This window comes from Arachis hypogaea, chromosome 9 (genome assembly GCF_003086295.3).
Source record: "Arachis hypogaea cultivar Tifrunner chromosome 9, arahy.Tifrunner.gnm2.J5K5, whole genome shotgun sequence".
Classification (NCBI taxonomy): Eukaryota; Viridiplantae; Streptophyta; class Magnoliopsida; order Fabales; family Fabaceae; genus Arachis; species Arachis hypogaea.
Genome location: NC_092044.1, coordinates 102523607 through 102595695, shown reverse-complemented (window position 1 = coordinate 102595695; position 72089 = coordinate 102523607). Strand labels below are relative to the sequence as shown.

At 34.6% G+C, this 72089-nt stretch overlaps 1 protein-coding gene across 1 annotated transcript; it reads right to left on the bottom strand.

The window, feature by feature from the left end:
- Window positions 1-34400: 34400 nt before the first annotated feature.
- LOC112711365 (DNA mismatch repair protein MSH1, mitochondrial) lies at window positions 34401-45875 on the bottom strand. Its single transcript, XM_025764002.3, has 22 exons — window positions 45714-45875; window positions 44776-44917; window positions 44535-44632; window positions 44078-44153; window positions 43767-43886; window positions 42896-42943; window positions 42698-42762; window positions 42434-42519; window positions 42114-42278; window positions 41857-41966; window positions 41659-41764; window positions 41507-41582; window positions 41080-41138; window positions 40788-40855; window positions 39780-39953; window positions 39247-39453; window positions 38071-38327; window positions 37827-37970; window positions 37171-37228; window positions 36444-36743; window positions 35619-36338; window positions 34401-35109 (listed from the first exon to the last, which is right to left on the bottom strand). Exons 1-22 carry the CDS (start codon window positions 45833-45835, stop codon window positions 34882-34884), a joined length of 3429 nt encoding a protein of 1142 aa, XP_025619787.1. The 5' UTR covers window positions 45836-45875; the 3' UTR covers window positions 34401-34881.
- Between the last annotated feature and the right edge of the window lie 26214 nt (window positions 45876-72089).

The following is a 72089-nucleotide window of genomic DNA, read 5'->3' as shown; positions in this document are numbered from 1 at the left end:
TAAATAAAAAATGATAAATACAAAACATATCTAAAAGATAAAAATAAATATATAATCAAGGATAAAATAAATAATCTAAATATCGGAATCCTAACTTATTATCTCCCTACTTTATCACCATTTTCAAACAAGTATGACAACATTGGAAATAAGTCATAATCTCAAATTCGATGAAGATGAATACGACAACGTAATCTCACTATACAATTTGACTTTTGTTGGGATTGTTTCTTTTGTCTCTAACTTAATTATTGCTCCTTTTGTTTTTTCAAATATATAGTTCAACTTCAACATATATTTCATGGCCAGTTATATGGTACAGATTTATGCATACAAATACAAAGACGTGTTAACAGGTGGCAAGATGATGATTGCAGAGAATAGGTTTGGCAAAGCTCTATAAGCTTGTCTGCTTTGGTAGTTTAAGGGGGAGCCGACTAATGGGAGTATGGAATAAGGAGCCAATGTTATAGTTTTCCAATTGGATTTAAAGAGGTGGGTTGGGCCGTTATTTTATTTGTTTATTTTTTTTTAGTCATCAATAGTGGGCTCTTTTAAGCTAATTGGGGTTATACATCTTCTATGCTGCTTCAGGGTGTAACGGAACACTACACTTATGTAGTCCCTCTTCTACTGTCACCGTCGTGGTGTTCATCACAGCTGAAACAATGACAGCAATACATGAAAAATTGGGCCAGTCACAGCAAGCAGAAGTGCGGATGGGAGCAAAGTAGCGCATCAACCTATGGTGAATTCGGAGGTTAAAATTGACAACATGGTTGAAGCGGGAGCAGTGGGTGATGAAAGTTTTGGACGGATGACAATCGAAGGAGATCGTTGTCCCAAGTAGGGAAATATTAAGCGATAGGCAAACTCCGTCATCCTCTCGGGAGGATCTTGTTGTGGAGTTGTCACCAGTGGAGAGACCTGTTCGGGCTAGCTCAACGGCATCAAGTCTTGAATCCAGACCCGAAGATCAATCGGAGGAAGGAGCTGCGATGGTTGAGTGGCGGCAACCATGGAAACAAGCAACTTTGTACGACGTCTTCGTTGTGACAGGATGATCAAGTGGGGATTGGGTCGAGTGGGCTGGGGTTTTGGTTTGGGTAGGGTTCTTTGGGCTTAGCCCAAGAAAAAAAAAAGGTGAGTCTAGAAGGTTGCAGGCACTGATAAAAAATGATAAAAACCTTAACCCCAATTCAACACAATTAGAATCAAAATTCTCGACCCCTTCTTTCTTATCATACGTTCCAGTGTTCCTCGTAAGTCCTCGGCCCTATCTTCTCCGATTCAGATGTGTGAATTTATGCATTATTGAATTGAATCTCCGTGTGTTTTGTTGTGATTTATTGTTCGATTAATTCTGAAATTAGGTTGATAGTGGCTGAGAGATATGGCTTCCGATGGACCTAAAACACCTTTGGATAAGGTAGATGAAATCCTGACCGTTGATGACGATGATTATCGTTCGGGTGTGCACTAAGGAGGGATTTCTGAAGGTGGCATACACTTGGTGGACGAAATTGTGATACATGAATTCCAGGTACTGTTAGAAAAGCTTTTTCTTTCCACAACTCCGTTCAACTTAACCAGCAAGTGTACTGGGTCATCCAAGTAATACCTTACGTGAGTAAGGGTAGATCCCACAGAGATTGTTGGTATGAAGCAAGCTATGGTCACCTTGTAAATCTCAGTTAGGCAGATTAAATTTGTTTATGATGAGTTCGAAAATTAATAATTAAATAGAAAATAAAATAAGATAGAAATACTTATGTAAAGCAATAGTGGGAATTTCAGATAAGTATGTGAAGATGCTGTGCTCCTCTCGTATCTCTATTTTCTTATTACATTCATCCAATCCTTCCTACTCCTTTCCATGGCAAGCTGTATGTAAGGCATCACCGTTGTCAATGGCTACATCCCATCCTCTCAGTGAAAACGTTCCTATGCTCTGTCACAGCACGGCTAATCATCTGTCGGTTCTCAATCAGGTTGGAATAGAATCCCTTGATTCTTTTGCGCTTGTCATCACGCCCAGCCTTCAGGAGTTTGAAGCTCATCACAGTCATTCAATCCTAGAATCCTACTCGGAATACCATAGACAATGTTTAGACTTTCCGGATCCTCATGAATGCCGCCATCTATCTAGCTTATACCACGAAGATTCTGTTGGGGAATCTAAGAGATATGCGCCCTGCCTAAAGTAGAACGGAAGTGGTTGTCAATCACGCGCGTTCATAGGTGAGAATGATGATGAGTGTCACGGATCATCACATTCATCAAAGTTAAGTGTAACGTATATCTTGGAATAAGAATAGAAGAGATTTGAATAGAAAGTAATAATAATTGTATTGAAACTTGAGGTACAGCAGAGCTCCACACCCTTAATCTACGGTGTGTAGAAACTCCACCGTTGAAAACACATAAGTGGAAGGTTCAGGCATGGCCGAATGGCCAGCCCTCTCCATGATCAAGAGACCGAATAGTCAAAAGATTAAACTGCCAAAAGATGTCTAATACAATAGTAACTTATCCTATTTATACTAGACTAGCTACTAGGGTTTACATGAGTAAGTAATTGATGCATAAATCCACTTCCGGGGCCCACTTGGTGTATGCTTGGGCTGAGCTTGATCTATCCACGAGCTGAGGCTTCTCTTGGAGTTGAACTCCAAGTTATAACGTGTTTTGGGCGTTCAACTCCGGATCATGACGTTTTTCTGGCGTTTAACTCCAGACAGCAGCATGTACTTGGCGTTCAACGCCAAGTTATGTCGTCAATTTCCGAATAAAGTATGAACTATTATATATTTCTGGAAAGCTCTGGATGTCTACTTTCCAACGCCGTTGAGAGCGCGCCATTTAGAGTTCTGTAGCTCCAGAAAATCCATTTCAAGTGCAGGGAGGTCAGATTCCAACAGCATCAGCAGTCCTTTTATCAGCCTTTTTCAGAGTTTTGCTCAAATCCCTCAATTTCAGCCAGAAATTACTTGAAATCACAGAAAAACACACAAACTCATAGTAAAGTCCAGAAATGTGAATTTAACATAAAAACTAATGGAAACATCCCTAAAAGTAGCTTGAACTTACTAAAAACTACCTAAAAACAATGCCAAAAAGCGTATGAATTATCCGCTCATCAACACTCACACTGATAAAAATGTAAGTTTAACCACCAATACTTGTACAGGCTGATATTTAAATTTTGGTTATGAAAGAGGTTATTGGTTTGTCCAATTCATATTTTTATTTTATTTTATATATTTTTATTTTATTATAGGCTGTTCTTAGACTGTATGGGATGACTGATGCAGACGCGAAACTAATATTGTCTTGCTCGTGCAAAGACAATTCAATTTGTATGTATGAATTGCCGACGTGAGTGACCATCAAGCTTGCATCTAGCTGTCTTGCTAACTTTGCTGCAATGTCTCTGTATTATATCATTCTTGTTTTTCTTGCTGTTATAGCTACTTACTTACTGTGCCTGCTTCTACAAATTTTTAGAGAGCGGTCAACCATTTACAAGACAAGAAGTTTGATGTTTCGAGATAGGCCTTGCGAACTCTTTTTTACTGGAGATGGAATTGGTTTGCTGAATGTGTGAAAATAGTTGGAAGAGCCTAAGGTGCCATCTTCCTAAGCTACAAGAGAAGTTCTTTCGAAAAGGAGACTACAACATATACTTATATAACAATAAAGGTACAACATTATTGACTTAATAGAAAGTGTTTAAATAACCCTCATTCAGAATGTAAATTTCATATTATTTAATTTCTCTATGCATAATAATAAGTCTACATGTACAATATTGAATTCTACATATTATTAAATAGCAACCTCATTTACATGAGAAAGATGGCATGGCCGCAATGCACATAAATTAATTTGTCTAATTAACAAGACTACAAATTAAAAAAATTAAAGTTGAATATCTACAACTTTTTTGAATCGGGTGTATGAACCTCTATTTCTAATTAAATATGTACCCAAAAAATGATCACATCACAAATGAAGGTTCATTCGGACCTTGTACCACCCTTTCTTGAAACACCCCAAAAATATCCATCCATATTTACTACAGGTCTTATGCTCTTGGATCCGTTTGCCTCTTATTCACGCATCTCTAAATAATAATTAATCACCAATAAAAGAAGATACAATAAAAACCAAAGGCAAAAGCTCTAATATGTATATAGAAATGTGATGAATTAGGTGATGATGACAGAAAACTCAAGTAGTTAAGTAATTAACAAAGGGTAGTCTTGGGTTTTGAAATTGAACATAAAAAGAAGCTTTTGTGTTGGGGGAATTGAATTATTGAAGAGGTTCTTATGATTGATGATTCTTACTACAATAAAGGATTTTTTCTTCATGTTCGTCGGCTATTGTGTTATTGATTGTCTTTTATAACTGGATTAGTGTATTTTGACAACTGTTGTAATAGAATATCATGATATAATAATATCTTTGTGTGTGTTAATTATTGACTTGTTGCTATTAGTGTAATTTGGACTTTGTTATTAGTTGTATTTTTTTATTTCTGGTTTTGTCATGTTCAACTTCAACTACTGTTCAAAGAATGTTATTTATTTATTTTTTTCGAAGTGGAAATCAAAATATAATTACACAGAAACAGATAATTGGATTGAATCTTTTTCTTCAAGCTCGGCTCACAAAAATTGTAGGAACGATTTGATTTTGGCCTTTTTTTATTGTTACACGGAGGCATCTCTTAAGTTTATAAATTGCTCCGTGTTTATAGTGAATTTTTGGACTGTAGGTACGAGATAGGATTTGGAAAATTACTCACCAGAATTGCAAGCTTTGTTCATTTATAACTCTCATACATGTACAGTGCTTATCGTTCATGTTAATTATAGTTTTGAAATATTAAAATTCTACATCAAAGATTTTGATGTAGGGTTTACAGAGCAGTCCACACCAGACTAGCAGTAGCATGTATAGAATGGTAGGACAAGAAAAGCTAGGAGTGAAGTTCAAAGAGTCAACAAAATGACGTTCTTAAATTTTTACGACAAAGTAAACAAGATGCACACATACTTATGGATGTTCATCCTTTGTCAAAATAGTTCTCTTGTTACAAACTACGCTTGAAGTTTGAGAAGTCTGACTTTTGGATAAATATGACTCTTATATCTAACTAAAGGTGTTTTTGGTTCTTGTTTTTCATTAGTCAACCATGCAATAATAGTTCGATCAAAAATAGAAAGTTGAGGCATGGCATTGCACATGCTGCATACACAACAGGCATGAATCCCATGGCAAATAACTTAATCCAATGTGTATTAGATGCTAAATATTAGTTCAGTTGCAATTCCTATTTGCCAAGATTTTATATTGTCAAAAATTATATATATATTTGGTAGCATGCTTATTGATCTTATTAGGTAGACGAATGACTTCATGTATTCTATATAATGACTATCTTTTCTATGGAAGGAACACTTCAACATTAAACATAAAAAGAGAAAGAGGGATATGAAATTTAACTCAGACTAAGCAATGTGTAAATGAACCCCATAAGTATATTACTACCAGCAACCATGGCTTAAGGTTAGTCAAGATAAGTAGGCATTATAGTGATAGAAATTCAAAAGGGAGAAAGTACGAAGGAAGTAAAATGTTCAGGAAAAGTGGGCACAAAAGTCTGATTGAATGTGGTGTGAAGAGGAAAGTAAAGTTCACACATACAGAGACGGATAAACCAGCTACTCATGCTCCTGAGCGATTTCCAAAACTAAAAACATTGAAAGGGAAATGCAAAACAAATTTATGGATTCAATTCAATTCAATTCAATACACCCAATGCTCCAAACCTCTAAAGCAAGACACCATTTTGAATACAATACAATCTAACAGAGCAAAAAACAACCAAATTCATACCTGCGATGAGAACCGAACTAGAACAATCGCAACTTTTGATCACGCCCGCAGTGGAAGCATTGATGGTGAGATGCAGTCGATGCGGGATAGGAGACGACTTCGAAACTTCAATCGTAGTCGGTTTCCAGGCATGAACCTCCACCACAGCAACTTCCTTAAGTGGCTGTATCTCTCTCCCTGAAACCTAGGGCTTCGTTTTTAAGGATAACATCTTCCTCAATACGTCACCCACCATGGATGCAGTCGGACTATGTTTCTCTCTTTTTTTTCCTCCCAATCACAAAGAACCAAAAAAACTCTTCTTTGGATGCCCAATTTTTGTTGGTGCCAAAGCTCACCTCAACAAATCTAGCACCAGATACTCCAATCAAACAACCTTGGCTAACGGCTCAACCATCCCTAACACTAAGCAGGAGACAAGCCCTGCAATAAAAGAATCACGTGTCAGTCTCATACTCATTCAGACAGAAAATCTATAAATCTGTATCAATTTGAATCTGTACAATAGATTGACCCATATTGCATACAAAGAAGAAAATCAAGGATTAGAATATCTCGCATTTATTTTAATTTTATTTTATTTTGGATCTTATAAAATAGTACATAAATATTTATGAGATCAATATTAAATTAATTTTTTAGTTTATAACAACAACCAAAAAAACTCACACTAATCCATTAACTTAACCTATAAAAATATATAAATGTTGTTACAATTTAACCTATCAGTAGCAGCAGTAGTGGTTTATCCCACTTGTTCTGAGTTGAGTTCGTAAATACCCGCTTGGATAGTAGCAATAATAGTGGTTTTTTTCACTTGCTTTGGATTAAGCGGATAGTAGCAATGGGATTGTGGCTCAGCCCTACTTGCTCTGCGATGTGTTATTTCTGTCCAAGGTTAGCTACCGAACATGTCGGGTTTGGCTGTATTACCGACAGATGATATCATCATCCATAGAACAGACATGCATCATATGCATTCGTATGCTTTGTTTGATTTTGAATTTATTTTAATTTGCCTAATTGCTTAATTGTTATTAACTGCTATCTGAGCTATTTGCTGTAACTGCTATCTATACATGTGCTTTCTTTGTCTATTTTGTCAGTGTTTGTTTTTGAGAGATTCCTCTGACAGATGGAGGAGGCGCTGAGGATTGTTCTGGTGTGGTACTTTTAAGATTGAGTATTGATGATGAGTTGATGATAGTGTTGATTGATTGCGTGATGGACGGAAGGCCGTGGTTGGTTTCTGATTGAGGTTTAGTTAAGTATGAAAAATTAAGCTGGTTTAGCATAGACTTAATGAATATATGCTTAGAACAAGTTGGTCATTCATACAGTATAGGAAACTTTTAAGATCTTATAAGAAAAGAAAAGTTTTGGATTTTGGATAATTAACTTATTTCTTTTAAAAAAGTTTTGGATTTTTTTATGTTAAACTGTGGGTTTTGTAAAAGATTCATAAGACAAGCGATTATCACTATGCTAGAAAATAGTTTTCTTTTTAAATATCTTCTTATGACAATTCTAAAAATTCGTGGTGAGACCATGTGGTTAGGTTCTCATCCCCTACAACTTTATCTTTTTAGGAATCGGATGAAGAAGCTTATGAAAAGATTAATTGCATTTTCCTTATATGATATTGTTATTATTTATTTTTCTCTCGCCATTAATATTGTATCTTGTAAAGAGGGATATGAGTTGTGATGGTTATGTTTGTAAGTCTTGTATAAAGAACTTAGTTATTGTGTGTATATATATATATATATATATATATATATATAAGTGGTTGTGATTGATTTGTATGTATGTATGTGTGTTTTCAAATAAAAAGTATTTTCGATTTTAAAAAGAATAGTTTATACGGTTTTGAATTTTGCAAAAGCTCCTATTTTATTATTAAGTATATGAAAGTCATCGTAATACTCCTTACTATCAGAGTAGCGCAACCGGAAGCGTGACATTCTGGTAGTAAGGTGTTATAATTTTTATGCTTCAAAAGACATTATTCATCAACGTAGTTATGTTGAAACCCATCAACATAATAGAAGGACAGAACACAAATATCAACACATTTTGAATATAGCTCGTGCTCTTATATTTCAATCTAATTTACCATCATTTTTTGTTCTTATGCCATTAATCATGTTGTTTATTTATTTAATATAGTTCTATCATCTGTAATTAATTTTAAAACATCATTTAAAATTTTAATTAATCATCTACCAAATTATCATTACCTTAAAATTTTTGGATGTTTATGTTTTGTTTCTATCCTAATGGTAAATAGATCAAAATTTGATCCAAGAGGCAAAAAGACTGTGTTTATTGGTTTTTAACATGGATTTAAAGGATATATTATTTATATTTTAAAATATAAAAGGATTGAAATTTCCAAAAACAAATGTGATTTTTTATGAAATGATTTTATCCTTAGACATAAAAAATGTCCAATTCTATACACCCAATCCAACATTACCAAACACACATTTTCAAAAACAAGATTCAGTTAATCTTCTTATTGGGCCAAACCCTATTCCTATTGACTCACACCTTATTTCCATTAATCCATCCATTCTTTCATCTTCACCTACACTATCAACATCTCCCTGATGTGTGAGCATCTTATACTCTTTTTTTAGCTATTTTTATATTATTTTTAGTTAGATTTTATTAAATTTTAGTATGTTTTAGTGCAAAATTCATCTTTCGATGATACTTTGAGTTTTTATGGTATTGTTATGATTTTAGGTGAATTTCGAGCGAATTTGGCAGAGTCTTGCGCAAAGACAAAGAAAGGATAGCAGATGTTGTCAATTCTGACCTCCTTTCATTCCAACGAGCATAACTTGAGCTACAGAAGTCCAATTGCCGCGGTCTCCACAAAGTTAGAAAGCTAACTTCTAGAGCTTTCTAACGATATATGATAGTCTATACTTCTTTTCTAGAATTACTTCCAAACCAGGCTTAGCATTTAGCGCCCAAGCACGAGCAACTCCCAGCGCTGAACGCCCAAAACTGGCATTCAACGCCAGCCAGGGAGCAATAAACCAAAACGCTCTGCCCCCGTTTGGGCATTCAATGCTCAGATTGGCGCTGAACGCCAGGAATAACCGAAGCAATCACTAAAGTGGGCCCCACAGTAGATTTTAGCACTCCTTAGCTTATCTTATCTTAGCCTTGTAACTTTTAAATTTAGAGTAAATGACAAATAGGTCCCTGACCTTTTGTCCCGCAGACATTTTCGTCCCTGACCATTTGAAAATACTTTTAAATCCCTGACCTTCACAAAAGTTGGATGAATGAGTCCCTCCGTCAGACCCAACGGAAAAGTCTGTCGTGGCTCCTGTTCTAATGACCTGGCGTCACGGGTTGACACGTGGACTGATGAGTGGAAGGTTACTTTCAAAAATTTGACAAATAAGTCCCTCAACCTAAAAACTATGTCATTTCGCGTTTGACCCCTTACATACACTCCCATCCCTTAAGTTGTATACAATTCCCATTTCACCCATACCACTCTTACTGAATTACATTAAACGTTAAGAATACCAACGATCACCATACTTTATTTCTCCCTCCAAAAAAACCATTACCCAGGCTGAGACGGTTGCGGTGTTTAGTGGTGGTTGAAGAGGGAGAAGCTTCCATTGTTGTCTGATTCGCTGTCTTCGTCACCGAAGGTAAGAATTCGTTGTGTTGGTAGTTAATGGATTACCAGGTTCAATGCTTATGCAAGTATAAACTGTGTTATGAAAGGACTGAAAGTGTATGTTGATAGTGTTGTCAAAAAATTATTGGGATTTTTTCTTTGAAATTTATTAACTGTTAGGGCAAAGAAAGCTTATGGGGTGATTTTCATTTCTATCCTTTAAAGGACATTGCTTTTTGATATGTGAAAAGAGTACTTCTTGATCATTATTTTTTGTTTTTGTTTTTTATTTTTCAGATGGTTGATGTTTTTGTGGTTCTTGTTTTCCACCATGGAGGTAATTTTGTGAGAGAAAGTAATAGCTCTCTAGTTTATAAAAATGGAAAGGTAGAGAAGTTTTCTAAAATGGACCTGAATTTTGTGAATTTCGGAGATTTGATCACACTGTTTAAGGGCTTGGGGTACCAATCATACAAGACAGTTTATTGGTATGATCCAAGGAGTGCTGGTGTTGAGTCAGGGCTACATATTTTGACAGGACATGTAGGGATGCAGTGCGAGAGAAGAAAATGAAGAATATAGAAATGGACGAGTTTTACCTATACTTTGACCACCCTGTTGATGAGCCTGAGATTGTGGAGGATGCTGGAAACCAAAGTAATAGTCCTGTCGTAGAAGAAATTTTAGTGGATCTTCAGAGTTCGTCATCTGATGATGGGTACGAGAGTGCGAAGGATGAGCCCTACAAACCTCCATCACCCGGGTTTGAAAGTGACAGTGACGAAAATGATAACAGTGCTAATGACAATGGTAGCAAAAGGCAGAGAGTGATGAAGGGAAAGAAAAATTTTTTGTCTCCAAAGAAGCCAGCTGCAAAGAAGACAGGTGCCAAAAGAAACAGGAAGACATGGAAGAAGCAGGGACAAAGTAGTCGACTAGGTGCATCTAATGTTACTAGAAGGCAGCAGGCCAGGACTGGGCCCAATGAACAGCAGGCTAGGACTAGGCCCAATGAGCAGCAGGCCAGAACTAATGTTGGGCCTAGTCCTAATATGCAGCCCAACAGAGACCCACAACCCAACGGAGACCAAAATGTTAAGGTTCTATGTGAGTGAAGTCCAAGATGATGATGATGACCCGGTATATGATTATGAATATGAGAATTTAAATACACTTATATCATTAGATGATGTATCTAGCAAGCATAAATTCTCTGAGTTTGATGATGATTATACTTTTGGAGAAGGGAGGTTTGAGTTAGGGACTAGGTTTGCCACCATAGAGAGATTTAGGAAAGTTGTGAAAGACTCATTCATTGCTGAGGTTAGGGAGCTTAGGTGGATTAAGAATGACAAGGAGAGAGTGAGCGTGGGATGCATGGATGATGAGTGTCTGTGGCTGATTCATTTATCATACAACAAATATCTGCAATGCTACCAGGTGAAGACTTACAAAAATGATCATACATGTGCAAGGGACATGGGAAGTAATGCGGCTGATCAACATTGGATTAGTTTGAAGGTTGAGAAGAGAATGAGTACACAGCCTCATATGAGGACAAGTGAGGCTATTGACTTTCTAAGAGAAGAATTTCCACTCACTGCACATCCAAAAATGGTTTACAAAGTAGTTAGAGAGGCAAGAGAGAGAATCACAGGCAATGAGAGGGAGTAGTACAGTAATGTGAGAGATTACTTCTTTAAGATATTAAGAAGCAACGCAGGGTCTAGGCAGAATTGTGTGTCACTCCTATCCCTTAATCTCCCCTGTGTTTGATAAGCTTTATATATGTTTAGAGGCATGCAAGCAGGGTTTCAAGAGAGGATGTAGGCCGATGATACATCTTGATGGTTGTTTTTTGAAGACTTATTATGGTGGACAACTCCTCACAGCAGTAGCCCATGACGCAAATAACCAATTTTATGTGGTTGCCTATGGAGTAGCAAGGTCTGAAACTAAGGAGTCTTGGAAGTGGTTTCTGACTTTACTCCAAGAGGATTTGGGGGATGTGCAGACTCATGGTTGGAATTTTATGTCCGACCAACAAAAGGTAAACTTCTTAATTTTTTAATTACTTGGTACTTGTTCACAATTGATGGATGTTTTACTTATGCATGCACTTATTTACTTTTTGCTTCTATTTTAGTGCTGGGTAATTGTTTAATGTTGACTATTGTTGAATCCTAGACTATTTTTTAGTAGCTATATACAATTGTATGATGACTGCTGGTTTAGTTAATATGAATGTGCAACTGCTGATTAATAGTTATGTATTGAAGGCTGGTTTAGTATATGAATGTGCAACTGCTATATAGGAATTGCTACCTGCATTAAAATCTGTGATGACAAATGCCCATCACTGAAATTGTGTGATGCAGATTTGGAAAAATTTTATGAACTGATTTAAGAATTTGTATATTTGGGAGGTGGTTTGGGACTGTGCTAAATGCACCACCATACCAGAATTCAAGGAACAGATGGAGAAGCTCAAAGGAATTAACCAGGGTGCATGGAAATATCTGTCAAAATTTGAGCCAGCAAGTTGGTGAAAGCCTATTTCTCACATGGACCAAAAGTGGACAACCTCAAAAATAACAAGTGTGAGGTGTTCAACGCAAAGATAGAAACTATAGAAGCAAGTCTATTCTCACAATGTGTAAAGAAATTAGGTGCTATCTGATGAGGAGGATGGTCAAGCATAAGGAGTTACTAAAAAATTATCCTGGAAAGCTCGCACCTGTTCAGTGAAAGAGGCTGGAGCGTCTTATAAGGCCCAGCAAAAAATGGCTTGCAGAGTGGATAGGTGACGACGAACGTAAGTGATTTGAAGTGATTCATAAAAATACAAAGGTTGACGTAGATCTTATCAAGCAAACCTGCTCATGCAACAAATGGCAGCTGACTGGTTAGTTTTAATTAATTGTTAAGTCTTTTCTCAATTATATGGTTTACTATTTACTAGTGTATGATGTTGTTCTATTTCAGGCATGCTCTGTATCCATGCAGTAAGTGCTATCAGGAAGAAGCATGATCATCCAGAGGAATATGCGCACCGATGGATATGCATGGAGTCAGTCCATAAGACATATGCACATTGCATTCTGTGCCAAGTCAGGAGTTTTGGACAAGGCTTGAGTATTCAAGGCCTGATCCTCCCATCATAAAGAGACCAACAGGCAGGCCAAAGGTGCACAACAGACAGAAGGGTCTAGCTGAACCAATGATGCAGCAAGGTGACAAGCTGAAGAGATCATTTAAAGTCACTTGTAGTAAATGTGGTGCAGCGGGACATAATTACAATACATGCAAGGGTGCTCCATCTGACCCCAACTAGAAACCTAAGACCAAGAAGTCCAAGAAAGGTGGCACAAGTCAATCAATAGTTGTCCTTTCACTATCACAGTCAGCACCAAATGATAATGTAAGTACTGTATTTAAGTAGTAATCTGAATAATTGGTTTCACTTCGTGATGTAACTCTTTGTTTAATGTAATGTTAGGGACAGAATGCTCCTAACACCCAAAGTGCTCCATCTAGCCAAACTCCATCTAGCTAGCAACACACTCTAGATGTAAGTTAATTCTATTAGTGTGAAACGTTGACCCCTCAAACTATTATTTATCCTAAATTTCATAAATACTTTTTTATATATGACAACCAGGTTTCAAGTGTTGTGAATCCAACTCCTTCAATATCTGTGGCAGCAACACCAAGACCTGAAACACCAGCTCCAGTGGCAGACCAAGTAAGGCCAGGTCCTATAACTAGAAGGACACCATTTAGGCCTCCACTTTAAGTTTCATCTACAATCCATCAAACAGTTTAACCAAAAACTTCAAAAATAAAGCCCAAGCAGAAGATATTCAGACCACCTGCTCCACTTTACCCCCAATTCACTCCCACTCCCAAGTCAGCCTACACCACCACAGCCTCAATCTCAAGGTGCTCCACCTGGCCCAAACCATCTCAAGTCAAGCTAGGACCAAGTACAGTAGCTACCAAAGAGACATTGGCAGCAACAAGCACAGCTACAGCAAGACTATTCAAATTCATCCCTAATTCACCCTCCATCAATCCAAAGAAGCGAAGAAATATGTCATCTTGGGCATCCCACGATGCCTTGTAATAGGTTTTAAGAAACTTGACTGTGACAACCTTTTTTTTGGAGGCTTGTTTTTTTTTTGGGAAACTCTTAGGATTTTATAAATTGTTGCAAACTTGTTAGGTGTTTGAGGCTTACTTTTGTGATGTTAAGCTTCATAAAACTATACACTTTAGGAGATTTGTTCTTTTGGGGCAGCTTTTAGAAAATTTGACTGTGGCAAAGATGTTTATATAATTTTCAATCTATGTTATGTGTTTATGTATACAACTTTTAAGCCTACTTTCTTCAATCATTCAAAGCTTCTTTAGATATTGAAAACATAACTTCAACAACATACTAATATCATAACTTAAATTGCATTTAGATAATGGGATACATAAATTACCTAAATGGTATGTTTCAATACACAACAAAAACCTGGATCAACCCATTTTTCTATTCTAATTTCTTGAATTCATTTCTCAGGCACTATATACATAAAAAGCAACAAAAACAACACATATAATTATACCAATACAACAAGCAAATGGGTTTTTTGCATCTCTAAAGCAGTAACCTTCTCCTCCAGAACAGCCATCCTATGATCAAATTCCTCTTCCTCTTCAACAACTTCAACCTCTTTCTCACCCAGAGGTCTTCTATCAGAGATGCAACCATTGCTGCTAATTCTAGCAAGATGCTCATCGACCCAAACAAAAAATTTGCAATGCAGTTGCTTTCCCTGTCAAAATTCCCAAAATTATGTACTATTTAAAACCATTTCAGAACAAAATCCCCAAATTTTTATCATACTTTATAGAATGGGCAACCCAAGAAGATTCTTTTCGGGTTGCTAATCGTCCTCGACATATACATTATTGCATAAACTCTACAGAAGCACCTCGGGGCGACACCATCCTTTAGGTCTCCGGCGTGCACAACACAAGAAACTGAGCTTGAAGCTGAATTTTCTTGTCTTACTCTGCTAAAGCTTCTTCTTGACGTTGATGACACTCCATTAGCAGCCATTGTTGATACAGGTAGAGCTCCTCACCACTAGCATACACAAAGAAATGCAACCAATTTAAGGATTAAGGCCAAACGTGAAACAGTTATTTTTAGGTTGAGGGACTTATTTGTCCAATTTTCGAAAGTAGCCTTCCACTCATCAGTCCACGTGTTAACTCGTGACGCCAGGTCATCAAAACGGGAGCCACATCAGACTTTTTCATTGGGTCTGATGGAGGCATTTGGATGGAAGAACTCATCCGTCCAAGTTTTGTGAAGGTCAGAAATTTAAAAGTATTTTCAAATGGTCAGGGATGAAAATGTCCACGACGCAAAAAGTCAGGAATCTATTTGTCCTTTTCTCTTAAATTTAAAATAACATCTTTTAGGTTTAGCCTTTACTATTTAAATAGGAGATCACTTAGCATTCAGGGAGACACAGATCTTTTTTACTTTTTAGAACTTTGTTTTCTTTGTAAGTCATGAGCAACTAAACCTCTTGGTTAAGGTTAGGAGCTCGGTTTATTTCTATGGATTAATACTATTACTTTTCTATTTTACTATATGTTTGATTCCATTCTAAGGTGTGACTCGTTCTTCATACTAATGAAACTGGGTGGAACGGAACTATGACCCTTTTTCTACATGAGTTCTTGTGATACTTGGCCAAGGTCACTCGAACTAGAACACACCTCTCCACAACTCGTTGGGGACATGGGAATATTTGTTCAGTCGGGATTTGGGGTGATTAGGGCCTTTGTGGTATAAACTAGAATACTGAGCTTCATACTCTAATTCAAAAGTAATTGACCTTGTCTGTGGCATTTTAGTAGGATCAGAGGAGATTAATCACTAAGGGATTAGGCTTAATCATTTATAGTTTGCCATGAAAAGAATCATTCATTGTTAAAATAGTTAGTAAGAAGTAGTAATCCAGAAAGATAAACATCTCGAGACCTTAACTACTTTCATATATTGAATCTACACCAACCTTTAATTACTTTTCTTGCTTAATTGTTTTATGCATTTTCAAACAACCGTCATCTTTTACTATTTTCCTGACTAAGTCCAACAAGATAGCTATTGCTTTCTCAATCCAACAATTCTCGTGGGATTGACTCTCACTTACTTGAGGTATTACTTGGACGACCCGGTGCACATGCCAGTGAAGTTGTGCGAGTTTTAATTTGGTGCACCACTCCCGTTTTTCCTTTAGTCTCCACCAAAACCTCACCAAGCTAAGACATATCTCAATTCTCTACATCCAATATAACACCATCATCTTCCTCCAGATCTTTTTTTCTATCAAGCCTATAATCACCATTTCCTTCACTAAAGGAGCCTCTTCTTTCCCATCACAGCCACCGTGCTTGCCGACCACCAACTTACCTTTTGGACTATGTTTGTAATTTCTCTCTCACATGAAATTTCTTTTTCAAGGTGTCTTTATCCAATCTCTTCTGTTATGTCTTTTTTCTCTATCTTTCTTACTTATAAAACCTATCTTCTGTCTCTACAATATGAGGTTGAGCCAAAGTCTTTCAAAGACACCAACAATTATTCTAGTTGGTGTAGTGCCATGAAAGATAAACTGGATACTCTTGAGTTGAACAAAATTTGGTATCTTATTGATTGTCCTGCAGGTATCAAGCCGATTGGCTGTAAGTGGGTTTATAGAATCAAATGTAAGCCAGATAGTTTCATTGATACATATAAAGCGTGTCTTGTGACTAAAAGATTCACTCAGACTGAACGTGTTGATTTTTTGGAGATATTTTTTTCTTGTTACCAAGCCTGCTATTATCAGATTAGTCCTGCCTTTGGCATCTACGAAGTACTAGTCCATACATCAACTAGATGTCAATAATATTTTCATGCACGGTGACCTCTTGGAAGATGTTTATATGTCTTTGACTCTTAGAATGGTGTCAACTTACCCAAATCAATGTTGCAAATTATTGAAATCTCTATACGGTTTACGGCAATTTAGTCGCATGTGGTATAAGAAACTCTCCAATGTTTTATTATACATCTTATGGATACCAGCAAACTATTTCTTATTATAGTTTGTTTGTTAAATTCATTGGTGTTGAAATCTTTATTCTTCTACTTTACGTTGATGATATTGTTATAAATGAGAATTTTATTTCTAAATTTGCTGCTGTTAAAATAATTTGAACCAGTATTTCAAAATTAAAGATTTGGGTCCTTTAAAATATTTCCTAGGTATTGAAATTGCTCAATCAGAAAAAGAAAATTTTCTCTCTCAATGAAAATATTGTCTTGATCTTTTAGAAGACTCTATCTTGTTAAGTGCCAAATCAGCTTTTGTTCTTATGGATAGTGCTACAAAACTTCATCGGAACAACAGCCCACCATGAGACCAGACATCATGTATGAAACATAATAATTAAGGCAATTTATGACGTTTCTTACTCAATCTTATCTTCAAGCTGCAAAGCCAGTATTGAGGTACTTAAAGAGTAGACTCGAAAAAAGGATTTTTCTTTCCCAAAATTTCAGAAATTCAGATTCTCGGCTTTGGTGACTCTAATTGGGCCGGATATCCTGAAACTCGACAATATTTAACATGCAATTATTTTTTCTTGGGCAGCTCTTTAGTATCTTAGAAGACCATTGCCCACTCATCCACCGAAACAGAATATTGTGCACTTGCCAACACAACTTGTATACTTCAATGGATACTTAATGTGTTATAATTTTTATGCATCTCTCATATCCAGCCACCAATTTTATATTGTAATAATCAGAGTGCCCTTTATATTGCTGTTAATCTGATTTTTCATGAACGAACTAAACATTTGAAGGTTGATTGTCTAGTTTGACAAAAAGCTTAAGCTAGAGTGATGAAACTTCTCCCCATTCCTTCTTATGGCAGCTAGTTGTAACATTCACTAAATCTTTGTCTCCTCAACCCTTCTATCTTAACCTCAATAAGTTTGGTGTTCCTGATATTTTTCATCCTCCAACTTGTAGGGACGTATTAAACCACTCTTTCATAATAATCCATGACAACAATAAAAAAATCTCACACCAGCCCATAAATTCAGTCTAACTATATACATAACATTTTTTTTATTTTTTTATTCTTTTTCAATTAAAAAATACAAAACACAACATTTTTGTTTTTTTATTTTTTAAGATTTTATTGACCATATATTATAAAAATTAATTTGAAATTCAATATGAAATTTGTTCATACCCTGGGTCGAGCTGTCCGAGTCGGGATGTTCAGTAGCAAAGCGACCGACCTCTTTAGGTCAAGCGAACCGACTTCTTTGTAAAGAACTCAGCCAAATCGACAGGAAAGCCCAAAGAAGGCCCAACTCAAGGAATACGACCCCGATCCAAAGGCAGCCCAAGCCTATAGAGATAAGGGCAGTTCCATGGAAGATAAGCTGACCTCGACAAAAGATAAGATAAGATAACTAACTTATCTTATCCAAAAAAGGTCACATCTCACCATTATAAATACACTGGAGCACCCAAGTATAACTCATACTCTGATTCTACTCAATACCTGCTTAATACCCTTGCTAACTTAAGCATCGGAGTCCCTTGCAGGTACCTCCCACCCTCCGGGGACGAAGGATCAGCAGTACCACCAAGTCCAACAAGTCGGACACAGCGGCTCCAGCCACCATCATCAAGTCGGACACAACAGCTCCGACCAGTACAGAAAATCTCGTCGGAGATCGACCTACAGTTTCAGGTAACCCTCGGAACAAAATTTAATGTTACAATATTTATTTAATGAATATACAAGTAATAGTATTTTACTAATCTTCTTTTAAAATAATACGGTCTCTTGATATTAGTATATTTTAAAAATTATATTTAATATAAAATTTAATTCTAAATCAATTCAATTACTATAAAAATAAAAAAGTATAATACCAAAAAATTCCATTAGAGATGCTCTTAAATACATACAGATTGGTGATGGCAAAGTAAATGAAATTGGTCAGAAAACAAGTTGATCATCAATTTTATGACAGAATCTTGTGGCATGCACGCACTAACACCCATGATGAATCTATCTATGTCAAAAACTTTAGGACATATAGTGTCATAGACTCATAGTGCAAACCAAACTAATTGTCTTTGTTGATCTGATCTTCTATATTTATGTGTTGGCTGTTTTGCACTACCGACCAGTTCAGCTAATATTAATTTTTTTAAGGATTTTGTGATCCAATTCAAGGAAAGTACTCTCACTTTTCTTTGACCAATTTCCTTTCATGAACCTTTTGACTAAAGAATCAGATTTAAGGTTATGAAATGTCATCAGTGGTCAACAAGTCAAACTTTGGATTATATTAATTATTATTATATCATCACCTCATTCAAAATAAGCTAGCCACACGCTTGGGTAGGCTTACATTGCCATCATCCTCAACGTAATCCACTTTCACGATCTCTTGTACATGCTTGTTATTTGGATGTCAAGAATCATTTAAAGGAGCTAAATAAAATTATGTTTTCCTATTCATCGTGTATTGGTCGTGATAGTTTATTCTATTATACTATTTTCTTTGCGGCTATGAAGCTTCATCATTTCATTTAGAATGTGTGTGGAAATTACAAGAGTTTAATATTCTCAAAAATTAGAATTTTTTTTCTATATTTTGACAATAAAAATAGCGTAAAAAAATCTACTAAGAATTCCAATTCGAAGCAAATACGAAAAGGGAAATAGTAGGGATATTTAATTTGATATAAATAATGTTAGGTATAAATAAAAAATTAACTACTAAATTAATTATATGTACCTATTAAAATATAAAATATACAAATAAAAACTAAAATTACTCAAATATATTTTAAAAATAATTACATTTGTATCTTATAGCTAATTTATATAAACCGCTACAACATAACATGTAGAGTGAACTACCAACCCAGCCCTTGTCTATTTTTAAGAATGACAACGCGACCCCTCAAAATAAAATCGATCTACTTTGGTCCCTATCCCCAAATTCCGTCACACAACGCGGTCCCTGTGCGTTATTCTCCGGTGAGACTTGACGGAAAACGCTGAGCTGTTCCGTTTGAAGTGTGCCCTGTCACATGAGCTAGATGACATGTCCATTCAGTGGCTAGGTGGACAATTTCAAATGGACAGGGGCTAAATTGTCCAACTCATTTACCCTATAAACGACGTCGTTCACGCGGAAATTAATGTTTTAGTTGCTTTTGAAACGCTGTGTTTTCATAAAACCCCATTCTCCAACCTTCACATTTACAAAAAAACCCAGCAAGAAACATGACCAGCCGTAAGGAACCAGTAAGGAATCCATTACTACAAGACTTGTAAGAATGACCCAAAAGATCCAAACTGACAATCATTGACAAAGAAGGAGAGAAGAGATGCTAAGAGAAAGGGATTACAGATTGTACCCTTTGACCCAAACCAGAACAGAGGCCAGGTAATTAGGGTTCGAATTGGATCACTTTATAAATTGTTAGGGATTTCAGAGTCACATCTAAAAATTGTGAAGGGTTTATGTGTCTCAATTTAGACCTGGGTTTAGACCTCCGAGGCAGACTTGATATCTGTTGTGTTGCTGTTGACATAGATGATATCAAATTGAACTCTTTTTGTTATTATTTTGATGTTGGTGTTTACAAATTTAGGAAAAACTTTGCTTTATTTGAATGTGTATGTTTGCATGTTTAAGTTAGTTTAAAACTCTACTAGACTAAATTGGCAGATGTTTTGGATTTAAGGTTACATATTAGCCTTCTTTTTATTGTTAAAAGGCTATATGTTGTCCTTTTCTTATGCTGAACAAGGACATGATTTGTTATTTTGTGTACATGTTTTATATAAAGCATCTTTTTGGTTTCTTTATCTAATATTTTTCGTTGATTAATTTGTGTAACTACGTGCTGCTAGAATGCATCAAATTAGTAACAGACCATTTTCATTGAATCAAATCATTATCTCATATGAAACAATATACATACTTCTGAAGTTAGTAACACAAATTAAAAATTAAGCAACATACACTTTTTGAAACAGCATACACTTTAAACATAGTATCACATGAGGTTTCCTGCTAGCCAAATGCCTTAAACTAATTTGGATATCATAATTCCAAATACAAAAGTAATAACCATAACTTTAACATTAACGCAGCTAGTACCACTATTGGTATTACAATTTTTGGCTTCTAACTCTAACCCAGTTACTCTACCCTCTAGTTCTCTGAGTTTTTCAGCATCAACAACAGCAGCATTGAGTATCTGACTTTGATCTAGCTTCCAACCCTCCATAAAAGGAGAATTTCTTAACTCTTCAAATAATGCAACATAATCATCCAACCATACAAAAAAATTGTAATGCGGTGTTGAACTCTGTAGAATATACCCACAGCAAAGAAGATGTCATAGGGAGTTAAAATAAAGAAACTTAAATTAAATTTCAAATTATCTTGAAGTGTGGACATCCATAAAATAACCTGTTAAGATTTTTCTCTGTTGAGGAGAGAAACAGTATTGCATGCGCCCCACAACAGCATCGTGGAGCAATGAACTTCTTCTTTTTCGGTGCACCAACACTTTATGCAGATACGCTAAGAGCACTTCTGCCTTCCTCTTTAAGAACTTCTCTTCCACTCTCATCAATGGAACTCGACATTGGTTCCTTACTGCTGCTCATGCTTCTTGGTGGGTTTTCTTGTAAATGTGAAGGCTGGAGGATGAGGTTTGATGGAAACACGTTTCAGAAGTTATTGAAATGTTAATTCCTGCGCGAACGACGTCGTTTATAGGGTGAAGGAGTTGGACAATTTAGCCCCTGTCCATTTGAGATTGTCCACCTAGCCACTAAATGGACACATCATCCAACTCATGTGACAAGTCACACTTCAAATGGGATAACTCAGCGTTTTCCGTCAAGTCTCGCCGGAGAATAATGCACAGGAACCGCGTTGTGTGACGGAATTTGGGGACAGGGACCGAAGTGGATCGATTTTATTTTAACATTTAAAATTCAAAATTTATACATAAATCACTGTCGGGAACAGAAAATGATGTAAAAACTAACTAGTGATAGTAGCAATTTATGAACAAGCAATTTAAAATTTTAAATTAAAGTATAACTAATTAAACTTCAATTAGCTTAATTAAAATGGGATAAAAATATTTTTTTTAAACCAATATTAATCGAGTGAACTACTAATCCGACCCATGTCTATTTTTTAAAATGATAACACGACCCCTCAAAATAAAAACGATTCACTTCAACCTCTGTCCCCTTATTTTCGTGACACAACGTGATTCTTGAGGATATTTTTCCGTCAAGTCTCAACGAAAAATGATGACATGTCACGATGGCACTTTGACTTGGCACGTTAGCTGGATGACGTGTTCGTTAGGTGTTTAATTTGTGAAATGGACAAGAGATAAACTTTCCACAGCTATGTCGTTAAAAATGATGTCATTTGTAGTAGAGGAAACCTTTCAATTGCCTTTTATACTATTTGTTTTCATAAAACTCCATCAATGAAACATCACAATTACAAATGAAATCGTAGGAGAGAAGCTTGTGATCATGGACAGTATTGTTGACGCTTGGTAGGTCGAGGGAGGCACTGACGTTGCTACTGACAAGGGTGCTGATGGAACTTGTTTGACCGTGGTTAGACAGAGTTGTTGACGGAGTTCGTTGACAACGCTTCTCACGGTAAAGGTTAGTGATTTTCTCAACACATGTGCTTGTCTCTTGTGCCTTGTGTAGTCTTACAACGTGATTCTGATTCTGACAAGTCACCATTGTTGTTTGCAACTTATTGTGATAGTGATTATAGAAACTATAAATACAAATCAATATTGTGTATTTTAATAAAAAAATAAATTAGTTTGCAGTTCTATGGGACAACAATTTTTTTAATAGAAAACTAAATAATGTAGTCATAGTTAACTATTTGTTATTAAGATATATGTTGTTAGGATTTGTTATTAAAGTTGAAATAATGTGCTATTGTATTGTACTGCAGATGGCTGAATGTATGGTTATTCATGTGTTTCATCATGAAAAAAGGTTTTGTAGAGATCTTGAGGGAAGTTTATGCTACTTGCATGGTAAAATGGAGAGGTTTTTTCTTTGGACCTGGATTATATACTTTTTTGACTTGGTTGAGTTGTTTAAGGGATTGGGTTACTTGGAATATAAGGAGATGTACTGGTTTGATATGAGAACATCTAATATGGAGTCTGGACTTCATGTCATCAAATGGGATTCAGAGATTAATCAGATGAGGAAAGCTAAGTTGAGAGACAAGAAAACTGATGAATTGTACTTTTTTTTAATCACCATGTGGATATGCCTAAAGTGGTTGGCTAAGGTTTGACTGAGGAGACTATTGTGGTGAGTTCTTTATCTTCATCATCTGGAGATGGCTATAAAACTACAGAGGATGAGTCATACAAGCCTTCTCTACCAAGATATGAGACAGACTCAAGCAGTAATGATGAGAGGAAAAAAAAGAAAAGGTACCAAAGAAGGGAGTTTCAGGTAAGAAGAAGATGTGTGATGAGGCTGCTAATTATGAAATAGAAAATAAGAGTTTTGTTGAGGCGCTAAGAAGTATGAGGAATAGTGTGCCAAAGGATGAAATTTCACCTAAGAAGAAAGGGTGTAATAAGACTGGTCCATCTCGTACTAGGCTAAGGTTGTCACCAAGGACTACTAAGAAGAGGGCTTCTAGGAGATATTCTGGTGTTAGAATGAGGCATATCTTAAAGGATGGGTTACCAAATGAAGGGATGGAGGGTCAGAACAATGGGCATGGGCCTAATATTGGGATTGGATCAGCAAAGCAGAGAGCTGGGCCTATAGGTGGGTTAGAGGAGGGTGAGACTCCTAATGAGGATGATGGGCTTAATAACTGCAGTTCAGCTCCAACTAATATGGAGATGGATAGTGATTATGATAAACTATATGAGTATGAGAGTGAAGCTTTCAATAGCCTAATTTTTTTTAGGATAAAAGGAGGATAACTTACGACTCATTTAGTGAAGATACTGAGTATGAAGAAGTTGTATTTAAGTTTGGGCAGTTGTTTCCAACAATAAATTTGTTCAAAAAGGCATTGAAGGACTACTTTATTTTTGAAGGAAATGATGTGTTATACATAAAAAATGAAAAGCATAGGCTAATGGCAGCATGTGCAGCTGAAGATTGTCCATAGTTGATATTAACATAATAGAATAGTGCTAGTAGGTGTTTCCAAGTAAAGACCATAATATATAAACACATATGTGCTAGAGATTATGATAACAACATGGCTGATAGGGGTTGGATTGCATCTAAGCTGATTAAAAGACTATTCATCTATCTTGACATGAAACCAAGACAGGCAATGGACCACATGATAGAAGATTATAATGTCCAGCTTAATCCAAGGATGATTGCCAGGGCTTTGAAAGTTACTAGAGAGGTGGTTGTGGGTAATTCACTGGCACAGTATGAAAAAGTTAGAGATTATTTGTTGGAACTGCACAGGAGTAACCTCGAATCCACGACATTAATGGACACAATTTCATAGCCTGAGTCCTTGCCATTGTTTGATAAATTATATATTAGTTTAGATGCTTGCAATAGAGCTTTTAAGCAGGATTGTAGGCCTTTAATTGGTCTAGATGGTTATTTCTTGAAGGGATCTTATGGAGGTCAGCTCCTTGGTGTAGTGAGACAAGATGCCAATAACCACTTCTTTCTCATAGCATATGTCGTTGTCCAAAATGAGTGTAAGAAGACATGAAAGTGATTCTTAACTTTTCTGCAAGAGGATTTGGGAGATGTAACTCAACATGGATAGAATTTCATAAGTGATTAGCAAAAGGTAATTTATTCAACTGTCCATATAATTCTAATATACTATTTCATGGAAATATCAACTAATAATTATTTATTTTATTTTATGGGTGTATGATGATTACAGGGGCTGGAACTAGCTATCAAAGATATAATGCCTAATGTCCACCACAAAAACTATGTGCTTTACATTTGGAAGAACTTTAAAAAACACTTTAAGGATCAATAGACCAAACAAATAGTGTAGGAATGTGCAAGGTGTACAACTTTTCAAGAGTTCAATCGGTCAATAGAGAAAATGAAGCAAGTAAATTTCGGAGCATAGGAGTATCTCCAAATGTTTGATCCTACAATTGGACGAATGCCTTTTTCAGTTATGGACCCAAGGTTGATAATATAACCAACAATATATGTAAGGTGTGGAATGCCAAGATCGTAGAGTGTAGGGAAAAACCGATCCTTACAATGTGTGAAGACCTACGATGCTACCTAATGAGAAAAATGGCCACACACAAGAAGAAATTAGAGACTCATCTTGGATATTTGGCACTGGTACAACAGAAGAAATTAGATGACATTATCAAGCCTAAGGATAACAAGTGGAGAGCAATATGGACTAGAGACAGTGATAGAATGTTGCTTGAGGTACATAGAGGAAGTAGCAAAGTTGGAGTCAACCTTGCCCAACGGACCTACACCTGCAATGTTTGGCAACTCATTGGTAACTTGCATTCAGGTTTGGTTCATACTCATGTTAATATGTTAATTCCATGGGACTGACTTATAATTCACTCTCATTTTCAAGAATGTCTAGTTGTCATGCTATTGCATCCTTGTACAAGATTGGTCTCAGGCCAGAGGAGCATGTGCACGAGTGGCTTGCCATAGACTCTATTACGGCAACATATATTCACTGCATCAAGCATGTTAATAGTGAGGAGTACTAGATCCCTTGTGATACTCCAAGAATAGAACCTCCCATTATTAAGAGAATAGCTCATTGCCCCAAAATAAAGCAAAAAATAGATCCAGTGGAATCTAAAATGCACACTAACAAAGCTAAGAAAATATTTGAGATGATATGCAGAAATTGCGGATATATTGGCCACTATTACAAGACTTGTACAAATTTCCCAAAAGATTCAAACTGACAACCATTGACAAATAAGGAAAGGAGAGCTACCAAGGGAAAAAACTTGCAGGTTGTAGCATATGACCTGAGCTAGAATATCTCACAAGTTATATAGGGTTTGAATTGTGCCACTAGTAGTTTCTTAAGGGTTTAAGAGTAATATGTTGAATTAGTTAAGGGTTTATATGTCTCCTACTAAAATAGTCAGGGTTTGATTTGTCTTATTAGTCTTTGGTTGCCTTGTGCAAGACCAAGGGCCTCAGGTAAACAATGATCCAAATCAACCTGCACCAGCCATGAATCCACTGGTAATATCTGTTGTAATATGCTTTGTTAATGTTGTTGTTAATGTGATTATATTTGATTATAACTATCTATTATGGAATGTGTTACTGTGATTGACTAATTCAAAGAAAAACAAAAAAAAAATATGCCCAAAACACTACCAAAGAAGGGTAATTTAGAGTCTTAGGAACAGAGAGTGAAAATTCCCCTTTCGCAAACTACACCCCAAGCAAAAGAGGTATCATTGTCATTGTTACTTTTTTTTCACTTATCCAAATAATTAACTCATTGATTCTTTCTTACAGGTTGCAACAGATTCAATCAACCTCAATCAGCCACCCCCTAACTCTAACTCTGCTTCCAACTTCAATCAAGGCCAAAGATGGAAGTACCCCGTTGTTAGGCCCCCAAATGCTCCTACATCAACTCCACCAACATTTGAGCAGTTTGCCCTATCATTTTCTCCTCAAACAATAGGTTTGAGGCCTTATGTTCCAACCACCCAACATGGACATCCAAGGACAACTACAACTAATACTCCCAAACAACAAAGTGGTGTTTCTAATGAGACCATGATTGCAGTATATACTAGGACTACAATAAAATTTTTCAAGTTCATTCCCATCCCTGGTTTCAGGCCTCCTAGAAAGATATGATCTCCACTGTTGAAGGATGACTTACAAGACTATGAAACTAAACTCTTTCTTTTTGTTAAATTGATCTTAATATTTAGAACTTTATGAGAAACAATATTTGGTTTAAGTGTTTTGAAATTATAGTTCTATATGAATATCTAGTAGTTTAGGTTGGATGCTGTTTTTGTTCAAGGCTATATGTTAACCTTCTTTTTATTACTAAAAAAGTTATATGTTTCGCTTTTTCATGCTAAACATGGACATGATTTGGTTGTTTTCTGCAGCTGTTCTATATAATACATATGTTTGGTTTGTTTATTCTATATTGGCCACTTATAATTTTATGCAAATACATCAAAATACTAATATATCATCTTCATTGCATCAAAACAATATCACAATTGATCAATGCACAATCTTTATACCCAAACTCACATCAGATTTCACACTAACCAAATACCTTACATACATTTGAAATCACAATTCCAAATACAAAAGCAACAATGAGATACTTAACACTAATGCAGCTAATGCCACTATTGACCTTACAATTCTTAGCCACAGATTCTAACTCAGCTACTCTATCCTCTAGTCCTCTGAGTTTTTAGCATCCACAACAGTCGGTTCAAGAATCTGCCTTTGATCTGCCTTCCAACCCACTGAAAAATGATAATTTTTTTGTGTAACTCATCAAATGACGCAACATAATCATCCAACCATGCAAAGTATTTGCAATGACGTGATGAACTCTGTACAACATACAAAATGCTAAGAACATTATCACAGTGAGTCAAAATTGAAAAAAAAAAGTTAATCATATTTCTCATTACCTTGTAGTGTGGACATTCATAAAATAGTCTATTAATAGGGTTTATCTCTGTTGAGGAGATGAACAAAATTGCATACGCCCCACAATGGCATTGTGGAGCAAGAAACGTCTTCTTCCTTTTCGCACCAACACTACCTGTAGAATAGACTGTTATACTTCTACCTTCTTCATTAGCACTTTCTTTTTTACTCTCACGAATGGATGTCTATCCACGCTCCCTGCTACTGCTCATGGCGTGTTAAGGTTCGAATTGTGTCACAACGACCGCAACGACCAGGCAGAGGCAATTGAAAGGTTTTTCTTCGTTGCAAACGACATCGTTTTCAATGACGTGAATGTGAATAGTTTCACCCATGTTTATTTCACATTGTCCAATTAAGCACCTAACGAACACGTCATCCAGCTAACGTGCCAGGTCAGAGTGCCATCGTAACATGTCAGCGTTTGTCGTCGAAATTTGACAAAGAAATGGCCGCAAAAATCACATTGTGTCACAAAAGTAAGGGGACAGTGGCCAAAGTAAATCGTTTTTATTTTGAGAGATCGCATTGTCATTTTGAAAAATGGACAGGGATTGGGTTGATAGTTCACACAATATCAATCAATTGAATAAAGTGGGATAAGAAAAAATTACATAATTAATTTAAAACCTTATATTTTTAAAATTTAAATAGATTTGAGGAATGCTAAAGAGCTATTAGATTTTATTATTTTTGTCCATTAATTAGCCATCAATATTTAAAAATATAAACTAAAGTATAATGTTGAATTACTAAACTAAAAAAATTTGATTAATGGCTAAAAATAATGACCAAAAATAATAAATTTTGATAATCTTCTAATATTTTTTTAATATTTATATTTTAATATTTAAAATTATTTACCTAATTTATGTATGCATTTAGATTTAAATATAAAATTAAAATAACTCCTACTACTACCTTTAGTAATTTATGACTTAGTGAGTTTTTTACATAAATCTCTGCCCCTCAGCAGTTTATGTACTTGTAGCAGTTTATATAAATTGATTACTAGACTGAAAGATAACCATTTTAAAAATATTGTATGTGGATAATTTTGGCTTTTATTTTATTTAAATATATAAATTGTCCCTAAAAATGAATTAAACAATATATAAATTAAATTTATACGTAAATATGTAATAATTAATTTAATAATTAATTTTTAGTTTGTATATAATATTTTTGTTTTAATAATGGAAATTTTTTTAAATAAATATTTTAAATTATGTCCATATTAACTATACATGGAAATAAAACATTTAAAATGTTTATTTTAAAAAAAAAAAGTCCTTTGATAACGTACTGGAACACTTAACGAGACTTAGCAGGGTTTTTTTCTTTTTTGTAATAGGTAGTTTATCTGGAGACGCTATATTTTTAGGTAATTTTAAATGGACACCAAAAATGTTGGTGTATAAGCAGATGCGTATAAAACTCTTGAACAGTAGAAAAAAAATAGATGATTAATAGTTAAAATTATCTCTGAAAGATATTCTGATCTTTATTTTAGTTTTTAAACGATAAAATTAATCGAAATCGTCCTCAAAAGATACACGACTTGGTCACATTAGTCTTTCTGTCAATTGGATAATGACATATCATGTTAAGTGTCACGTGGCATGATGACGTGGTGGGTTAATACCACGTGTCACAAGATGATTAGTTGACGTGTCAGATCAGTGACACGTGGCGTTGACACGTAAAAAAGTTATTTATAATTAAAATAGTCCTTGAAAATTCAGACGTAAGTCATTTTCATTCCTAAAATTTTAAAAATTAATTAAATTAATTTTTATATAATTTTTTTTATAATATTAAATTTGAAATATTTTTTATACTACTAATTTTAATAGAAATATAATTGACAAACAAAAAATTAGTAATTATATCTTTTCTTCTTAAAAAAATTTTCAATAAAATTATCTCTCTCTTTTAATTCTTCTCAAAATCTCTCTTATTCTTTCTATTCTAAAACCCTTTTCTTACATTATTACATTTTGCTGGAATATATATATATATATATATATATATATATATATATATATATATATATATATATATATATATATATATACTCAAAATTGAAATGTATGTATTTGTTAATCTAAACAAAGTTATATGCTCAAAATCAAAATTTATGTATGTTAATCTAAACAAAGTTATACCACCATTTTTTTTTCTATTACATCTTTTTTTTTTCATTATGGTATTACTTACATATAGGATGTAGTGGTAGTGATATTAAAAGAAAAATTATATAATCTATCTCAAACATATAAAACACACAAAAATTTATTATAATCTTTGCATGTAGTACGCTTAAGAAGCAATTCGTTTAGCATAATATAATAATAATAATAATAATAATAATAATAATAATAATAATAATAATAATAATAATAATAATAATAATAATAATTAAGCAACAAATTTTTAATATTTTGTAAAGTTTGAAATTGAAGCAATATTTGTGGATCTTCTTGAATTTTGACTTTTAATATCACTACCATTACATCTTATATGTAAGTAATACTGTAATGGAAAAAAAGATATAGTAGAAAAAAAATAGTGGTATAACCAAGGTTCTGAAAATCGAACCGGTCTTCGAACCGCTCTAACTACTGGTTCACTGGTTCATAGGTTCAACCGTGGTTGAACCGGAAAAAATCGTTTCATAATAAAATATAAATAAATACACTAAAACATAATTATAGTCTAATATAAACTTTAAAATATCATCCAAATTAAAAGTACTATATAAACTAGAATGTTATAATCTCATTCAAATACAAACTCAAAAATCAAATAACAAAAACAACCAATCAACCATAAAATACCAACATCCAAGTTTGTTATCAATCATCAAAATCCGCCATAACTTGCAGCAGTTTTACTTCCTTGATACATCAATTACTTAGACCATAAAAATCAAGTAGTGCAGCATAACATATACTACTACCACCACCACTACCACTTTAATCTAAAGCAGCATCAATCATATATAAATATACAATTAGATTTAATTTTTATTGTGCAAATACAAGTACTCCTACTCTACCAGCAACAACATATAACTTGTGAGCAAAGAAAAAAAACGAGATGAAAGTATCTATTATCTCTGAAGTCCTTCTCAAAACCATTTATTATTAGTACTAGAGTCATCAACCAACCCCCTTTGATCTTACTACTCTTCCTTCCCTGTATTGTAAGCAAACTCCCACCACTATCATTATTATCATAATGTAATACATCATGGCTTGTCATTATTAATTAGCTGCCCCCAAATCAAGCTTCTTTCTAACCTCTATATATAAATTAATCTCTCACTTATCTAAACCATTGTGGCATGCGAGACTTGTTTGTGGATTTGCCTAACAGAACAACCCATGTGTTTTCTTTCTTCTTTTTTTTTTCTATTATGTGAATTTTTTGTTTGTGGAATAAAGTGTGCTAGATATTCATGCCTACATCGTTATAGCTTCATCAAGATTACCACCACTCTTGTAATAAAATTAAAAACCTTGTTATGAATGCTAAGAATGAAATGAATTGAGTAGGTTTAACATGACAGGTTTAACATGGCAGGAGTAGGTTTATCATGGCAGGTTTTTATCTTCCACTCAATGAACAATTTATTAAATCAACAATAGCAAAACACAATATAACATTCAAAATGTCAAGAACAATACCAAAACAATAATTTATCAAATTAACAAGTTAATAAGATCAATTAAAACTGAAAATCAAAATAACAAGAACAATTAAAATTTTAAACTATAGCAATCCAACAAAATAAGAACTAGAAAAACATACTAATCATGAAAACAACAATCAAATAAAATAATAACTGAATAATTAATATAAGAAAGAACAAGAAGAAGGAAAAAAATATCCTAGGATGGAGCAGTTCTGAAATTCAAACAGTACAGGGAGAGGGAGGAGCTTTAAAACGCGACGGAGATGATTGAACAACGGCAGAACGGTGGCTGAAAGGGGGCGAAACAGAGGCTGAACAGAAGGATAAGCAACTCGAACAAAGGCAGAACAAAGGTTGGCCAAAAAGGGCAGAACAAGGCTCGGCCAGAAAATAGAGGCAGAAGCTTGGCCAAAAAGAAGGCAGACGCGCGGCGAACAACAGTGACGTTGCGCCAAAGCTGTAGCAATGCAGACAGCGCCGGTGGCTGGACGTTGAAGAACGGCGACCAGATGGAGGGCTCCTTTGGTGCTTCCTCCAAGATGCATTTGAGTTCTCTTCTCTACGTCCTTTAGTGTGTTCGTTTAGAGGCCAGAGCGAGGGAAGTGAGGGAGTGAGGAGGAGCTCGATGAGAGGAAGGAGGAGAGTGGTTGAGTGAGACTGTGAGAGAGGAGAGGGCAAGAAGGTGCTGTGCGTTTTCCGTTTTGGTTAAGGGTTAGGGTTCCTCAAACCAACGGCGCCGTTTTAAGCAAATTTCATAAAACCGGTCGGGTTCCGGTTCGGTTCGACTGACCGGTTTTCGACCGATTCGATGGTTCAACAGCAATTTCTGAATCCTCCGGTTTTGGTATATGACCGATTCGCTTTTTACATCGATTCTCGGTTTGACCGGTTCGACCGGCCGGTTCGAATCAGTTTTCAGAACATTGAGTATAACTTTTTTTAGGTTAACATACATAAATTTTGATTTTGAGCATATAACTTTGTTTAGGTGAACATACATAAATTTTAATTTTAAGCATATAACTTTGTTTAGGTTAACAAATACATACATTTTAATTTTGAGTATATATATATTCGAACAAAATGTAGTAATGTAAGAAAAAAGTTTTAGAATAAAAAAGAACAAGAGAGATTTTGAGAAGAATAAAAGGAGAGAGATAATTTTATTGAAAAAATTTTAAGAATAAAAGATACAATTACTAATTTTTTGTTTGTTAATTATATTTCTATTAAAATTAGTAGTATAAAAAAATATTTCAAATTTAATATTATCAAAAAAAATAAAAAAATTATATAAGGACTATTTAATTAATTTTTAAAATTTTAAAAATAAAAAAATTACTTACGTATGAACTTTCAAGGACTATTTTAATTATAAATAACTTTTTTACATGTCAAGTGACACGTGGCATTAACCCACTACGTCATCATTTAACTAACGAAAAAACTAACATAACCAAGTCGTGTATCTTTTAAAAATGATTTTGATTAATTTTGTCTTTCAAAAATCAAAATAAAAATTGAGGTATTTTTTAAGAACGATTTTGACTATTAACTCTAAACAGATTAAAGGAGAAGGGACGGTGAGGTAAACAAGGTGGGTATGAATGACATGGAATGGGGTGGCTGGGTGGAGTAGTAGATGATGGTTTTGAAAGCAACATTGTCAATGGATAGGATTCGGATGGAAGAATGGTTAGGATCTGAGCTACATGCAAATTTTATTTTATCTTATTTTTATAAAACCATATCCTATCTTTATATGAGTTTAATATCCCTCTACCTAAACCCTATTGGTAAGAATAACTATTATTCACCCGACCCAATCCAACCCATTCAATCTGTCAAAGAAATAGTAAATTTATTTTAAAACAAATAAAGCATCTAATTCTTTAATATTTTACAAACCAATCATGTTAGTTGTATACTAAAATCAGTTATTAATATAAAATATACATTAAAATATAAAATATTTAATAAAAAGAGTTTTGCTAAATAGATAATGGGGTGCGAATAACATAAACAATAATAGACTGCACTCTAGTAGGTCCAATAAAATAAAAAACATTCCACTTTATTTATCCACCACAATACTGGTCTCTCACCTTCCACCTTCCTCTTCCTTTACCGTAACCGTTTTACTTCCATTTTCCTGTCGCGCCATCACCAATGCACCTTACCACCGCTGCCACCGTCTGAAGAAGTAACGCGCCGCACCGCCGGTGCAGCTTCTTCTCATCCCTGTGCTCCCACACGCCGCTGCACCTTCTTTTTCCTTGCATCGCGCCCCCTGCTCTCGACGCTGTTGATGCACCTTCTTCTCCCATGCATCGTGCCGCTCCTGTTCTCCCTGCAAGCAACGCTGCTGCTACGCGCCTTCTTCTCCCCTTCGTGATGTCGCACCGTCACCAAGGCAGAGGCCTTGTTCCGCCACTATTCCAACGCTACTACGTCATGTCTTCGCCACTTCCATCGCGTGCCGCTTTACTTTGTTCACCCAAATGGTATAACTCAAATAAACATACATATCTTAGTGAAAAGAACTGTCCGCATACACAGTAAAATAAACATCCAATTTAATTTATAAGAAACAAATAACGAGAAAATGGCTGCGGGAGAAATCGGAGTCGCAATACAGCGGCGGCACAGGATTGCGAGAGAGCGGTTATAACCAAATTAAAAAAAAATTTAAAATTATGATTAAATCTAATTAATTTAAAATTTGATTTTTAAAATTAAAATTAACTTTTTTTTTAACTATTGTTTACGTTGTTCAAAAAAAGCGTTATTCTCCTATACTTTCTCTAATAAAAATAAATTAAACTATATATTTATACACAATACATAATGACCAATTTTAGTGATTGATTTTAGTACGTACGTAATATTTTTTTGTTTACCAACATAATAATAATAATAATAATAATAATAATAATAATAATAATAATAATAATAATAATAATAAAATTAAATCTATACTAACATTAAAAACTACACAATTATAACATGAAAATTAGAAAATTATCTAGTCCATTCTAACAAATAAACAACATAACCAACACTAAAATATTTATTCTTTCAACTCCGAAATGTGTTTCTATATCAAATATTATTTTTATATATATTTGGCAACATACATACCTAATTCGATAGTCCAAAATTTTTAGGCAAAAAGAGCTAAATTTGAAGCCGCTTCCTTCATTATATATATATATATATATATATATATATATATATATACACACACACACACACACACAAAACAACCATAGTTCAGCAGTTAAAGAGTGTAATAGAGATATAATTTGAAAGAAACGGATTACCGAATATATTTCATATTGCCCAGATAAATTACTAATCAACAAAGTGCTGTACAAAACAAAGGTTACATCACAAATTTCCACCCACTTGCAACTATGGACTCAATGCTGCAGCAGCAACCAAATCTAACAAAAATGCTACAGCCATCCCATCCTAAATTAAAATTTCATTCACTTGATATAAACCTCACTATGTTAAATTTGGATCTGCCGTTAATGTAAAACTCTTCTACACTATCATTCAATTATTTGTTGTCACATGAAGAGTTTGACAGTTTGACAGCAGGAAGTGATTCTTGTCAAATTTCTTTAATCATGTGACAACAGATAAATAGATGATAGTGTAAGAGTCTAACAATAACAATAAATACCAAAATCAAATCCCCTTACATAATATACACATCATTATAGTTTCCCACCTCTAACAAAAACTCAGCAGTGGGGATTTTTGAATTTTGTCCTTTATCAAGAACTGGTAGCACATTCTATGTAAAGGTTGGATGTGCCAAAATTCCGATGCTTGCCATCGGCCACATTGGCTACCTGAAAGCCATGACTAGGAAGCTGGTTGATGAGAAGAGTTTCAAACTGGCATGCCAAGCTCTTTCCTTGGACAAGAAAATAAAGGAACAATGCATTCTGCATTCCTTCTTTTGAACGATGCATGGAAACTCGGCCCTCGAGATCATCTGTCTATATCCCCAGTTAAGCAAATAAGAGATGAAAGCCAGTCAATTAGATTGGTATAATTTCATAATAAAAGGGGACAGAATGAAATGAAGATAGAATACAAATGATTTCAGTATTACTAATACTATTTTCTATAAATTATACAAGGTTTATTTGTTTTGTGCTTTTGGATAAAAAAGATTAAAAATTTGAACAACCTTCTGACAATGATATAGATCCTTGGACACATGGACAATTGTATTTGAAGGTTTTTTTCATAATCCAATAAATTACCATCTTTGGAGGAAAAAAATGATAGATCTTTGGTACTAATGTTGATAGTGTCTAATAGACTAGCCGAGCCTAAGAACTTGTTTACATTTTAAACAATTGAACCCCCCCCCCCCCTTTTTTTCCCTCTTTTTCAGGTACTACATAGTGGTATGTCATATTAGGTTGCTATTATTTTCAAAGAAGGGGAAAAAAAGAAAAATAAATCTACAAAATTAGGGAAAAGAGTGAGAGGATTGTACCTGTCCTACATAGATTTTGTTATCTGGTCTGAACATCACATAGACACTCGAAGAACCTACTGTCGATGGAGGCGGTTTCTCTCTTGCATTAATTAGGACACATTTTATCTCCATCAACTCTGATGAGATCTTCTTTCTTCGGAGCTCCATCATCTTCTCCTGGCATATTACAGTGACAGCATTCTCAACCTCCTGCTGTAAAACTTCCACTTGATTAGCTATCGATATTTCCTCAGGAGAATTTCGTCTTGAATCAAATTGTTCTTGATCAAAATTATTATTTTTTATGGAAGAAGAATATTGTTCCAGCTTTGGGAAATTCTCTCCAGAAAGCCGGTCCTTTGCATAAACTGACAGATAAAGATCTTGTGCTCTTTGAATAATAATCTCAGGAATCCCTTCCCTCTTGGCCGTTTCAAATGCAAGACTTTCTTTGCATATTCCATCTGTCAGCTTCCACGTGGGCTTTGTTTGTCCATCAATGCATACCGTCCCCATTGCTTTTTGGACAGTATCCTTGAGGTTGAGTGGCAGATCAAGTATTCCATGCAAGTGAGTAGATACAATACCCAGACAACCAATTTGATCAAGAGATTCAATGACGCTGCCTGCAATACAAGTGCCTTTTGCAATTTCTGTTCCTCGGCAAATTTCGTCAATAAGCACAAGGCTTCTTTTAGTAGTTCCGGTGATGATTGTTCGAAGCTCTGACATTTCTACCTGAGACGACCAATACATGACGAATGAAATTTTTAAGACACTTGTGAATTTTTTAATCTAGATACTAAGAAAGAGATCATTGAATACTACAGACTACTAACAAACCTGGAATGAACTTTTTTCATCAGCTGGGCTATCATAAGATTTCATATGAAGCATGATAGAATCGAAATAAGGAATCAGGGCTGATTCAGCTGGAACCATAAGACCACATATCCCAAGTAATGCAGCAGCACAAACTGAGCGAAGAATACTTGATTTACCACCCCCATTTGGTCCTGTCAAGAGAAACAATGATTTCATATCAACGGTATTCTGCACAGCACTTCCTTGTGCTATGTTCAACCAGTAAGGTACTAAACCAACTATCTTCATCCCTTCGTATCCCTCCAATGGTTTCACATCCTGCACAAAGAAAGTAACATAATAGTCACCACACTGCGACAAGTCATTCGACGATAAACAAGATGACAGCTATCAAAGATTCAATGTTAACAAGTCCATGGGAAATCTAAAGACTGAGGTTAAGCCTTTAGGACTTAAGATTAATACGAATGACTTGTTACAGATTCACTGGGGTTCACTGCTCTTTCTTGTAATATATACATTATGTACCGAGCTAGTTCACAAACAGCATGCCATCATATTTTGCATATTATGGGGGTTTTTTTCATCTCAGACAACCTTATTGCCAGTTTTGGTAAGAACTGGTGGCATCCTACATTGGAGCAGGTTTTAAAGGTTTTGGTGAAAACAGGGAGGCGCCATAGCAGAACAATAGTAATAGCAAATCTTACATCGTGAAGGAGAACCCGAAGTTGTTATACATTACCTTAAAACTATGGGACACTGCTAGTGTTGGAAATGTCCATTTCCTTCTTCTCCCTTCACTGCAAGATAACAATGAGAGAAATTTAGGGTATAAACTGCTCGACTGCAAAGAGAATGCTTGTGACTTCAGTAAGATAGTATTGAAATATGACATTTTAGAACCCAATTTCAGAACACAATAGAATGCGGTTACATAATTGCATTGAATTTAAAATTGTTGACAGCAGCTTTTGAATCAAATTTAGTTGCAAAATTTTCCATCAAATGTTATATGACCAAAGTGGATCAATAATCTGGTATCATTTCATCAATTTAACTAATAGATAAAAAACTTAAAGTGATCACTGTCTTTCATAATTCATACTGCCTTCCTATTCCCAGATAAATGCTTGAGCAAACAAATATTGCAAAACCAGCTTTAAGATGTACACTTCCATATTATTAATTTCAAAAACAATTTGAAAGCAGTCATATACCATATTTCAACCAAGGATAATACGTATAAGAAATAAGAACATTTCCAATCAAACTGATGATGATAGATTAGTATCCAACAAAGAGCCATATCAACTTCTAAAATGGAATCAGTGGCTATGACAAGTACCACAAAATGTCATCCTCATAATACAGCAGAAGCAATCAAAATTGTTCACAAACCTCACATGAGAAAATAATGCTTTCGCTATGACAAGCAACATGGAAGAAAAGACAATGATGTTTATATTTGATTGTAACTCTGTAGAAAGTTCCCTTAAAACTTCCAGAACTCTTGCTTTGGCTTTGGAACTTGCTTCATGATACCTGAAACAAATTTACCATCATAAAGATAAGTATGGAGATTATTTGAGATTTTATGAAAAGACAATAGCAAACTGATAGCAAGGTTATTATGAAAGCACACCTTGTTAAGGCATCTTCCACCTTCATTGTGGTATACCATTCATCACCTACCCTTTTACCCTTAGAATCAAAAGCAGGCTTAAGCTGTTTGATTTGTTCCTCCCCAGGGCTACCAGCCCAAACAGTTGGAGTGAAGCGTTTGCCCTTAAACCAAATTGCTTCATGCTCTCGAGCATATAATATTTCTCCCTTAGGGCCTCCAAGTGAAGCTGACATAGCTTTTATTCTAGAAACAATAGGACCAAAATCTTCAGTAACCTGCAAGAATATTCAAACCACAAATAAAACAAGTACACTGAACAGATATCTCCAAATATACTGTGCATACAGAAATTTAAAAACAATAAACATAAAATGATGTACAAGGTACCACTGGAGTAATGCAACAACTAAAATAAGTTCCTTTTTGTTTTCATTTGATCACCAAAATAAGTTCCTTTATATTTCTCTCACACATCTCACTAAGCCCTTGGGCCTGGTGTGTGAACAAATACAGAAAGAGACATGAGAACCAGGCATTTTAGATGCTGAAGGGTCCTCTATGGCCAGGAGTTTTTATCTTTCTATGTTATTTTCAGACATTTCTACCTATTGAACATCCAGAAATATACAAGTCTTAGGCTTCACTAAGAAATTTGAATCAAAGGCATATTGTTACTTGTTCTTTCTTAATTACTCGTTTGATAACGGTTGGTAACAGATACAGATACGTAATTTTTCATGAAACTCAGAATCTGTCAAGAATCAATCTTCATAAATATTCATACTATTATCAAGAGGTACATGAATTATTTAAAATCTATAACCAAAACCACCAAAGGCACTTGAGAATAATATCACATCAGAAAGTTAGCTATGATGATACCACTTGAGAGTGTACACATCTACCAATATAGTACATTGGCCTATCATACAGAGTAATTTCAAGAACTGTTGTCAAAACTGGTGAACCCAGCCAACTACGCACTGATGTAGGATGCCAAACAGCTTGCTGTTGTAGATGGCCTGAGCAAAGGGATGAAATTTGGAAAGAAGATCTACAGTGGAATGAACCGTAGTTTTCACATATATTTAAGGAATTTTTTAAAAAAGAACTCACAATCAGTTAGCAAGGGTTTACATCCACTGATTTATATTTTCAACAAAAAGGGAACAATGTTAAGTTAAAGTGCCATACTGCTAAATATAAGGCCTCAGCTGCTCTTTCCACTTCAGTAAATACATCATCAATATGGATTCTTTTTACTCGACCTTTCCACGAAGACTCCATATCCTCAAAGAATTCATTTGGAAAGCCACAAAATGAACTGAATTTCTGATCACTCTCGCCATCCAGAAAAATTATTTCACAAATCTTACCCGATGCTAATTCACATCCATCGACCTGAAAAACAGAAAACATTATGATGGATTATGAGCCAATGCAATTGAACACAGATAAATTAACCTACAGAAAAGGGAAATGGAATTTAAGAAATAAATTCATCATATTAGAATTAATCTCTTTCATTGCTTAAACAACAATGAGAAGAGAAAAACAAATCAGCCGAATGTCATGATATTTATATTAAACAATTCAAATAAGGTATAAACAACCCATTATGTGTTTTTCAATTTGTCTGTCCTAAATACAAGGTTGGAAATAAGTATCCTTACTTTAGGACATATTAATTAAGGAAGGGAAAATGAAAAAGACTTGCTCAGACTAACCAAGGTCTCGAAGTCCAATTTTAAACCAGTTGCCACCCACGTGGGATCAATTAAAAGTCTCAATATTTCATTAAGTTCAGAGGCTCTGTGCATCTGCAAAATTTCATCAAGAATATTCTTGATTCTACAAAATTCAATATGGTTGGTCTCCCGCAATTCAAGTAGTTTTACCAGCTGCACAAAAACCGTTAGGAATCAGAACAAAAAGATATTGCAAAAGGAAATAGCAAAAAAATTATTGACAAAAAAAAAAAGGGGGGGTGTGGGGGGGGGGGGGGGTTTAATAAATTTGAGAGCTTGAATGGTTTGTGTCGGAAAGCAGAGGTGTAAAGGAGAACTCTTGAAACCAGAATCAGCATTTAGGGATTGAAACTCAAATCTAGTTTCACTGCTTTATGCACACAAGCAATAATGCAAATAAAAGCATTGATATTTTTCTATTACAAAGAGATTATTTCCTTAAAACTTCATCTTTCTATCGACAAGAAAAGAAACAAGCCTAGCTCCAGGACCTGATATTCCCCATGGAGACAATGGGTATATTGTAGAGTGGAAGATTATTCCAATTAGATAGCGAAGGTTGTCCATTACATGGCTGATCAAAATGTAGCTATTGTGTTTTCCTCAGTAGAAAGATGATATCTTTACAGAGACACAAAATGTGATGCAAATGTTGAGAATAGGAAATTCTTGAGCTATGGCACATAGAATTTAGATGAACTGGAGGGGAGAACACCCAAACTCATACTTTTTGGTGCTTCAGGTAACCATAATCTGCTTACATAAGTAAAGCAAGCACCTTCTTCCAGCCTAGTTTTACAATTAATAAAGTTATACTTGCAGAAGTTCAGCTTACACTGGAAAAATTAAACCTGGGCCTTCATAAGGAGTAAAGGCAGAATTATTACGAAGAACCAGCCTATTGGCTGCATTTGAAAGGATAACATGCATCAAATAGTATTAGAGCTTTAATCACACTTTGGATTACCAAAGTGATGGAAATACAACCTTGGCTGATGAAACACAGGTGAATTCAGGAATTGAGCATGATACACTGTTCATAAGTTTGCATATTCCTGCCAACAAAATTAGCAGAAAATTAGTATATAACTAAACACAAAATAGCCTGTTTTTCCAAAAGGGGCTTATAAAATAATTGATGACTATAATAAAGCAAAAGCAAATAAAAAGATAAATGATGACTAAAACAAAGAATGGTAATGTCATCATCTGTCAGTGATATTGACATTAAATGGTAATATTAACAGACACATCTCAAATAACTTGAGATATAAATCACCTTGAATTGTGGAGCCAATCTCATACGAGGGAGGATTCAAAAGAAGATCTCTTATATACCTGACAACCACAATAAAAAAATATAACAAAATTTCCAAACATTACACAGGATCAACCACAACAGGCTGCAGACTATATTTACAGCTATTTATAATAGGAAAATTGCAAAATTTTGTCTCTTTCATGACTACAAATGTACAACTATTTACACCATTTTGAAATTGCAAAAAGCCATATGCGGGTATACATTACCCAACCAGCCTACATTATGCTAAATAATGTTGTATACTGAACCAAACGAGAATACAGGATAAACCAGTAAATATTCAAATTTTAAGGAGATATTTATTAGTCCGTAATTAATGTGCAAAATCTCAAGAAATATCACATAATAAGTTTATTTTAAAAAAAAAACAAAAATTACTTACAATACAGGCAACCCAGTGCAATTTGGTGGAAGTATCACTTTCAACAAAGAAGGTATTCCTTCAGTTGGTATGGCTCCTGAAAATGTCGAATCAGCATATTGAGAAAGAAAATAACCAGTTGGCACAATATTTTCTTCAATATCTAGGCTGACCAATTTGTGTTGCTGTTCCTAGAGTTAAAGATCGTGGCCGGTTTTCTGAATGAACAGTCTTGTTCCTAAATATGACCTCATTGTCAAGATCATAAAGCTCCTTCACCTAGTGTTCCATAACAAAATATAAATATAATATACCCATATCAAATGACACACACATTTAAGAGTTAAAATGTATGTATATCTTATTCATACCTTAGACAAAATTTCAGATATAGCATTTCCATCAAACCATTCAACATGTCTGGATCTGCATTCCCCCCATAAAAGCCCTCCCTCACCAAATTCTCCCCAACGGAAGGTTCCTGTTAAAACCCAAGTTAACTAATAATGAGAATGCATATAAAACTACAAATGTCACAACTATAAAGAAAGTTTTCCAACATAATGGGATTATCTACATAAATCAAATATTATTGTGGAGTAAAATAAATAAATAAATAAACACAAACCAGAAGAGTTCTGTCTTAAAGACACGTGAAGGAATAAGTGATGGTATCGACTAGTACGAAGTTTTGTCACTACTGCTTCCTCTGTCAAACCATCTTCTATAGTGTATGTCTTCATGGTTTCAAGGACTAAAATCATGCAATAGCCCCTTGCAGAACGTGATATTCCTATACAAAGATGTTATTAAAACTTCATGCTGTAACCATATGCAAAACATAAGGAATAAAGCACAAACCTAACAGGATAATAAACAAAGTAATCCATTAAGCATTGGACTTTCAAGGCATTGCAAATAGAAAAATGAAATAAAAAGCTTCCATACCTATTACAGGCATTGGTTCTGGGAAGTCCAGGTCATGATCAACCCCAACAAGTCCATATACATATGGATTTCCAGGATGAGCATGTCTACAATATTAAGATTAAGTCAACAAGATGACATGCTTTGTAAGTCCTAAGTACCTATGCATATACATAGTATGCTGGTTGACTCCAGTATATACCAATAGTACCTAAATAAAGCATTCTCAATCAGCTAAAAAAGAAAGATCACTGATCACCAGCTTTTAAAAGAATTTGTGATTACCCAGATATGAATCGACCTTTCCTAGATCGAGCTTGAGTTGGACCCTGAACTTCCTCCACAATGCACTGTTAAGACCGAAATGTAGACACTCAATAAGCTAGCATACAGATTATACAATAATTTACTAGAAGCACATAAGCATAGCCTGGGAGTGTGGTCAAATTCATGGATTAGAGATCATTAAATTGCCATACTCACCACTGAAAAACCGTTATTTGTCAAATCATCTAAGGTCTGTCGAAGATTCTGTGACCAAAGCAAAGAGAAATGTCATCCAATATGCATGTGCTTGTGAGGGAAAAAAAGGAAACATTGTTGCGCACTAAAAACTAGAATGGTTACATATCTATACTTATCTTGAGCACAACTCTGTATTAATTAATTTAAGGGAAATTGGATGCACTTTGTGGAGGTGTGTGCATGATGAAGAAGGTCTTACTTGTGTGGAAAGTTCTTATACCCTCCACCGAGGAAGTCAATCTCTCCCTCCACGTAAATCTTATACCATTGAAGTGTTTTGGAAAATGTGAAAAGTAACAGAAGTTTACATAAAGAAATGGTAGTGATGGTATGTCTAGTAAAAGGCATTTCCTCCGCGGAGGAGAAAAGAATCTCTACATTTGTGCACAGACTTAAACGTTGGTATCTGAATTGAGTTTTGCAACCATGAAAAGTTTAACCAGAAGTCACATGGCATTTAATGCTTCCCATTTCCTTTTTTCTTTTTGAATTTATAATAGAATTCAAAAAATACCTATAAAAATAATATTCAATAGAAATACTCATCAAACCTACAGAACTGTTAGCAAAAGCCCAACAATTTCCCAAATGCTTCATCTTTATAGAAAGGCATCTAAACCATAATTACTGTTGCACATACACTGGAACTATAGTCAAAATACTCAAAAGATGACAGAAGTTGAACCATTTTCTCTTCTATTTTGCTGCATTAACATTCTTATATGTATAACTATGCTACTTGTGATGAACATAACACCATGTTGTCAATAATAAATTTGTTAACAGAAAGATAACAGCACAATAGGCACAAGCATAATAATGGCAATACCACAACTGGGCAACCAGCCTTAGGAATACTATCCGATCGCAGACCACCGAAGGGGTTTAAACCCACATATTCAACAAGAATACAAGCATCTATTCCAAGTGCTTCATAAAAGTCACCAACCTGAGGAAAAATAAGGTGATAAATTTATACCAAAAACAAAAAAATGAATAAAGATCCAACGTCAAAGAAGAGTAAAGCAACAAAATTATTAAAAACCATTGAACCAGAGACTGCTGCTATCACCCCAAATGTACAAGACTGTCAATGCTGGACCAAACTTTCAACAAACAGGATAGATAAATAAAACATACTCTGCAAAGCAAAACTTCTCGTGGAAATTTTGACTTGAACTGCAACATTTCCCAGTTGAGTGTTCCTTCCTTGAGACTACACATAAACAAGAAAAAAGGGTTTTGATAAAATTCTCATAATAATGCCATCCATGGAAATATCAAGTATCCTTTCGAAAGGACACCCAATGATATGCTGCTCCAAAGGCAGAAGCACACAACCACTATCCTCCTAGAACCCAAAAAAAAATATATTCGTAGGGAAAGTAACAGTCCAACAATGTCGTTGGCATAGATTCATAACCCATTTGATTAATTGATCTCATATTTTAAAGCAGAATGATTGTCAGCAGCTACAGATCACAACCTATCAAGGCAGGATGCTTACACTGTATATTAAATGTCATCAAATATATGTAGCGAAACTAGACAAAAGGAAAAGCCGAAAAACACTGGCTTCAATTACATAAGGGCTTACCTTCCATTTCTCAAGTTACAGTCCAAGCCCAACAGGTTGGAATATTCGAGCCTTTTCAGCAACTGAATAGTTGAAGGCTTTTTGCACACATCCATTCTCTGCCACATTTTGAAGGGGGGGAAAGAAGAAAGAAAAGAGAGAATGCAGAGCTTATCAATAGATTCCACAGTTTAATCAACATAATAAAATAGTTCAAGAAGTAATTGCTATGTTTGAAACAACTACATGTGAGAAAGCAAACCTCCTTCCACCACAATATGTGAGAAAGATCTTTATCATCTAAAACATTGTTTGGTACTCTCTGCTTCTTAGTTGCTTTAGTGCTACCCCTGAGGACCTTCCTATCTTTAAAGCCTGACACTTTCCCCAGATGTCTATTTGTTCTGTTCATTGGCATGTTACAAAATACATGAATTGATTGAATTCTGACAAGAGTAAGAAATGTACTGAAAAAAGTAGAGCAAATTTACTAAAATCAAGGTAACAAATTTCACATTGAGTCCTACTTTTCATGAAACACAATAACATTTCATGAACCTCATCTATTCAGTTCATATACCATCCATCTCAATATCTTAATCCTGATTCTTGAATATTGCATTATGCACCAGATGTCCACGGATAAAATTGTGTCATATGAACAAATTAAGTGAGATGTAGCTCAAGGTGATGAACTACCTTTTCCTGTGCAAAATTATTGCACATTTACAAACTATAGCTAGATATTAGTAATTTCTTATTGTTCACCAAGGATAACAAGATTAATGGAATACAAAACAAAACCTATACTTTTTTATTTACTATTCACCCTGATTCCATATCTAACAAAATCTATACAAGTCACTCAATAATATCTTCTTGAAGTCTATACTTTGGTATAGATTGTAGAACACTTTTCCCTCGTGTTCTATCAAAGTTAATCTCATCAGAATAAAGAAACACCATAACTTCTGTTGACAAAGCTCAACCCTTTTCCACTCCGCGAATTTCTAAGCTTTCCAACGCAGCCACAATGGTAATACATTTCGGCAAAAAGCTACTACTGCTACTACTATTAGTCAGAATAATAGTTATTACATAGTTCGAAAGTAAACAACTTGAAGCTTAAAACGCTTGAAGAAGAAGAAGAGTTTGAAAATCAAAGTATATATCCAATAGAAAGCATAGATTAGAACTCACATAAGCGTTCTCGAGGGGAGGAATGAGGTGCATGGCGGTGCAGGAGAAGAAGGAGAGAAGTGAGGACGGTGGAGCCATCGGGGCAACAAAACGACGACGTTTCGAACTGACAGAGCGCGCATGTTGCCGTGAAAGCTGCAAAATGGCGCTCTCAAGGCAGAAAATACGATTATGAACCTTTTTGTAGAGCTTTATTTACAAGGATATTATTACAAATTTACAACACAAAATTTGTTAACCCAAAAACTAAAAGTGCAAATGGATAAAAAATTACACATAAAAGAGTTTGTCATGAATAAAAGTACATATTAAAATTTATAAATACCAAAAGTATATTTTAAAAATTAATTTTTTTCATAGATAAAAGTGTCATAATAGTAATAAATATCTAAAATTTTTGGGTGAATTTTTGTTTATAAAAAAAAATTTAGAGTGTACTTTGATATTTATAATTTTAATGTATATTTTTATTCATCTTAAATCTTTTATGTATATTTTTATTCATTTATTCAAATTAAATTAGAAAATAAATTACATTTTTTATTTTTCTTTTTTTTCATAATTTTAATACAAAATATAGAAACTAAATTTAGAAAATTATCTAATAAATTTGTTATTTAAAAAGAAAAAATACTAGGTGCTATTAGAATTTATTGTTTTTTACCATCACTTTTAATCATCAATCTAATTCTTTTATTTTAGTAATCAAACAACATACTTTAACCCATATTTTTAAATATGGCTAATTAATGGTCAAAAATAATAAATTTTAATGATCTTTTAGCATTCTTCTCAAATATTATATAAACGTAAAAAATAATTATCAAATTAATTAATATATTATTTGTATGTATGTTATATTTAAAATATATTTTATATCACAATTTTCATAACTGAATTGATAATCAATTTAGTAAAAACATTAAATGGCAAAATATAAATTTTGGTATCCAAAATTTCTTTTCAATATTTTCCTTCATAATTAAATTCTCTACTTAACGTAAGTTATTAAACATTTAAAAAATTTCTACCAGTTTTATCTCACTTTTATCTCAACTTCTCTCACCTCATATTCACAATATTAATAGTATTTCAAATTTTTTCACTTGACGTAAATTCTACCAATTATATCTTTCTTATCTTATTTTCTCTCACCTCATATTCAAGTTATTAGCATTATAAACTTTGTAAATGCTTCTTTGTATAAAACAATTATTTGAATGAGTTTATGTAGTTTTTTAAACTAAATGATGACTAATCACCAAAAAAAACTAGATGATGGCTATGCCAAAAATTAATTTTCAGAATCATGACGGAAAGAAAGAAAAAAATAATTATGATATAAAGAAGAGTTCAATTAGTGGTAATAAGTAGTTTTTAATGAATCTTATTATGTTATGAGGTATTGATTCAAATTATATTCTATATAGTTTCATGTTAGTCTTAGTTTTATTATTTTGTTTCTGTGAGTATTATATTCTAACCAGCAGCTTGGTTTCACTCTAATTATTTTATTAGAGTTTTTTTTTATAATAAAAAAAGTTTATAATTTTTTCAATTTTTGCTACACCTTTTCTCTTTGTTTGATGCACTTTTTTATATTTCTCTTATCATTGTCTTTCTTCCTTCAACATTCTTGATTATATAGTCTTCATCTTTTTTCTCATCTCATCATTTTCTGCAGTTATAAATTTCATTCAATTTTACTACAATTATTAATTTCATGCATAATTTCTACCTTTATCTTCTTTTCTCTTCAATTTACTTATTCAATCCAGATTTTTATATATTTATTTATTTTTTTGAATTTGTCTCCAATCTTTCACCTACAAAAATAGTTCTCTATCTTTCTCTTTCTCTTTCTCATTAATTTTTTATTTAAAAAAATTCTTTTTTTTATCTGATACTAGTTTATTTTTTCGTGCCTTATACGGAGAGATTAAATTTAATTTAAATTATAAATATTATTTAGTATTATTATAAATTATATATACAATTATTAAAGTAGGTTATATTTTGTGATTCCATAATATTTATTTTCGCAAGTTTTTTTTGTCATCTCTATTTATAAGTTGATTTATTTTAATTTCCCAAAATTATTAAGAGTCTAACTACTAAAATTTTGAGTTATAAAAAAAAAAATAATTTTGATTTGATGTTTATATTCACAATATAATGGATTATTCCATATAACTCATTGTTTTGAGTAAGTTGTTTCTTTTTTTAATCCTTAAAAAAATATTTTTATATTTAATTTCTCATAATAAAATTATAAATGTATTTAATTATAAATTAAAATTTAATTTCGTCTTTATCTACCACATTTATTAAAATTAAACCTTTTACATTTTACTTTAAATTTTTAATTTTATCAAAAAATTTATGATTTAAAAAAATTAATTAGTAAATAAATTAACAAACTATTAATTTATGTACATTAAATTAAGTAATTTTTTTCTTCAAATAAAATATGTTAGTGTTATTTACTATTTTAACCCATGATATAACATGTAGTGGTAAATTCAAATAAAACAAATTAACATATTAATAACTCCATCGTGTGTGTAAAATTTTTAGTTAAAGTGAAATGACAATATACTTTGCAATAAAAAAAATAAAGTAACAATAAATTTTATACCAAAAATAGGGGTCATATGTTAAGAGTGGAGCGAGGATGAGGCGGGGTGGAGCTCCAAGTTCTTCGTTCCTAAATCCTGATTTTCTTTCCATCCTCGTCTTCCATCTCTACCATGAAAGAATATTTATCCTCATTTTCGTAGATTGATAGTGTAAGACCCAAAATTTTTAAAAAGTCATATTTTAAATTAATCTCAAATTATATATTTATTTATGGTTTTAATTTTAGAAATTATTTTTATTAAAAATAATTAAAGGTAATTAATTGGACTTGAAATAAATTAAGATTTTTATCCAAACTCTATACTTATGAATTATTTTTCTATTTATGATTTAAAGTTTTGAAAATTCAAAAATAATGAGGGTTAGCTATTTAAATTAGAATTTTGTCTAATTTTATAATTATTGAATTATTTTCTATATTTAAATTATAAAATTGGTAGTTATGAAATAATAAAGATTTTATATGATTTGATTTTAGAAAATTTAATTTATATCATTTAATACTTTAAGTTAAAGATAAAGAGATATTAATTATATTATCATAAATTTTTAATTAGAATAATTTATTAAAAATCAATTAGTATTTTTATACTACAAATAATATTTTAAAGTAACTTTAGAGATTAAATTAGTTTTTCAAATATTAATACTTTATGCTCCAATTTTATTAAAATTACCAAATTATCCCTATACCTAAATTTTACCAAAATCCTAAATCCCCAAAATATCACCCTAACCCTAATTTTCCCAAAAAAACCTAGCCGCCTTATCTCCTCAGCCACCGAACCCCTTTTCTTCCTAAACTCAGCAGCAAGTTCATAGAAAGAAAGAAAGGGGAAGCAGAGGGAAGGGAGAACAAAGAAGAAGGAAAGGGGGAGAGGGATGAGACAGCACAAGTTGGCCTCCCCGTCGCCACCGAGTTGCTTGCCGCCAGTCGCCTTCATGAGGAAGCCCAAAACAGAGGGAGGGAGAGCTGCATGAGGAGGAAAGGGCTTGCGCCAACCACGTGAACCACTGCCACGTCGCGTCTGTCGCCGTCTTCGAGGGTTCCTGTCGCCGCCGTTGTCCTCGCCGTGAAGCCGTCGCCGTTGCTGCAGCTATCCACGCCGTTGTCGTCGCCGAAGGGAGCTACCATCGCCGCTGTCCATGGATGAAGCAGAGGAGAGAGATCTGCGAGGAAGGGAGGACCGCGACCTGTCCAGCCGCCGTTCCCAGTCACCGCTCGTGTCACCGGTGCCGTCCTCGTCTGAACCGTCGCCAAATCCGCCGGAGCTCCATGCCACCGCTGTCGCCGCCAAAAACCGTCTTTGAAGCCTGTTTGCTTGGTAAACTCTAAACCTTGCTTCAGCTTTTTTGTCTATTAAGTCGATTTTCACCGTTAGAGTGGTTGCTGAGGTTGTCTGTGTCAGGATATACGGTCACCGCGAGTTTCTCTGCTGCCGTTTCGCTTGCCGCCGCAGAAAGTCCATCGTCGCGACGTTGCTGCTGCCGCCAGAACCACCGCCAAACTTTTTGCAGTTTGGTTCAATTATTATTCCTTCATTATGGTAAAAGTTTACATTTCAGAACCTTTCAAAATCTGTATTCTATTATGTTTGATTAGAAATTCTGAGGTTTTGGAAACGTAGGGTTGAATCCCGATTACTGCATGTCATGATTAAAGCTATTGTTGATGTTGCGAATGGTTTGGAGCTAAAGTTGCATCTGCCGCCGTTGCGAGCCAAGAGAAAATGAATTTGTGACGCATTCTTAAGTTTTCGAGTTTCAACTTTCGAGGTAGGGGTTTTTCTTAAAATCTATTTTACATTACGGAGTTGTGATAATTAGATATTAATGTGAGAAAACATATGTCTGTGATTATGATTGTCTTATAAATATGGTTGTTTGCTATACTGAATGACTGATTGCTTGATTGCTTGAGTAGTTTGTAATTGCTGAAAAGAAATTACTTTGAAAGGTTATTTAGTTGATTATTATGAAAAATAGCTTTCTTGGTTTTGAAGCTATGTTTGATAATATAAACGAATCGGCTTTGGAAATGATTTGGAATATGAAACTGAATTAATTTTGGAAACGGCTTAATTTTAAGTTAGTCTGACTTTATAAATGATTTAGTATTTGAGCTGGTTTGATTTTAAACAGAGATTTATTATTGGCACTGATTCACTTTGAAAATAATTTGATAATGGAACCGGTTGAATTTTGGAAATGAATGAGATTTGAAAATGGTTGAGAAAAGATTTTAGAAATGTTTGGATGGGACCCGAAAAGGGTGGCAGTGTCTGAGTTTTAGAGGAGATGCTGCCAAAATTTTATAAAATTGAAAGTTTTATTTGGAGTAATTAATTAAAAAGATTTGTTTTTAAACATTATATGTTTTAAGATTGATTTATTTATCAAAGAAAGAATTATGTTTTGACTTGGGATTGTTAAAGAACGGAATAGAAAGAAGGATGATGAGGATTTTCTTTGAAATATGGTTTTTGAATGAATTTGGAAATGAGATTTGGATTGATGAATGATTATGATGTTGAGAATGTTGAGAATGTTGAGATATGAACTTTGAATTATTCACATGGCTTATGAACTTGAATTATCTGAGATACGAGGTTTCCTGGATAAAGTACCATAGCTTGCCACCACGTGTACCAGGTTGAAAACTTGATAAAGTACCATAACTTGAATTATCTAAGTGTGACCGGGCACTATATAAACTCCCGAGAATGTAACCCCTATTGAGCAATATTGATTATTTGAGAAAAAGCTATGCATAGACTCTTGGGAATGCATGTCAGGGCACAGTCTAAGTTCAATTCAGACTTGTCGAGTTTGCTGGATAACCGACAGATGAGCTTCATCAGCCATAGGACAGGCATGCATCATATGCATTTGTATGCTTTGTTTGGGTTCAAACTTGTTTTGGTTTGCCTAATTGCTAAACTGTTCTTAACTGCTACTTGAACTATTTGCTATAACTGTTACCTAAACCTATGCTTTCCTTGTCTGTCTTGCCTGTGTTTGTCCTGGCGTGCTTGACGTTAGGATTTTCGCTAGTAAAGAATTTTATAAAAATAGTTGCATTGTAGATATAGTTTCTAAACCAACAAAAATCCTTTCGTGCAAACGTTTTGGTTGTCACAAGTAACAAACCCCTAAATAAATCGATAACCGAGTATTTAAACCTCGGGTCGTCTTCTCAAGGAATTGCAGGGAGGTATGTTCTTATTATTGGTTATGAAAAAGGTAAAATTGGGGTTTTGAGAATGAGGAATAAATATGGCAAATAATTTAAATGACAATTAAAATAAATAAATACTGTAAAGCAAATCCTTTGGCAAGGTAGGAGAAATTGGAAGTCCAGACTTAGTTATTCTTATCAATAATAATGAAAGTTGAATCTTAATTCCGCTTAGTCAACCTTTGCTAAAGCAAAGGAAAGTCAAGGGACTAATTAGTTGACCTTCGAATCCTATTTATTTCCTAAGAAAAGGTTGGGATTATTGAAGTTCAGTTCAATTAGCAAAGATAACAGTTATCAATTATGTTGATCTAAGATAACTCCTGAGTTACTGATTTCTTAACCAAGACCAAAAAGGGAAAAAGTAAAATCTACTTGAATGAAAATAAATTGGATAAAGCCAAAGCATCCATAACATATAAATCTGAAATACCTCAAATTATATTAAATAAAAATGTCAATTCTAACATGGACAATATCAACAGCCAATTGGGCAACATCAATCAAACACAATAAAAGCTTCAGAGTAAACAAAAATAGAAGAGAAATTAAATAGTAAAAGGAATATTGAACCTGGGATTGAGAGTCACTCCTAAAACTAAGAGAAGTCCTAAATCCTAAATCCTAATCCTAAAGAGAGAGAGGAGAGAACCTCTCTCAAAACTAAATCTAAATCATGGAAAGTGAATTATGAAAGCATGATAATGAATGGATGCATTCCCCCACTTTATAGCCTCTAATCTGTGTTCTCTAGGCCGAAACTGGGTCAGAAACAGCCCAGAAGTCACTTCCAGCGGTTTCTGGTCCGTACAGGTCGCGGCCAAGTGACGCGGAGGCGTCGCCCACGCGGCCGCGCGGGTTGAAGTTCGCAGATGCGATGCGTCTGCGTGGATCACGCGTTCGCGTTGCCTAGCGTCAGGGCAACTATGGCATATTATATATCAAATCGAAGCCCCGGATGTTAGCTTTCCAACGCAACTAAAGCCGCGTCGTTTGGAACTCTGTAGCTCAAGTTATGATCGTTTGAGTGCGAAGAGGTCAGGTTGGACAACTTAGCAATTTCTTCAACTTCTTGTATTCCTTCCACTTTTGCATGCTTCCTTTCCATCCTCTGAGCCATTCATGCCCTGTAATCCCTGAAATCACTTAACACACATATCACGGCATATAATGGTAATAAAAGAGGATTAATATTAACAAATATAAGACCAAAGAAACATGTTTTCAATCATAGCACAAAATCAGGAAGGAAAATGTAAAACATGCGAATTGTATGAATAAGTGAGTAAAGAGTTGATAAAAACCACTCAATTGAGCATAAGATAAACCATAAAATAGTGGTTTATCAACCTCCCCACACTTAAACAATAGCATGTCCTCATGCTAAGCTCAAGAGAAACTATAAAGAGATGAAGAGGAATGATAGAATGTATGAGATGCAACCTATAAATGCAACTAAATGCAAAATGTTTTTACCTACTTGGTTAAAAATAAATAAGTTCTCCAAGACAAACATAAATCAGATTTCACTAATTCAAATCATACAGTGAAAACAAGTAAGCTTGTAAGAAGATAGCTCATGAAAGCAAGGAACATAGAATCAAGCATTGAACCCTCACTAGTAGTGTATATGCACTCAAATCTCTCAAGTGTCTAGGGTCAATCTCTCTACTCTTTTCTAATCATGCTTTCTAAACTTTTGTTCCTCATCTAATCAATCAACAAATATTTAGCATACCAATGCAAACATCATGAGGTCTTTTCAGGGTTGTAATGGGGCTGAGGTAAAGGTAAGGGTATATATAAGGCTAAGTGAGCTAATTAAGTGAATCCTTGATTAGTCTAAGATCTCACCTAATATACATACTTTGTAAAGCAAAGCTTCTTTACCTATTCTCCCATATTTTCCCCACTTTTGATGTTATATGCTCATGTATTAGTTTTAATTTTGTCCCATGTGCATTGCCTTATTGTGCATTTGGGGAATTCTTTTGTATCCCCTTTATTCAAATACTGAATTAATTTTTTTTAATGCACATGGTAATTCAATTATTTTGATTTCACATGAGTATGCTTCCCAAATTTTTTATTTTGAATTATTTCATTCTTTTCAGCTTCCTACCCTTTGTTTTTATCATCCATGTTCCCAATAGGTTTCCCACACTTAAACAATTACACAATTTCTATCTTAAGCTAACCAAGGATTCAACTTGGGATTTCAAATTTGTTTTTCTGCTTAAGGCTAGTGTTGTGGTTTATAGAATAAAAGGGAATTAAAGGCTCAAGGGGGCTAACAAAGGTGATGTAAAAGGTAGGCTAATTTTGGGATAAGTGAGCTAGAATCAAACAATGGCCTCAATCATATGCAAGCATGTAAATATATTAAATATTGGACATATAGAATGGAACAAAGCAAAGATTACAATTATAGAGAAGAAAACACACAAGAATGAAAATTTATGGTTAAATAATGTAACCATATAAATAAGCTCAAAATCTCACAGGTTGTGTGTTCTTTGGCTCAAAAATCATGTTCCAAATACAACTTCAGACAAGTTTTAACATATAGAAAATTATAATTTTTAATTTAAATTAGTGAAAGTTTTCAAAAATAGGGTCTTAAAAGAAATTTATTACTTTAACCAAGTAGTAACTAAATGCATAAAATCAAACAAACATGCAATCAATCATGCAAATGCAACAATGAACAAGGAAAATAAACCATTGGTGTTGAGATAGAAGAGTAACTAACCCATGGAGATCGATATCGACCTCCCCACACTTAAAGATTGCACCGTCCTCGGTGCATGCTGAGATGTGCAGGTGGATGGGGGTTGTAGTTCCTCAGTTAGTGCTCTTTTGTGTTCCTGTCCTTGCCGGTGGTTTGGGAGTAGCTTTCTCTCTTTACCCTTCTTGGTGGCCATCCTGAAAGGGAAAAAAGGAAAGTAACAAGCAAAGCTAGGGGATCCAGCAAGGAAGAGAGCGGGAAAGGTGGTAATCAATGCATAGTAAAGAAGAATGATGTTAACACATGGTCATGACTACATGTGAAAAGTCATCAATGGAAATATAGTAAGTGCATGTGATGACAGTTAAATGCAAGATATTTATTGGCATGCTGGCAAATGCATGAGTAGCATAGATCAAGCATTCAATGTCCAAGTTAGATTACCAAGTCTTTCAAACTAACAATAATGTTTGTAATAACAATTATATTTAATTAATAAAATATAAAAAGGGTTTTGTGAAAAGCAAGCATTTATAGTAATAGATTAAAAAAATCTTAAAAATAGTGCACAATGCCATACGGGCGTTTTCACAAACACATAGCATGCATGGTGAATAAGCTATTTGAAAGTATTAAATTGAACATGCAAGCAACCTTTTAAAAAGTAATATATAATTGTCAAATAATCCACAAAAATATAGAAAAACAATGACCCAAATAAAATTCCAACACCAATGAAAATAATGCAATGAATGAAAGTATGCAATTCAGTAAAAGGAAATGAAAGATAAGAAGAATGAGAAGGAAAAGAAGGGAGTAAGAAAGGAGGGAGGAAAAAATTAGGATTGGGGAAGAAAAGATAAGATAATTGGCAAATTAGGAAAATCTGTGCGGCACAAGCAACGCGGACGCGTGGGGCACGCGGTCGCGCAACTTGCGCTGATACTGATTGACGCGGTCGCGTCGGTCACGCGGTCGCATGACACAATTCATGCAACTGGCGCGAGGGCAGCCTCGCGCTCGCACAACTCTCTGTTCAAATTATTATTAGTGCCAAATTTTAAGTGACGCGATCGCATGGGGCATGCGATCGCGTGAGTGGGCTTTAGAAGAATGTGACGCGGTTGCGTGGGTCACACGGCCGCGTGGGTAGAATTGTGCGTTCAACATTAATCCAGCACCACTCTAGCACAATAATTGGTTGTGCACCCTTTTACGTCGAAATCCAGGGCACGCAGCCGCGTGGGGCACGCGGTCGCGTGGGAGGCCATTATTCCCATATGACGCGGTCGCATGGGACGATTTGTGCCATTGGCACACCTCCAGCCACGCTCTCGCGTGACTCCCTGTTCGTTTTTATTTTCTCCCCTCTCCTTATGAAGAAAAAGCTTTTTCACATTCGTCAGTTCAGGTAAAATTGTTTTTCTTTTTCAAAGTTTGGAAAAAACAAGAAGATTTAGATGCTAATCATGGTAAGAATCTAGATAAGGCAGCAAGTCTCCCTGTTAACCGTTGGACTTCTTTAATTGTCTTTGGGCTTGTCATGTCTAGCATGGCTCAGCATTTCTCTGGATTAGCTTCTATTCCTCGGTTTGTAAGCAAGAACCCTAAAAATTTGCCTCTTTGTGCTCCGAAGGCGCATTTTTCGGGGTTGAGTCGCATATTGTGGCATCTAATTTGACTGAAGATTTTCATAAGGTCATTTACATGATTTTTGCCGAGTTTTGTTTTTGAAACCATATCATCGACTTAGCTTCCATATTTCTGTCAATTTGTTTTGTGAACACATTGTCCATAGGACGTTGATATATTGCTCCTACATTTTTAAGTTCGAAAGGCATAACCTTATAACAATAGTTACCATAGTCAGTAATAAAGGCAGTTTTATTTTGATTAGAGAGATGCATTAAAATCTGGTTGTAGGCAGAATATGCATCCATGAAACTTAAGGTTTTATAACCTGAAGCATTATCAACTAAAGCATCAATAGATGGTAAGGGATAAGCATCCTTTAGGCATGCTTTGTTGAGATCGGTAAAATCAACGCACATGCGCCATTTACCGTTGTGTTTTTTACCATTACAACATTGGCTAGTCATGTTGTAAACCTTATTTCCTGTGTAAAACCAGCACTTTTGAGCTTTTTTGTTTCTTCTAAGGATGCTTGCTTTTTCTCAAGGCCGAGATTGTGTTTCTTCTGAGCTGTAGGTCGGGCAGATGGATTGAGTACTAACTTGTGAGAAATGACCGAGGGATCAATCCAGGACATATCGACAGGGGTCCATGCGAATAGATCGACATGTTGTTGTAGGAATTATTGAATTGAACACTTTTCCTCCAAGTTGAGAGTTGTACATACATAAGTAAACTTGTTAAGATTGTTATTGAAATATACTTTTTATAGTTCCTCCATTGGGGTTGGTCGTTCAAGGAGCTCGGCTCTTGGATCAAGGTTGGCTAGGGCTGGGAGCTCTTCAACATTATAGACATTGTTAACATGGGCTCTAATAGCTTGGTTTGGCAGTTTCAGACTGATGTTGTAGTACTGACGAGCTTCACGATTGTCACTATGAATGGTGGCGATAAGGTCATCCTGCACAGGAAACTTAACACAGAGATGAATTGTGGATACTATAGCGCCGAACTTATTTAAAAAAGGTCGGTCAAGTATTAAATTATATGGACTAAAACAATCAGCCACTAGATATTGAACATCAGAAGTCTTATATAATGGAGGCTCACCCAGTGTGGTTTGTAACCACACAGATCCCAATACCGGAACACGTTCACATAAAAATCTGACTAAGTTTCCAGTGGAAGGCTGGAGTATGTTATTGCTCAGCTTCATTTTCTGGAATGTAGTATAGAATAGAACGTCAGCAGTGCTTCCAGGATCTAGCAATACTTTGCGTACCAAAAGGTCTCCCAACTAGATAGAAATCACAACCGGGTTATCCAGATTTGTGGTGTTTGTATTGAAGTCAGGTGCTTGGAAAGTCATCTGTGGAAAATTGGGAGATGTGTGGGCCTCATTCAAAGTGCCTTCTACCGAGAACGTAGCTCGGTATGTACGCTTTCGAGCCGAGCTTGTTGCTCCCCCATCTGCAAAACCTCCAAAAATACAGTTAATAATCCCTCGTGGTTGGTCAGGGTAATTATGAGTTGTTTTCTCTTTATCTCGGGAGTGTTGCCCTGTAGATGTGTGGTCAACAGAGGATGTGGCACGCTTCTGTACGTGCCCACTAATATATTTGTCTAAATGGTCTTGCCGAGCTAATCGCTCTAACAGATCCTTGGTAATCACACATTCATCAGTAGTGTGCCCATGCTTTTGGTGAATAGTGCATACTTGGATTTATCCACGTACTTCGGGTCCTGATAATTGATGGTCTTCTGGAGTGGTTTGATGAGCTTTGAATTTAGAATCTCTTTAATGATGCCATCCCCTTTTGTGTTAAACTGAGTATATGAGTCATAACGGAGAGTTAACTTGAAGGTCTTCTTGCTATCCAGAGGTTTATCCTCGTCTTTGTTAAGGGTGAGGTTTTTCTGATTTTCGAGCTTGGTGGAGCTTCACAATCTCCATCTAGCCTTTAGCCTTCTCACGGAATTCGGCGAGCGTTTTCGGCTTGGCAATAGTGATTGCTTCTTGGAATTTTCCTGGTCGAAGTCCACTCTCGATGGCATGTAGATGCACTTCGGGATGAAGGTCTGGTATGGTGATGGCGACCTTTGTAAAACAGGTGATGTAGTCTACAGGCTCTTGTTCTGACCTTGTTTGATTGTGTTCAGGTAATCAGAATCATGCAGGTAGATGGAAGAGGCAGCAAAGTGATCTTCAAAAAGTTTTGCGAGTTCTTGAAACGAAAATAGAATCTACAGGCTAGGCAAAGAACAAAACCAATCAAATGTAGGGCCGTCTAAAAAGGTAGGAAAACAACAACATAAACACAGGGTCAGAAGCACCATTTACTATCATTATAGATCGAAATTTTTTAATATGCTTCCTGGGGTCGCCTAACCCATCGTAAGGAGTTAGGGTTGTTGGTAAAGTGAACCTCCTAGGTATTTGGAAGTTCATGATATCAGCAATAAATGGTCCAACAGCATTGTCGAATTCATTTTCTTCATCGGCTCGATGACCTTCTTCATGCGGCTGAGTTTCAGAGATATGTGTTGGATCAGAATTATGCTCTTCATCTTCTACTCGTTCATCATTATTGTTATTATTCTCAATCCGAGCATTGGTTAGCTCATCTATTTGATTTGCCATTCGTTGATTTTCCTCTACCATGCATTGATTGACCTGTTGTAATTTTGTTACCATCCGAAGGAGCTCAGATGCGTGGGAGGAGGCAAGTCAGCCATAATTGTGAGGGAGAGTTTTGGAGCTATAAGAAGAAAGTTTTTTTTTTTTATTTCGAGACCCCACGGTGGGCACTAATTGTTCTTGTGTGATCCAACTATAAATCAGCAAGATGAATCTCGTCTCTACAGAATGAATCCGAACTTTCTCCTTTGACCGAGTTATATCCCGTATTTTTTCCTTATCTCTTTTTTTTATAGGGTAAAATATCTAATAATGGTATTTTGAATTTATCCTCTTTTATGAAAAATAATAATGTATAAAAACGTTTTTATTTGAACGACCATTTTACTGTTAACCAATCTTTTAAGGTCTATGGTCGAGTTATAGCGTATTAACCGAATTATAACTGCCGTATCATGTTTATTGCATCATATATGAAGATTATACCATATACAATGAAGAAAGGTGTATTAAAAGTGAAGTGGATCCACATATATAATTGAAGTTCAGATAAAATAACGAAATAAAACAAAGTGCCAAAGTTAATTGAGCCAATTATCATAACCAATAAATGGCACATAGAGATTGCGAATGACACAAGCTTAAAAACAAAGGGTTTTTTTTTATAATTAATAAATTTTAAGTTAATAATTCATCTTGACCAATGACACTAGGTAGTTAATTATATATTTCTCTGCCATCTTCATCATCAGATTCAGACTATGTAATATATATTAAGAGTAGTACATTTTGTTCCACGGCCCGGTAGACTTTTCTAAGGCACTTGTTTCAATGAAGTTGTCGAAAATATTTTTTTATAAATACTTTTTATAAATATTTTTGTTTATCATAAATATAATTTATTTATTTAATCACACTTTAAATAAAGATGATATTTTTATAATATTTAAAATTAAATTTTATAATTTATTATTTAATAATTAAAATAAAATATTTTTATATAAAAATAATTATAAAATTTTTATCGAAGTATCTATTTAAAAAAATTGTTTTATCATTCAGCTGTATTTTATATAGTTTAATATATGACAGATCACAACATTGTAAACTTTACATTGATGGATCTTTGAGTATCTAAACTTTGATTCTTCATATTTTAGAGCATGATTCCTCAAATAGTTGCTATATTCTTAAATTAGTAATGTTAAAAATATAATTATTTATATATTTTTTTTATTAGTTTAAATTTTTAGAAGAAATAATATTATGATATAATATCAAAATTTTTATGACTTTAGTAACTAACATTTGAATTTGATCTTTAGTGATTCTTAAAAAAAAAGAATTTTAGGGTAAGATAAATAAAATAAAAAAATCTAGGTAAAAATTTGCACGTAAACTTAAAAAGGATTTTTACGTAAAAAATACTAGAGATATAATTATTTATATATATTTTTTATCGATTTAAATTTTTTAGAAAAGTGATCTTATGACAATTAGATGAGACAAAAACACTATATTACTGGAATGAACATGAGGTTTTCAAATTTTGAAGAGTGTTTGTTTAGAGAACTTAAAAAATACAATAATTTCTTTGGCTCTCTGTTTCTCTCTATGATGGTAGGATTTCGACGAGATCTTATTATAAATAAACTCTCACACGTCATATATATATATATATATATATATATATATATATATATATATATATATATATATGATTATTATTACTAGAGATATAATTATTTATATATTTTTTATTAATTTAAATTTTTAAAAGAAGTGGCCGCGGTATCATGACAATCATTATATATAGATATAGATTATAGATATTTCATATATATAACATTATAATTGAACATGGAGTGTTAAATAATGAGGGGATAGCATCGGAAATTTATTCATTATAGCTACTATATATATATTGTTCCGATACACTTGGATGGATTTGCATTCACCCAAAAATGCTAAGATAGACGACATTATTAAACAAGCTATAATTATTATACTATATGTTTGTTATACGTCCATGTATCTATATATTTTATATAAATCCCTCTCATATATTTGTTCTTGTTGATGGATGATACTAGGCAAGAGTCCAAGTAACTGGTACTTCACCAATGTCTGTGTTGAGTCCCAAATCATGCCACACAGTTTTTGATGCATCAACAATGTTGTGCTTACATCCATGCGTTGAGTCACACTCATCCACCACCCTTGCCACCGCCGACCTTCCGTTCCTCGCAGTGATTCGGATCATTCTCCCGCAATACTCACCGTTGTTGTACCATCCGGTAGACAGAGCTACCACCTTTTGAGGCAAAGGGTGGAACCTACTGTCACACTCGGATGGACCGCCTCCGTCCCCATGGGGACCAAAGTCATTGAAAGTGAGAATGGCATGGGTCCCATGGGGTTCGATTCGCGGCGATGTAGGGTCTCCGTGGTGGTGTTTTGAGTGGTGATGATCATGATGATGATCTTTTGGATGGTGATTGTGGTGGCGGGATCCTAGTGTTACATGATGTGGAAGAAGTAGGGTTGTTATGGTGAGAAGGCCAAAGAGAACCATAAAGCCTAATTTCCCCATTATTTTCATCACCAAATATTATTGATGATGGTTTTATTGTAACTTGTATGTGTTAGCGTGTGCCTTGTGAGATTATAGCTATATGCTGAGAGAACTACTATGTATTTATAATGAACAGAGGGCAACAATTGACAAAACCAAAACAAACAATTAGTTACGATGATTACACATGATGAAATTATTTTGGTAATTAAATTTAATTAAATTAGTTTAATAATTTATTGACAAAATAAAAATCAATTTAAAAAAAAGAAAAAAACGTATAAAAAGAACAAAAAAATAGATTTAATTAAATTTAATTAAAAAATAATTTATTTATCTAATATTTTTCAATGAAAAAGTATAGAGGAATAACGCTTTTTTGAACAACATAATCAATAGGTAAAAAAAATTAATTTTAATTTTAAAAATTAAATTTTAAATTAATTAGATATAATTCTTGTTTTGAATTTGACTTTCAACAACCACAAACCCTTCCCCCACACCCACACTGCGCCCCACCCCTGCTTCCCATAACCCCGCCGTTTCTCGCGAACCATTGGACGTGTTCCAGCTTTCTCGTGCATGCGCAATCGCCACAGCATCCATGCTTCCTCGTGCCTTCCAACCGCCGCATGCAGCCCAGTCTCGTCGCGTCATACCTCCATCCCGCCTATCGCTGCAAGCAGCCCACCCTCATCACATCTTCATCGTGCCGTGCGCTGCAAGCAGCCCAACTTTGTCCTCCATTGCTCATGCGGATGTTTATTTTTCATGCAAATGGCATGTTTATTTTTTATACAAATATAATGTTTATTCTTAATACGAATGGGATGTTTATTCTTTAAGCAAATGAGATGTTTGTTTTTAATACGAAACAGATCACTTGCACTCGAGATTGGTGACGACAGGAGATGGCGGCACTTGGAAGCTTTTGTTAGGAAATTATTTAATTTTTTAATTTGTTTGTGGATAATACATATATTAATTATAATCACAAATTATGCTATTTCAAATTAAATGACTTATATAATGGTGATCTCATTTATTGTTATAAATGCTAAATTGAATAAGTCATAGTTACTTTTGATTTAGAATTAAATGAGAATAAAACCATATATTATCTTTTGTTCTTTAGATACTATTTTATTTGGGTTTTAGGGTTTAATGGGTGCCATGCTCAAATATGAATAGTGCCTTCAGGGTTTCGGTCTCCAACATACCAAAACCGCCTCAACAACTCTTTCCCCATAAGAGAAGTTGCAATTCAGCTTCCCAAGAATACAGAAGGCTTTGGTTGAGGAAGATCAAAAGAATCACAAGATCCAAACTCTTCCAATTATAATTCATATTTATGAATTCAGGTACGCTTTCGCATTCAAGTATTTTATTTCTTAATGATTTAACATAGATAATCTTTGGGTTAAATAATTTTGTGAAAATTCCAACATCTTTCTCACCGACAAGGGAGATTGCGTGCTGGTGGGATAGGTGACGGAAGGGTGGCTGCGGTGAAAAAGGAGGGGTTTGGGTTAGAAGGGGTTGTAATTAAGTCAAAGTAAAATTAAATAAAAATAGTGAGTTTAGGGTGAAAGTGAAATTAGATGGTTAATGGGCCTAAAATGCAGCCCGTTGTTCACGTTATTCACATCTCTCGTTATTTACCTAACGGGATTGTCAATAATAAACATAGAGAAGAACAACTTTGATTGGTGAGGACTTTTTAAAGCATTATTTTAGAAGATAAATTTAGCAGAAGTTCACATTTTTTACATCAAAAGAAGAGTATAACTCATATTAAATGTAATAAAGTTGTTACTACGATGTAGTGTAATCTATTAATTCATTCCAAGGTGGACAGATGTTTGTGATCACATTATTAATTGTTCCATCAAATTAAATAGAGTTCAATTAGGAAGTTAATTGTTTTAGTTGATTTTTTTATTTTAAATTTGTACAAGATGTCGTTGGTATGGGTTGTGAGATAGATTAGGAATTTGTCGGCCAAGGTAGTGACAAGACTAGATTTCTAGAGTAGTGGAGAGTGGTACCTGCAAAGACACTGACATTCAAGTCAGAATGGATCTTAGAGGTATAAGTGAGGAATAGGAATGTGTAACGTACTTGAGGGAGCCCCTGACTTCCCTTATATAATTAGCGGAGCTATCTTTTCTTATTTGGTTGGTAAGATAATGGAAGTATTTGGATTTTGAATATTAGTTAGAGATTTACGATCTCTTTGGCTAGCTTGGGCCACAATATGGGCTTGGACCCGAGGATTCGGGTCGTGGTAAGGTTGTTGGAGACCCGAAAGTTGGGTCCGGGACAGTTGCCTGGAAGCGGAAGAGTATGCTTGCTTAGTCTTGTCCCTGGGTGAGCTTATTTCCTCGCGATCTCGGGGGTTCGTGACCCTCGCATTGGGAGGTGGGGCGTCGATTCTTGTCTTTGTGTGGGGTCAAGATTTCGTGATATCTGGGGTGCTCGATCGCATCGTCATCTGTCTATGTTTTCTTGGTGATGGGACTTCGACTGTTGCGATTCCTAAGGTGTCATTATGACATTTAATGAGAGATGTTTGGCCTTTTTCCTTTTTTGCCCTTTTGCCTTTCGTTATTTGAAACGTTTGGGGCTTTTGGCTTTCGTTTTTTCTTTGTTTTTCTACTGTAACTTCTCACTTCTCCTTACTTCCTTATTTTCTTTACTCACACCAATTTTTTCCTTTTTTGTTGCTGGTACTGTCATTCGGACTATTCGTTGCTTCCGCCTTCCTTCATTTCTATTTTCCAGTGCAGGTTAGTGTCTTTCTTTATGTGTTTACTGCTTCTGTGTCTCCTATTTTTTTGTATTTTGCATGCTCCTGTGTTTAGTGGTAGGGATAGTTTTAAAGCTTTTAGTAGTTTTTTTTATTGTGGCTTTGATATAGGTAGGAATTCCCTATATGTTTACGTTTCTGGGTAGTGAGCTGACAGTAAAAAATCCCATTTGGATATAGGTATGGTGCAACAAAGGGGAATGCATGGGAATCTGGGTCCTATTTTTCCGGTAGAGGGTGTGCCAAATCGTTACCATTGGATGACGTCTGATATGTCAAGCACGCCTTCTCAATTAGACGAGGGGGACCTCCAAAGGCTCCAAGATGAAGGGGCTGTGTTGGGGGGTGGCGAGGAGGCGGGTTGATACAAGATGGTGCTCGTTGATGACAATGGGATGGTATGCTATCTCAACTTGGACTCTCCACGAATCCCGGATTGGATTTGGATTCACGAGCCTTTGTTTATCAAATTAGGGATTCAATTACCTTTTTCGAATTCCAGATGGCTCTTCTAAACCGGGTTTCGGCGGTGCCATCTCAACTGCATCCAAATAGCTGGGTGGCTATTTGGGCCTTCGAGTTGGTATGCGATTTTTTAGAGATGCCAGTTCTGGTTGGAGTTTTCTTATTTTTTCTTTTTGTGCACCATTCCACATAAGAAAGGGAAACACCAGAAAGGGTACATCTTTTTTCAGGCCCAAACAAACTGCCAAATCTTTAACATGTTCGAAGATTTGTTTCATGACTTCAAGGCAGAGTATTTCAAAGTTTGTTCCGCCAAGAGTTGTCATCCCTTTTAGCTTTCGTTAGAGGAGGAGCGCCAAATTTTCCCGTATTTGAACTTCGGGGTCGGGGCTTTTTATCTGATGAGGATGACCTATGAGGGGTTGTCTCTTGAAAACAAGAAAATTGTTGACGTCTCGTTGGTGCTTTTCAGGGACCGACCTCTTAATCCTCACAATGTGATGGGGAATCCCAGGCAGGGCAGGTCTTATGTTGGTAGGTCTTTTCATTTGTTAAATTTATTTGTTTATCTGTTCCCGTTGTCATAACTTATGATTATTGTTTCTTTTCTTTTCTTGTAGTTAGGATGGCTGATGGAATGACGACCTTGCAGTGCTTGACGGCGGCCTTTGTTCAGGAGCCAGAAGGAGGGGGTGGAGGGATCTTCTCAATCGATGCCTCTAGTAGCTTCTATCCTTATTTCCCAGACGGTCTCGTAAGAGATCATTCAAAAGGGGATTGCCGAGGATGACGATCTTCAAGAGATTTTCGATTCCTAAGCCTGGCAAGAAGCGTAAGAGGCCCGAAGAGGGTAATCTTGAGGGTGTTAGCACTGGAGAGGTTACTCCTTGTGTGATGGACAGATCTTTTGATGTTTTTCGGTTTTATTGATGGTCATTTTCTGCCTGGTACTGATGAGTTTTTCAAGGATTGCGATCTCTCGGGTCAGGCCAAGTCAGTGTACAATGCTATTATTCGATCTCCTGCTATTATCTGGAAAACCAAACCTGCGCTTTCGCAAACTTTTCGTCTAGATGGGAAGCTTCGGCAGGCTTAGACGAATTTGGGGATTTTGAAAGGACATTTGGAGGCGGCTGAGGTTACCAGGGAAAAGGAAACCGAGGATGCAGGTGCTGAGATCCTGAGATTGTCAGAGCTAGAGACCAAGCTGTCAATTCAGGTGGCTAGGGATCAGAAGCTGGCTGCTGATGTTGCTAACGCTGCTGTTGTTTCCCGTTCTAAGGCAGATGTTGCAAAGGCTGAGGTTGGGAGTTTGAAGAAGTGGAATGTTGGTTTTTCGGCTGATGCCTGAGCGGCCATCACAGCTATCGAAGAGGCTTTAAATGCCCAAGTCCATATTTTGGCTCCGGATGTAGACATGTTCATGCTGGGAACTTTTCAGACCATGAAAGATGGTCAGATCGTAGACCTGAAGTAGTTTGTTTCTGTTTTGATTTTATGTCATAAGTTTGTAAGCCATCTATTCGGCATTTATACATTTGCTTTACGACCCAATTTTTTTTTAGGCGGCAGGTTACCTCGAGGTACCGTGTTGCCGTGCTGCTGTTTATTGGCTGCCATGACTTGGCTTACCTCCTCGTTGTTTATGTATTTCCTTGCGACATTCTGGATTTCATGCATGATTTAGACTATTTCGGGTGTGAGGTGCTTACTGAAGTCTTCATTCATGAGCCCGTTTGTCAGATAGAGGCTGGCCACGAAATTTGTGAGCCCGTCAATTGTTAGGCACTCGTCGTTAAATGTGTCGAGGTACTTTCTCGTGGGCTTGTCTTGCCATTGCATGACTCTCAGCAGGCTGATTGGGTGTTTTGTCTTTGAAATCCAGGTGGGGAATTGTGCCATAAACTTTCTGGAGACGTCATCGAAACTAGCTATAGATCTATTTGGGAGGACGTTGAACCATTTGATGGTGGGGCTAGATAGGATTACGGGGAAGGCCCTGCACTGTACAGTGTCGGTAGCAAATTCATCCTAGCCTCAAAGGCTGTTAAGTACTCCTGTGGGTCCTTTGTCCCATCATATTTCATTTCGGTTGGCTTGTTGAAACCTTTCAGTAGATTGGGTCTCAGAATTTTTTTGGTAAAGGGGGAAGCTGTAACAGCCCAAATCACCCGCTAGCATGATATTGTCCGCTTTGGCACACAAGGCCTCACGATTTTGCCTTTAATGATAGGGATGATAGCTGAATCCCCCCACACTCACTCGTCAAAACACGTCATATTAGGGAGAGGTATCCACATCCTTATAAGGCATGCTTCATTCCCCTCTTCAACCAATGTGGGACCTTACAATCCACCCCCCTAATGGAGCCCAGTGCCCTCGCTGGCACATCGATCCGAACTCCGGCTCTGATACCATCTGTAACAGCCCAGACCACCCGCTAGCACGATATTGTCTGCTTTGACACACAAGGCCTCCCGGTTTTGCCTTTGACGATAGGGATGATAGCCGAAGTCCCCTACACTCACTCGCCAAAACGCGTCATGCTAGGGAGAGGTATCCACACCCTTATAAGGCATGCTTTTGTTCCCCTCTCCAACCAATGTGGGACCTAACAATATCGAGGGACCGTGCGAACGCAGGCCCCTGCTGCCATAAATTATGACGTAGGGGGTGGATTGTAAGGTCCCACATCGGTTGGAGAGGAGAACGAAGCATGCCTTATAAGGGTGTGGATACCTCTCCCTAGCATGACACGTTTTGACGAGTGAGTGCGGGGGCTTTGGCTATTATCCCTATCGTCAAAGGCAAAACCGTGAGGCCTTGTGTGCCAAAGCAGACAATATCGTGCTAGTGGGTGGTCTAGGCTATTACAGATGGTATCAGAGACGGAGCCCAGATCGATGTGCCAGCGAGGGCATTGGGCTCCCTTAGGGGGGTGGATTGTAAGGTCACACATCGGTTGGAGAGGGGAACAAAGCATGCTTTATAAGGGTGTGGATACCTCTCCCTAGCATGACACGTTTTGACGAGTGAGTATGAGGGGCTTTGGCTATCATCGCTATTGTCAAAGGCAAAACCGTGAGGCCTTGTGTGCCAAAGCAGACAATATCGTGCTAGCAGGTGGTCTGGCCTGTTACAAAAGCTCCCATTATCATGTGTTCGTTCCTTCTGCGCTTAAAATCTCTTCGATGCCTCCTTTTGTCGTTGCTGTTTTGGCGGTCGAGCTCCTAGGAAGCGCTGAGGGCCTGACGTTTGGCATGGTATCTGGTGGATGATTTCTCGTTCTTGGCATCTTGTCGGGAGTGACTCTTGGAGGTGGCCTAGCTCGCGTATTTTGGCTGGTATCGCTCTTTGGAAGCGACCCGACCTTCTAGGACCTGTACCCTCTCGTAGAGTTCTTAGATTATTTGGAGCGCTTTTCTCCTAAATCGTCGACGACTCTGGGCTCACCGGATCGGCAACCGTTCTCCGGAGGCTGCTGTGCGTCAGTTAATTGGACTTACACGGCGCTAGTTATCCTTCCATGGGTTGGTAGGCCAGCGCCGTTCTGAGGTTCGGGAGTTGGGTTTGGTGGATCATGGTTGGAGGATTGCTCCTCAAATTCTTCTGTCATGCCATTGAGACTTGACAAGTCCCCATAGACGGCACCAATGTATAAGATGTTGCTAATACGGGTTGTGAGATAGATCGGGAACTCGCTAGCCAAGGTAGTGACGGGACTAGATTTCTGGAGTGGCGAGGGTGGTACCTGCAAAGACATTTCAACGCTCAAGTCAGAATGGATCTTAGAGGTATAGGTGTGGGATAGAAACGTGTAACGTATCTAAGGGAGCCCTTGACTCCCCTTATATAGTTGGCGGTGCTATCTTATCTTATTTGGTTGGTTAAAATAAGAGAGGTATTCGGATTTTGAATATTAGTTAGAGATTTGCAATCTCTTTGGCCGGCTTGGGCCATAATTTGAGCCTGGAGCCAAGATTTTGGGTCATGGTGAGTCGTTTGGGACCCAAAAGTTGATCCGAAACAAAATTTAAAATTTTATATTCTAAATTCTATACTTTTCAAATATATAAATTAAAAAATAATTTTACAACAAAAAATTAGTTAATATTGAGTATTTAAAAATTAAATTTTTATATTTTAATTAAATTAATTAAAACAAAAATTATAATTATATGTACTTAGTATGATTTTATCTCAGAGACGAACACATATTAGTGCATTAATAATATAGGGTTATTGTCATGAATGAATTAGTTTGGTCTTTTAAAAGTATTTATAAAAAATATTTTTTAAAAAATAAATTTTTAAAAGTTATAGTATCATCAGTATTTGATAAAATCAATCCAAAATTATTTTTTGCTAAGTTCAAACACCACAATTATGTAAAATAACTTTTAAAATATAAAAGGACCATAATAGATATAAGTGTATGTAAAAGTTAAATTTGAAACTAATTAATATATGATGTTATAATATCATTTTTTTTTTCAATTTTGATAAGCACGAATCATCTTTAAAAAAATTTTATCTTTTAAAAATTATAAATACAAATATATTATCTTTTTTATTTATCAAACATAAAATAAAAATTCAAAATTTTTTACCAAATACATAAAAATAAAAAATTAAATATATTTTATTGTATCTAATATATTAATAATTATTTTTTAAATACACAATTTAATTAAAAATATCAATATATAATCTATATAGCACCCACTTTGTATGGATTATATATTGATATTTTTAATTAAATTATGTATTTGAAAAAATAATTATTAATATATTAGATACAAAATATATTTAATTTCTATCTTTATTTTTACTTAGTCTTGTGTAGTTTTTTTATCAATGAAAATTTTACTTTTTTGTCATTATGAAAAAATTTTCGATAAACAATTAGGTTGTGAAATTTTATATTAGAATAGTGAAATTAATTTTTAAAAATATGAAAATAACCAATGCATTAAACAACAAAATTATATATAATTTGATGAGTATATGAAAGGTTAAAAATTGTAGCCAAAATAAAATTGTGAAGTGAAAAGATACATACCGTGAAAAACAATTTAAAAAACATTAATTTTAAGAAGTATTAATATTAAATCAAATAAATTTTACTTATATAAAAATTGGGCAGAAATACATTAATAATTTTTATTATTGGCGTTTGTTTTTATTGGGTAAAAATACATACACCCATGAATTTAATAAACGACATAATATTTTTTTAAGAAAATTGAAATTCTCATATCGATCTCTTTATATAAAAGAACAATATGATATGGGACTGATTTGTTTCGCTAATAGAACAAAAGTTTGAGAATTGATTTAGTAATTAAAATTTATTAAAACCTAAAATATCTAACTAAAATATGGAATATTCTTATTCTTGACATGGTTGTGTAGCTTAACTCTAGCCGGATAGTAATTATACATAATCATCATGGGAACATTATAGAACGTGCACCTTTCACAACTTCTGAACTACCGCAATTTCCCTCTAATGATCCTTTTGATAACTATTAAAATATTATTCTTATTAAGATTTTAAATACGTACATAACTTTGTTAATTCAACAACATTTTATTGAGAAATTAAAAACAATAGTAAGTTTAAGAAAGATCGACCATGTACCTCATATAGTTCTTGTTAATTAACTTTGTGATTTGTCGCAGTTAAGAATTTAAGAGTTAAAAAATTTTTTGATGTAAACTCCTTAGTTTACAGAGGTACTCAAATTTGTCTTGGCTTGGCAGATACCTTGATGAAAACTATGCAGGAGTCCTGCCGTTTGTTGCTTAGTAATTGTTATCGTAAATAACAAACACGGCTCATAATATTATTTATTTTAAGGTAATTTAATTAAGTACCTTTTTTTTTTTAGAAAAAAGAGTTGAGAGATACGTTTCTTTTATTTCACGTTCCCATTATTATACTCCCAAACCAAACCATAAGTGAAGATGGACAAGAAGTTAAAAGGGATGATTATATATAACCTCTAAATAAAATTTCTCCTAAAAAAAATAATCATCTTTCTTTAGTCAATAATTATTAAGGCATCATTTTTAAAAAGTTATTAGAAGTAATATAAATAAACCATTTATCAGAGAAAATTTATATATACGCCTATAAAATTAAGTATTTTCTTAAGGTTATAGCTAACTTTTATTTTAAAAATATATAATAAGATTATTATTAGTAAAAATTTTTAATTTTTTTAAAAATATAAATAAATATATTACAAATTTAAATATTTTATAATTCTCACATGTATTTTTAGGGCACAAATTAACTAATTTTTCTTAATAAATCATCAAATTGTCATTATTTATTTCTTAAAATTTGTTTCTTGTAACTTGCCATAAACAATATTGACACGTGGTGGTTTGGAAGTGTGTCAAAGACTCAAAGCTGCTTTGTATACATAGGGGAAGTAAATATACCTGTTTTATATGGTGTTTCCATCTTAACAGTTAACGCTATTAAATAATAATAGTCATATTTAGATTGAAGAAGCTAAGTAATTCTTCTTAATCATCATAAGTTATTCGGTCAAGGATGAAAACATGAGAATGACAATACTGCATGGCTCCAAGAACTTATATAACAAGGTAGTGCTTATTTTATATCATCTTTGATTTTTCTTGCTCTTCATTACCTATCCTTTGTTGTTCCTCGCATTAATTATTTCACCTTGCATTTTGGATCGAGAAATGTTAGGTGAATTTTATATTGATATTTGTTTTGGTACGATAATAAATTTATACATATGATAAAGATACTAAAAAAATATGATACATGTGAATTATATTATTCACATTAATATTTATTTATTTATTTAAAAATTAATTAAATTGTTATTTTTATTAAAATATTTTTATAATTAATTTAAAAAATAAAATATTCTCTTTTATTTTTATAATTAAAATAAAAATAAATTAATATAGTTATTAAATTATTTTTTCACAATAATATTATTAAAATTTGTAAATTAAAAAATTCGTTATTAGAAATTAATAATATATGAAAAAATTTAATAAATTCATAATTAGCAATAATATTAAATAATATATAATTCGGATTGTAACTAATTATTAATATTGCTTAATATAAAAAATATAATTAAATTCTATACTTGATAATCATGTGCATTGTGAAATTGTTATATATATTCAATTAAGTCTTTTTTCAATTGTTGATGCTTCTGTATAGCTATCTCGAAGTTAGACATTTTTTTTTTAAAAAATTGATAGTATGATGTAACGTTTTCCTCTCACAAATTTTATTGTGATGATAAGTCATATTAATTTTCATTATATTCTAGATTTTAGGTAAAATTTTTCACATAAGTGTCTTTTTTATCACTAACAATCATATTATATGCAATATATATATAATACATATTCATTATGTTTACAAGCTTCTTTTCCTAGCTAAAAATATGCTGGATCACATATAATTGTGAAGTGTAAGTGTAATATTTTGAATGCTAGTTCTACTTTTTTTTCTTTGTCATTTTTAGTATTATACAAATAACTTGCACTTTTCTATAGTAGCTATGATATTGATTTGACAAATTATTTATTTATGATAAATTTTATCTGTTAAATAATATTTTATAGTATATTTATTATGCAGTTA

Excerpts from the sequence above, each read along its gene's own strand:
- LOC112711365 (XM_025764002.3), bottom strand. The coding sequence starts at position 45,835 with ATGCGCGCTCTGTCAGTTCGAAACGTCGTCGTTTTGTTGCCCCGATGG. Across the intron at positions 41,583-41,658 it reads AGGAACAGCAACACAAATTG|GAGCCATACCAACTGAAGGA; the intron begins GTCAGCCTAGAT and ends CGACATTTTCAG. Across the intron at positions 39,954-40,787 it reads CCTGTGTTTCATCAGCCAAG|CTGGTAAAACTACTTGAATT; the intron begins GTTGTATTTCCA and ends GTTTTTGTGCAG.